General features: G+C 47.2%; 2 protein-coding genes across 5 annotated transcripts; one reads left to right on the forward strand and one right to left on the reverse strand.

Annotated features, from left to right (window-relative positions):
* The first annotated feature begins 13,649 nt into the window (after positions 1–13,649).
* Positions 13,650–16,474, forward strand: LOC130116146 (cilia- and flagella-associated protein 251). Of its 2 annotated transcripts, none has more exons than XM_056284097.1 (2): positions 13,650–14,113; positions 14,898–16,474. In XM_056284097.1, the coding sequence occupies exons 1-2, from the start codon at positions 13,683–13,685 to the stop codon at positions 15,940–15,942; spliced, it is 1,476 nt and encodes a 491-aa protein (XP_056140072.1). In that variant the 5' UTR covers positions 13,650–13,682; the 3' UTR covers positions 15,943–16,474. The 2 variants fall into 2 exon arrangements, with proteins under 2 accessions (XP_056140072.1, XP_056140073.1); XM_056284098.1 differs by having other exon boundaries at positions 14,052–14,113; positions 14,906–16,474.
* Positions 16,475–19,000: 2,526 nt separating this feature from the next.
* Positions 19,001–44,707, reverse strand: dcun1d5 (DCN1, defective in cullin neddylation 1, domain containing 5 (S. cerevisiae)). 3 transcript variants are annotated; one of them, XM_056283520.1, is made up of 11 exons: positions 44,594–44,707; positions 40,049–40,193; positions 35,668–35,730; positions 35,458–35,491; positions 35,253–35,361; positions 29,478–29,643; positions 29,085–29,176; positions 24,707–24,815; positions 24,120–24,224; positions 23,530–23,632; positions 19,001–19,560 (listed from the first exon to the last, which is right to left on the reverse strand). In XM_056283520.1, exons 5-11 carry the CDS (start codon positions 35,321–35,323, stop codon positions 19,469–19,471), a joined length of 738 nt encoding a protein of 245 aa, XP_056139495.1. In that variant the 5' UTR covers positions 35,324–35,361; positions 35,458–35,491; positions 35,668–35,730; positions 40,049–40,193; positions 44,594–44,707; the 3' UTR covers positions 19,001–19,468. The 3 variants fall into 3 exon arrangements, with proteins under 3 accessions (XP_056139495.1, XP_056139497.1, XP_056139494.1); XM_056283522.1 differs by lacking the exon at positions 44,594–44,707 and adding an exon at positions 39,770–39,926 and having other exon boundaries at positions 40,049–40,187; XM_056283519.1 differs by lacking the exon at positions 40,049–40,193 and having other exon boundaries at positions 44,594–44,704.
* Positions 44,708–55,644: the final 10,937 nt, after the last annotated feature.

The raw sequence follows: 55,644 nt of genomic DNA on the forward strand, positions 1-55,644 counted from the left end.
CTGTCCTAGGGATAACAACACAAACACACTGTCCCCGGGATAACAACACAAACGCACTGTCCTAGGGATAACAACACAAACGCACTGTCCTAGGGATAACAACACAAACACACTGTCCCAGGGATAACAACACAAACACACTGTCCTAGGGATAACAACACAAACACACTGTCCCTGGGATAACAACACAAACGCACTGTCCAAGGAATAACAACACAAACACACTGTCCTAGGGATAACAACACAAACACACTGTCCCTGGGATAACAACACAAACGCACTGTCCTAGGGATAACAACACAAACACACTGTCCTAGGGATAACAACACAAACACACTGTCCCTGGGATAACAACACAAATACACTGTCCTAGAGATAACAACACAGATACACTGTCCTAGGGATAACAACACAAACACACTGTCCTAGGGATAACAACACAAACACACTGTCCTAGGGATAACAACACAGATACACTGTCCTAGGGATAACAACACAAACACACTGTCCCAGGGATAACAACACAAACACACTGTCCTAGGGATAACAACACAAACACACTGTCCCTGGGATAACAAAACAAACACACTGTCCCAGGCATAACACACTGTCCTAGGGATAACAACACAAACACGCTGTCCCAGGGATAACAACACAAACACACTGTCCTAGGGATAACAACACAAATACACTGTCCTAGGGATAACAACACAGATACACTGTCCTAGGGATAACAACACAAACACACTGTCCCAGGGATAACAACACAAACACACTGTCCTAGGGATAACAACACAAATACACTGTCCTAGGGATAACAACACAGATACACTGTCCTAGGGATAACAACACAAACACACTGTCCCAGGGATAACAACACAAACACACTGTCCCAGGGATAACAACACAAACACACTGTCCTAGGGATAACAAAACAAACACACTGTCCCAGGCATAACACACTGTCCTAGGGATAACAACACAAACACGCTGTCCCAGGGATAACAACACAAACACTGTCCTAGGGATAACACGCTGTCCTAGGGATAACAACACAAACACTGTCCTAGGGATAACACACTGTCCTAGGGATAACACACTGTCCTAGGGTTAACAACACAAACACGCTGTCCCAGGGATAACAACACAAACACTGTCCTAGGGATAACACACTGTCCTAGGGATAACAACACAAACACACTGTCCTAGGGATAACAACACAAACACGCTGTCCCAGGGATAACAACACAAACACTGTCCTAGGGATAACACACTGTCCTAGGGTTAACAACACAAACACTGTCCTAGGGATAACACACTGTCCTAGGGTTAACAACACAAACACGCTGTCCTAGGGATAACAACACAAACACACTGTCCTAGGGATAACAACACAAACACATTGTCCCAGGGATAACAACACAAACACTGTCCTAGGGTTAACAACACAAACACTGTCCTAGGGATAACACACTGTCCTAGGGTTAACAACACAAACACGCTGTCCCAGGGATAACAACACTGTCCTAGGGTTAACAACACAAACACGCTGTCCCAGGGATAACAACACTGTCCTAGGGTTAACAACACAAACACGCTGTCCCAGGGATAACAACACTGTGCTATTTGATGTATTTCAGCTGTGGCCCGGACCCGTCCCACACCCGACACTTTCATCCGGCACCACATACCACGGGGAATGATGGCACTTGGGTGGTCCGCTCCTGTTTGCCAGATCTGGGCCAGAACCAAGCCATAGCAGTGCCACATGTGCCACATATTTGCCAAAGGTGGCCCATATTTGTTTTGTGATATTTGGGCCATATTCACCATTTACCACACGGGCCACTTCAGGGTCAAATCCAGATCACATGTTGCCCAGAGCACCGCGTCTTTGCCAAAAAAGGCCCGCGTGTGATTTGGCATATTTGGGCCATATTTGCTATGATACATGTGGGCCACTTCAGGCTCACATCCAGTTCGTCAGGGCCAGAAGAAGACCATCCGGATGCCATCTGGGAACCAGTATAACTTAATGAAGGAGGTGTTTGCTGGGCAGAGCTCACGTGGCCCGGCGAGGCCTAAGTGATAACCTCGCTCTCTATTTGACTTCAGAGTAAAAGCCCTCCACACCCAGTCTGCACCGCAGGCAGATGTTGTTCTCCAACTCCTCAGAGGAGTCCTCCCCAAAACCACCCACACCTCCCCGTACGTCTCCCTGTACAGTGAGCTTGACTGTGGGCCAAGGCATTATGGGAGGAGAGGATAACAGCCCAACATGGGTGTGGGTTCATGTGGGTGGTGCCCTGCCACAACCGACATGGCAGCACAGTGACCAAGTGAAACATTCACAACAAATCCACATCCGGTCTGTATAAAAACACACGTGTTGACACCACTACACGTTTTACAAGTTGGACAAGAACCGACTTGACGTTTGCGACTTGCCAGATCTGAACCACCTGCCGGTTCAGTTTTGGGAAGACAAGGTGAGGACACATCACACACTCGGAACAGAAGGCACGGTTCTGCTTCACTTCTACTCACGCGGAGATAACCCGTTAAAGGGACATGCCGCTGTTTTGCACCGTCTATTTACAACCGCCGGCGCGTTTCCAGACAATTTCCCACTGCACGCCGAAATGTTTCTGATTTTCTTTTCTTTCTTTACTTAAAGCATCTCCCCTTCCTTCCAGGCGGCCATTGGTCCTCCCCCATTTATTTCATCGCGGTTGGAAAATCAACTTGGACAAACTTGAAACTTCTCAGATCGATCCGCGCTTTCAGCTGCATTATCCCACGGCCATGACGTCACTTTGACCGCAACAAAGAAGGTTTCAAGTCTCTGCAAAGTTGAGTTTCGCAGAAAATGAGAGAAAACCGGCGGCTGTCAGGATTCAGAGGAGAAGGAAAACACCGCAGCATGCTGTGGAAACTGGTTCGGGAAGAAGTGCGGGAGAACATGCGGAAACTCCGGTAGGAGCCTCCAAATCCGCGCAAAATCCATGCAGGAATTAGTACACCATTACCTTTAATTGGACAAACCTGGAAAGCAGTTGGACTCCCTCGGTGACGTCTGCTGTGTCTCAGCTCCACCGGGGCATAAGGCGGCTGTCTCACGGGGGGGGGGCGCCTTGGTTCAACAACACACACCCCTGCACACTCACAGTGCGCACGCGCACACCACACAACGCGCACACGGGGTAAATTGGATAATAACACAACCGGGGTGGTAACGTGGAACCCAGTTCGGTCCGTCTGCAAAAGCCTTTAACAGGTCAAACTAAGACTTGCGGAAGTCAAGGGTGTTATTTAACGCACGCAGACAAAGATTAGTCTGACTTCCTCTACACTTCTTGTTCGGAAAGAATTGACTAAGTTTCGTTTCTTCAGTTTCCATGCTGCTGGCCGCTCAGCTTTTTTCTATTAAAACATCATTGACCCCTGGCGGCCATGTCTGGTAACGACAGTAGGAATTTCACCGAGCTGAGTTTCCCTGCAGGGAGGGGCAACGTGATTCAGAAAGGGCTGGTGTGATGCAGGTTTTTGTTCCAACCAAGCGGTTACACACCCAGTTCTATTAGACAACCAACAGGCTTAGCTAAGGACCTTCATTTGTTGACTCAAGTTGTGTAACTGCTTGGTTGGAACAAAGACCTGCACCCACACACCGGCCCTTTCTGGGTCATGTTGCCCATCCCTGCAAGAACCCCAGCCACTGAGGATGCACAAGCCAGTGCATTCTTAATGCCGGTCTCAAGCCCGGATACATGGGGAGGGTTGCATCGGGTCGGGCATCCGGCATAAGACCTTTGCCAAATCAAATATGCGGATCATAAATCAGATTTCCAAAAGTCCCCAAAATATTTGAGTTGGGTAAATTACACTCACAAAGGAGATCAGAGTGGCAAAAAGGCGCTACTCTGAAAAGCTGAAAAACAAGTTTTCTGCCAACGACCTATCACCAGTCTGGAGAGGTTTGACAGACATGGCCAACTACAGGACCAACCAGCTGATGACCTAAATGGGTTTTACTGCAGGTTTGATAATCTAACTTTCACAACTTTCACCCTCTCCAGCCATAATACACAATCAACTGTGCCCCCTGCCAGCCCCCACCCCCACCCCCACCCGCCCTTAGGATCCGTGTTGAGGACGTGCGCCAGCTCTTCCAGAGACAGAAAACCAGGAAGGCACCAGGCCCGCATGGCATGTCACCCTCCTGTCTGAAAGTCTGTGCAGACCAGCAGGCCCCCATTTTCACACTGATCCTCAACTGATCACTGGAGCTGTGTGAAGTACCCTCCTGCTTCAAGAGCTCCACTGTCATGCCGGTCCCCAAGAAACCCTATAATCACAGGATTAAATCACTACAGGCCAGTTGCCCTAATGTCTGTGGTGATGAAATCCCTTGAGAGACTGGTGTTGGACCACCTGAAGGAAATCACAGGCCCCAGGCCTGTGATTTCTGCAGGCAATCAGTTTGCCTGATTGCCTGATTTCTGCAGGCAAACTGCAGGCTTGACCCCCTGCAGTTCGCCTACCGAGCAAACGGGTCAGTGGAGGATGCAGTCAAAATGGGATTGCACTACATCTTCCAACACCTCGACTCCCCGGGGACACACGCAAGGGTCCTGTTTGTGGACTTCAGCTCAGCGTTCAACTCCATCGTCCCAGATATCCTGCACTCCAAACTCACCCGGCTCACTGTACCAGCCCCCATCTGCCGGTGGATTCAAAACTTCCTGACAGACAGGAGGCAGCAGGTGAGGCTGGGGAAAACCACATCCAGCACCCAGACAATCACCGCTGCCCCCCCTCCCCCAGGTATGTGTGCTCTCCCCTCTACTCTTCCACCTCTACAGAAATAACAGCACCTCAGGAGACCCGTCTGTTAAACTCTGAAGTTTGCAGATGACACAATCTTCATTGGCCTTATCTGGGATGTTGACGAGTCTGCATGTAGACGGAAGACTGAACAGCTGGCCCTTCGGTGCGGCCATAATACTTCCTTCTCGCCATCATATCAGCCAGCTCTCTCCCTTTACCAGTCACAGTGCCAACATTCAAAGTTCTGACTCTCACCTCCACACTCCTACCCTTCCTCCTCTCCCGCTGCCTCTGCACATGCCTTCCCCCTCTCCTTCTCCTTCACCCAACAGTAGCATAGTTTCTATCAGCAGTCTGCTGGCCAACAGTACTGGTGGCGGTCATTGGTAACCCGGGCCTCGACTGATCCCGTATGGAAATCTGATTTATGATCCGCATATTTGATTTGAACTCGCTGGAGGGACTACATGTCCAGTCTGGCCTGGGAACACCTTGGGATCCCCCTAGAAGAGCTGAGGGCGTTGCTGGGGAGAGGGACATCTGGAGTGCCCTACTTAGCTTGCTGCCACCACAACCCCACCCTGGAGAAGCGGCTGATGATGAGATGAGATATTCGATTTGGCAAAGATTTTACTCCGGATGCTCTTCCCGGCGCAACCCTCCCCATTTATCCGGGCTTGGGACCGGCACTGAGAAGGCACTGACTTGTGCATCCTCAGTGACCTCGCAATACTTATAACCAGTACACAGTAGTCGAATGTGTATTTACAATTGTACATATGTATTGCACAAACATTTGTGTTGCACATCTGGTTCAAAAAGATAGTGCACATTGTCGGTAGGCGAGACATCTTGAGCGGAGGGGGCTATTTACAAAGTGTCATATTTACATAATAAATGTTTATTCTTGCACCATGTTGTTAAGTGTTCATGGGAGAGATGGCCTGTGGGGGGAAAATGTTCCTATGTCTGATGGGTTTGATGCCCATCACTCTGTAGTGCTTGCCGGAGGGTATCAAACAGACTGTGTCCTGGGTGTGGGGGGGTGGGGGGTCTGTCCTGATTCTGCCCACCCGTTTCCGGGCTCTGGAGATGTACAAGTCCTGCAGGGTGGACAGGGGAGTGCCCGTGATTTTTCTCTGCTGACCTTACTGTTCACTGCAGTCTGTTCCTGTCCTGTTTCGTTGCTGCTCCGTTTGTTTCAGTGTTTGTCCTGCAAAGAAAGTACAAGTAGTACATATATTTGTTGATCATGTTTATAGCATGTGTTGATAGACTGGAGCAGAATAACACCAAGGGATAACTGTTCATGTTTTCTGGCTGGACAGGGGTTTTCTGTTACTCTGGTAGTTGTGGCAATAGTATGGCTAAAACCTCCCCTTACTGTAAACTACTTTAGGCTTTTTGTTTTCCTGCAGGAGGTGGCTTGGAAATAGTAACAGTCCCAGATGTTGGCTTTTAGTCTCGTTTTCCATCTCATCTGTCCTTGTTGCGCAAACATCTCCACCTAGTGTCCAACTCCCCTTACTGCAATGAAGCCCAACCCAACGCCTTCAACCTATCTGCCCATTCATTTCACATTCCACTCTCTCGCTCTCTCTCTCTCTCTCTCTCTCTCTCTGTGTCTCTCTCTCTCTCTCTCTCTCTGTCTCTCTCTCTCTCTCTGTCTCTGTCTCTCTCTGTCTCTCTGTCTCTCTCTCTCTCTCTTCCAATCTACCTCAACCTAACCTCCATCAGAGGCAGGTTACTACCAACAAAATGGACAAAATACGATTAAGAATCTGAAGGTTTGGGATATCAGGGGGGACTGAAAGAGTGGACTGTCTGTCAAATGTTTTTTCTTAATTTCTTGTTAATTGCATCCTTCGCCGTTTTCCATCCTCAGGAATCGGAAGCAATCTATTGTATTTTCTATCATGTACTTGCGTGCACAAAAGGGACGACGTGTCATGTCACCCAGCCCACAGCAGTGTAACACAAAAGATAAAAACACACATCCAAAATTTCCGAAAAACGACACCACCAAAAACATACAAAAACAGAGAGCAAGCAAAAAGAAAAGAAAAGAAAAACAGTTAACAACACAGCCCCCCCCCTTTTTCTCCCCAATTGTACTTGGCCAATTACCCCACTCCTCCGAGCCATCCCAGTCGCTGCTCCACCCCCTCTGTTGATCCGGGGAGGGCTGCAGACTACCACATGCCTCCTCCCATACAGGTGGGGTCGCCAGCCGCTTCCCTTGAATGCCTTTATTGTCATCGTACTTTTCAATACTTCGAAACTGGGAGTGCGACTCCACTGTGGTGCAGCAATAAAATAAATAAAAAGCACACATTAAAAAGACAAGAATGGGATAAAACTGCAATGGAATAAAGTAGAAAATAGCAAGACAAGATGAATAAAGGAGCAGCAATGGGATAAAGTGCAGGCATTAGAGTGCGAGAGGTGGCTGTGAGAGGTTTAATAGTGCGATTATTGCGTTTGGGAAAAAGCTGTTGGAGAATCTGCTGGTTTTGGGTCTGATGGAACTGAAGTGCCTGCCAGAGGGTCATAGTTCAAACAGGTGGTTGCCGGGGTGTGAATTGTCCTTGATGACGCTTTTGGCTCTTGAGAGGGTCCGGCTATGGGCAATGTCTGAAAGAGGAGGGAGGGAGGGGGCAACCGAGGATTTGTTCTGCTGTCCTGGTGATTCTCTCGAGAGCCTTTTTGTCTGCGGCGGAGCAACCAGCAAACCGCGCCGGCATGCAGGATGCGAGGATGCTCTCGAGTGTGGATCTGTAGAAGGACACCAGCAGCTTCACGCTCGTGTTGTTTTTCCTGAGTAACCTCTGGAGATGTAGCCGCTGCTGAGCCTTTTGGACCACTGCCGTGGTGTTTGGTGACCATGACAGACAGTCCGTCACGTGGATTCCCAGGAGTTTGGATGAGTGGACTCTCTCCACGCACTCGCCATTTATGGAGAGAGGCTGGGGGGGGGGGGTTGTATTTTCTGAAGTCAATTATGAGTTCTTTTGTTTTTGTGGGGTTTAGGACGAGGTTATTTGCAGAGCACCACTCGGACAGATTCTGGACTTCCTGTGGGTAAGCAGACTCGACACCGCCTGTTGTGAGCCCGACCACAGTGGTGTCGTCAGCGAATTTTATGATGGAGTTTGAAGGGAAAGCTGGTAAACAGTTGAAGGTGTACAGTGAGTAGAGGAGGGGGCTCAACACGCAACCCTGCGGTGAGCCGGTGCTGAGGGAGATGGTGGAGGGGAGGTGGGGTCCAACTCTGACTGACTGTGGGCGGTTTGTTAGAAAGTCCTTGATCTAGCTGCAAGTAGCCGGGGGGGAGGCCGAGGGTCAGCAGTTTGTTTATCAGGATGTCAGGAATGATTGCGTTAAAAGCGGAGCTGTAGTCCACAAAGAGCATCCTGACGTAGCTGTTCCTCTGCTCGAGATGGCTCAAGGCAGCGTGAAGGGTGGTGGACAATGCATCTTCTGTGGATCTGTTTGGCCTGAATGCGAACTGATGGGGGGGGGGTCCAGGGAAGGAGGGAGACTGGTTTGTATAGTATGTTTGAGTACTAGTCTCTCAAAACTCTTCATAACCACAGGGGTGAGGGCTACCGGGTCTGTAGTCTGCTAGGCTGTTTGAGGATGGTTTCTTAGGGACCGGGATGATAGTTGCTGTTTTCAGAGGGGTGGGGACGGAGGCCTGCGAGAGCGATAGGTTGAAGATGTTGGTAAAAACACTAGAGAGTTCGTGGCAGCATGCTCTGAGCACCTTTCCGGGTATCCCGTCAGGGCCAGCAGCCTTCCTTTGGATTCACTGCTTTGAAGGCCTGTCTCACCAAGCAGGAGTGTCAGTGACCAAGGGGGGTGGAGAAGAGACGCTCCTGGTCTCAAAGCGGGCAAATAAGTTATTAAGCTCCTCTACCAGCAGGGCTCCATTTGTTGTAATCGCAGTTCGTTTGCTGCCTTTGTGGTTAGTGAGATGTTGTAGCCCCTGCCACGCTCGTCTTGGGTTGTTCTCCGAGACGTGGTCCTCGATTTCCCCTTTATAGGCCAGTTTTCACCTGACAGTGAGGAGTTTCACCAGGGGGACTTGGCGCGTGGGGGGATCACGTTATTCCCCCTCCAGTTCCCCCTCCCCCCCGAACAGAGGATGCGCGAGTGCAGCGATCAGGACACATACCCACATCCGGCTTCCCACCCGCAGACACGGCCAACTGTGTCTGTAGGGACGCCCGACCAAGCCGGAGGCAACACGGGGATTCGAACAGGCGATCCCCGTGTTGGTAGACCTCTACGCTACCCGGATGCCCCCTCCTCTGTGCTTTAATACACAACAATACAGATTTTTGTTGCAGGTTCTTAAAATCCTCTGTTTGTGGGCAGGAGAAGACGAGAGAGGCGACATGTGCAGGAATGGTGTTATGAAGGTGTGCTGGATGAGGAGGTCTGGGCCCGCCTGACGGCTGGATGAGGAGTGGCGAGCCATTAGAAGTTCTGGTGTTGTTGTGTTGTGTGGAAGCGCTGCTGCTTCTGCAGGATGCTATTAATCTTTAACACCATGGCAGCAGCGGAGCCACGCGGAGTCATGTGAGACGCTGCACTTTACTCTCGCACCAAGACCCGAGACGGCAGCACCCCATCACCCGCCGCGCCGTCCAGCACACACGCAACTGGATTTGGAAGGCCGGTTCAGACTAAAGCACACCGTACGGTAAGTGTTTCAAGCTCTTCACCTCCTCTTCACCAGCCTAACTGGCTGCACCTCCACCCGTCTGTCTGCCCCGCGCTCCTTTTCTCCAAAACTTGCTCCTCTACTTTTACTTCGCGTGCGTCGTGCCGCGCGTCGTTGTGCGCAGCTTTCAGGGGGGGTCTCGGCACGTCTGTCACGCGCCCCCACGGTGCTCTCTCGGGGGTGGTGTTCAGATGCGCCCCGCGGAGGGCGGAGATAATGCAGGTGAACCTAAACCAGCTGACTTCCCGGGTCACTTCCCCCCCTGTCTGCTGTCAGTCTGTCGGGTCAGGTGGTGTGCTGGAGTCCACATGACGCACCCCGAGAGTCGCGCAGTTATACAGCAGGTCTCTAACTGCTACTCACCTGGACGGTGAACACAGCGATTGATTATCTATTTATTTTATTACTTTATTGATCCCCGCGGGGAAACTCTTCCTCTGCATGTAACCATGGACCATCTCGCCATGCCTTGCTCAGGGGCATAGACAGCAGCACTAACCCTAACATGCATGTCTTTTTGATGCTGGGGGAAACCGGAGCACCCGGAGAAACCCCACCGCAGACACGGGGGAGAACATGCAAACTCCACACAGAGGACGACCTGGGATGACCCCAAGGTTGGACAGCCCCGGGGTTCGAACCCAGGACCTTCTTGCTGTGAGGCGACAGCGCTAACCGCTGCGCCACCGTGCCGCCCACTTATTGCGGACTTTACAAATTAAAAAATCAATCATCAATAAAACATTTAAATGGAAAAGGAATAACGAATAACTAGATAAAATAATTGATAAATACATCAATCAGAAATAAATACCTAAATCAATAGAATGTGTAAATCAGTTTATTAAATCAGTTTTTAAGAAGGAAATAGATTGCTGAATTCATGAACCCATTTACCAATACCTGTTTTAAAAGGGGAGATCCCTCTTTCCATTTTCCTTCTGATTTACCGGTTGTTTTTCCATTTGCAAATTCCATAATGGTTGGCCATGAATGGCAAACTGGAGACCAAGCCTTGGTGAAGGAACAGATTATTTGTTTATTTATTTGGGGGGGGGGGTTCCCCCCGTTTTTCTCCCCAATTTATTAGAAAGTTGGCTGTCTCTGGATCACCTATGTACACAGATTACACATCAGTATATTTAACTTGGTCTTATTTAATGAATAAAAACTATATATATATATATATATATATATATATATATATATATATATATAATCCAGTGATTCAAGTAAATTCTTTACGAGACAGTACAAGCCTAACGGGGAGTGCAGAAGAGAGGTGAAGAAGAGAGTGCAGGCAGGGTGGAGTGGGTGGAGAAGAGTGTCAGGAGTGATGTGTGACATAAGGGTACCAGCAAGAGATAAAGGGAAGGTTTACAAGATGGTTGTGAGACCAGTTATGTTATATGGTTTGGAGACAGTGGCACTGATGAAAAGACAGGAGGAGGAGCTGGAGGTGGCAGAGTTGAAGATGCTAAGATTTTCACTGGGAGTGATGAAGAAGGACAGGATTAGGAACGAGTATATTAGAGGGACAGCTCAGGTTGGACGGTTTGGAGACAAAGCAAGAGAGGCAAGATTGAGATGGTTTGGACATGTGTGGAGGAGAGATGCTGGGTATATTGGGAGAAGGATGCTGAATATGGAGCTGCCAGGGAAGAGGAGAAGAGGAAGGCCAAAGAGGAGGTTTATGGATGTGGTGAGGGAGGACATGCAGGTGGCTGGTGTGACAGAGGAAGATGTTGAAGACAGGAAGAGATGGAAACGGATGATCCGCTGTGGTGCCCCCTAACGGACAGAAGAAGAAGATATATAATGTTGGGAGTAGTCCTGACCTCCCAATACTACCACACCTACCTGTGGCAGACCTGGAGAGGGAGCAGCTGACGGCCATATCCAGTTCACCATCAGCTGCAGCTAGTCTGCCATCACTCCACACAAGCCAAAAAGACCAAAACTTGGGACAGAGAGGGAGAGGAGTGGAGTAGAGAAGTGTGCGTACAGCTTGTTGAAAAAGGAGAAGTGGGTTTTTGACCAGATTCTGTGACAGAGGCATTGGAGGAAGAGTGACCCCGGCAACCAGACGGCGGAAGGAGAGACGGACAAGGACAAGGGCAAGAGATGGAACGCAAACGCAGCTTGGCGCTTTGTTTCCCTCTTGTGTCTGACTCCCTGTCCTTTCTGTCTTCCAGAGCGAACCCTGTTAAGTCTCCCAGCGCACCGTGACCCCGACCAGGAGGACCCTCAGTCTGAGTCAGCCCCCACTCCCTGCCCTACCGTTTAATTAATAAAGTGTATTTGACTTCTGCAACACTAGTTGCTCCCCCCGTCTGGCAGTTTTCCCAGACCGGAAGCCTACAGTATGAACCACTATCGGTCTTCCGGTAGTGATGTCACCACGCCTCTGATCCTTGGAAGATGGCGCCCGGCGTCGCGTTGCCCTTGGAAACGGCCCAAGTGCGAAAGATCGATTATAAACACCACTATATCCGCTTGCATATGCAAAATACCATATTTAGGAATCAAGCTGAGGTTCATCACGTGGAACTGTTTGGTATATTTAAACTATATGAAACCAAAGCTAGCTTTTAAATAATACTCCCTAAAATATTTCAGATCCTCCTCTGTGAGAAACTTCAGGTCTTAGATTCTTATCATTAACTTAGATGGAAAAATTGTGACTAGATATGACAGGGTCTGAATTTCATCCTGATATGCCGTTTACAAAAATGATCAATATTGAATGACAGCCCAACCCCTTGCTAATTGTTAACCATCTGCAAAGCCACCGGTTTCCATATAGAACAGCGTCACAACCAGTCACAGGTTCGAGTTATATGTCCTGTCTGTACGTGGCACAAAACGCTATCTGACACCCAGCTTAGTGGTTTAAATTTGTATTGTAAATACATGGGAAATGACACACCCCAGTGTGTATGTGTTGTATTTATTGTGTGTACTGTGTTTTCCTACGAGACTGGCTGTACCACGAGCATGCTGATGAAACAGCGTTCACGTGAGCTTCGTGGTCATTGGCCAGTACGGCGCTTCTGACTCTCTGTTTCCCGCCAGGCGGTGAAAATGTTAACCGGATGTTCACCAGCTGCCGCGTTGCTCATCTCTGTGCTGATCGCCTCATCCGGCCAAGCGAGGGTCGCCGCAGGCCGCCGCCCTGTGACCCTGGCCCAAACCAGCACGGTCAAAGTTCATCGAGGGGCAGCGTTGACTTTGAACTGTGGAGATGGAGAGCACGCAGGTCAGTGAGGGGAGTCACAGGAAATGAAGTACGGAGGGGTGGCGGGGAACTCGACTCCACGTGGAAAGACAGAAACAACCCTGGAACCATGATCTGGGGACATTAGGATGGGGGGGGGGGTCTCTAAAGTATTGTAACGATCACGAACAGCTAGACTCGCTCCCCCGTTGGCTAATGGGTCAGGCCCTTTAGCCGACTGGTTAGCGTAGTCGCCCGTGGTGCGGGAGAGCCGGGTTCGCGTCCCGGCTGGGGCGGTTCCCGGCTGCCCCCTGAATTCTCTACAGTATTAACAATTGGACATTGGACATGGCCACTTGCTCCCACAGGGTAGAGATCAGTTCTCCCATCACCTGCTGTTAAAAAGCCAACACTCCGTCGCCTTCCGGTCTGCGGCCGCAGCGTGTAACTCAGTACAGGTGTTGTCCCTGACACAGCTTCACGTTTCTGTTGTCAGACAAGTGCACAACTATGGGGCCAACAGCCCCAAAATGAGTTAAAAGGGGGGCAGGGGATTGTTTTGTTATCATAAGCTCCATACTTAATATTCTTGTCTTCGCAGTGTGCGTATACTTTTATTTCACATTTTACATTTGGATATGCACCTCGCATATACTAGAATTTGCATACTGTTAATATGTAGTATGAAAAAGCTAGAGAAACCAGATTCATGGGGTGCTTGACATCAAAACGGTCCAGGAGCCTTTGGCATCATCACTGGTATCAAGTCCGAAACCCTCCTGCTGCTCTCCAGTAACTCACCTGTAATCTGTCCTTCCTCCATCCACAGGTGTCGTCCAGTACTGGCAAACTCCCTTTGGATGCCTCCAGAACCCCGGCACCTACAGTTCCTCGGACCCCATTACTATGCAAGATGATGGCAACTTGGTGTTAGTCAACACCAGCCATCACCACACGGGTCTGTACTACTGCCTCCTACAGGCCAGAGAAGGAACCACACTCTGGCCATACCAAATTCAAATCGGTCACAGCAAGCAAATAATCCAAGACCACAGGGGCCTTTTGGAGCGTTTCTTCAAACTGATACACAGTGAACGTGCCGAACCACAAACAGACGACTATTTAAAACTCTGTGATTCTGACCACCGCGTCATGCCTCAGGAGAGCAGACCCCGCATGTTGAGGCTCAGGAGAGATTCTGGCGGTCCAGGATCCCAAGAAGAGAGGCAGCCGTACATATCGGACGCCCAGTTTGCTGGTGCTGTAGTTGGGTCTGTGATTCTGACATTCCTGCTGGGCTTCAGCGCTGGGGCTTTGAGTAGAGCTCATGTTCTCAGGTGGGTTCAATAGGGTGGGGTGGGCCGCCCCGCCCCCCCCATCTTCCTTTGAAAATCTGAGGGGAAGAGTTCCAGAAAATATATTGGGCTAAAGGGAAAACTACCTGTTTTACATATTTTAGTGGTAGTGCCTCTCGTTAAACTTCATATAACTTGTGAAACATAAAAACGAAGTTCAAGGTACACCAAAGTCCTGAAGTTGCAAAAGTTAAAAAGCCTCAATTTGACACATAGCCGAGACCTGCACGTTTTTATTTTGGCCTCATATGTTGTAGGCATGGCGGCGCAGTGGTTAGCACAGTTGCCTCACAGCAAGAAGGGCCTGGGTTCGAGCCCCGGGGTAGTCCAGCCTTGGGAGTTGTCCTGGGTCGTCCTCTGTGTGGAGTTTGCATGTTCTCCCCGTGTCTGTGTGAGTTTCCCCTGGGGGCTCCGGTTTCCTCCCACAGTCCAAAGACATGTAGGTCAGGTGAATCGGCCGTACTACATTGTCCCTGGGTGTGAATGTGTGTGTCGGTCCTGTGATGGCCTGGCGGCCTGTCCAGGGTGTCTCCCCGTCTGCTGCCCAATGACTGCTGGGATAGGCTCCAGCATCCCCACCACCCTGAGAGCAGGACAAGCAGTTCGGATAATGGACGGATGGATGTTGTAGGCGTATTGATCATAGGTCTACTCCTTTGTTAGCTGGTTGTTTTTACCGCTTTGTTTGGATTGCTATTGCCTGAAACAGTCCACATGCTAGTCTTTCTAGAAACCCGTTCCATAAAAAAAATCTCTTTCCTGTTAGATGTTTAGGTGCAGTTACTGAGAGAGCACGATCACTACGACAATGGGTGAGCTCAACTGATTCAACAGATGACAACTGGGAGGTCACCATGACAACCACGTATGACAGCGAGGAACACGACCATGTCAATTCAGTGATGGGCAACCTGATGGAGACAACGGTGTCATCGACGGCCTCATCTCCTCCCCCCACCAAGCCTAAAAGAAGCTTCCGACACAAGCAGGAGTTGCAGCCAGAGACCGCCGAAGTCTACCTGGAGCGATGTGACCCCGCGGAGGAGGAAGAGGAGAGAGGGGCAGATAAGGAGAGAGAAACCAGCAGTGACAGTCTCTCTGGAGAGAATGGCAGCAGTGATGACCAACAGCTGTCCACAGGAACAGACAAGGAGAGAGAGGAGAACGAAGGAAGAACTGGACACAGCTGGGAGGAGAATGGAGGATTGAGAGAGGAGGAGGAGAAAGTGGAGGGGATGAAGGTGGCTGGCAAGGCCAGCCAGCAGGGGAGAGAGGAGAGAAAGGTGGAGGAGGTAGGGGAAGACAGTGTAGAGCGAGAGGTGGAGGAGGTAGGGAGGAGACGTGAGGCGGCGGAAGAGCCGGAGGGTGAAAGCAGATCTTCAGGAGAAGACAACAGAAGCAGATCGTCTGCAGATGCAGGCGATGACGACGGGAGTGACGGAGGCGGCGGCAGCGAGGACAAACACGAGAGAGAAAACAGCATTACAGGAAGTGACGAACAAGAAGAGGGGAGTTCTCCGAACTCCTCTTCAACACCGTGTCCAGCCCGGCGGAGCCGCGTGATCCGGCTTTACCAGTACGACGAGGACGGGCAGCGATACAGCCACCTGCCGAACCCGGCCCCGGACAAGTCAGCCCCCGCCCCCCGGCTAAAGCAGCGCTCCCTCTCCCTGACCCGCCTGAACGCCATCATTGCCGCCGCCTCGGCTGGGCCTCTGGACACCACCGGAAGAGAGGCGGAGGAGGAGAGAGACTCGCTGAGCTCCCCCACCTCACCATCGGGGGCAGCAGTCTTCCATTTGGAGATATAAGTCATAAATATTTGGGGGGGGGGGGGGATCCTGAAGCAGACCAATCTGGAGTGTCAATCATGCAGTTTTTTGGTCCTCGAGGAGACGGGGTCTGGCCTCCCTCCCGTTGGGCCTCATTCACCAACAGTGCAAACCCACAAATCTGGGATTCATCCGTATTTTCCTGAACACCTGAATTTAATCTTGCTCTGCAAACAGATGTAGAGCTGCCTCAGACCACGCGCACACCAAAATGTCGTAGGAAATGTAAACTCACACCTTTGAATTGCATATTAAAACTGTATTCGTTAAGAAAAGATTGTAGATTACAATATCTAAAACTGGTAATTTCGTCATAATTAAAATACTCAATTGTAAAAACTCCTTTTTCCTGTTGTCTGTAGGGGCCATGCTTCGCCCTTCTTCCAACAGCTTCACTGCTTCCTCCATGACAAACCTCGAGGCATACTTATTGGGCGGGGCAGTCATATGCAGCTTATGAGACAACGCCCCCCCAGAGCAGGTACACTGAATTGCAGCCAACAGCACAATAACTAAATTCACCTGTACCTCAACAGGATTAACAGCGCACGTACACACAATTAATGCCAACAGCGTATAACCAAGACCGGTTCACCGGGACGGCGGTCAGCGTGGTCACCCCACAGGAAGAAGGTCCTGGGTTCGAGCCCCAGGGTAGTCCAACCTTGGGGGTCGTCCTCTGTGTGGAGTTTGCATGTTCTCCCCGTGTCTGCATGGGTTTCCTCTGGGTGCTCCGGTTTCCTCCCTCAGTCCAAAAACATGTAGGTCAGGTGACTCGGCCGTACTAAAATGCCCCAAGGTATGAATGTGTATGTGTGTGTGTTGGCCTGGCGGCCTGTGCAGGGTGTCTCCCCACCTGCCGCCCAGTGGCTGCTGGGATAGGCTCCAGCATCCCTGCGACCCTGAGAGCAGGATACACGGTTCGGATAACGGATGGATGGATGTTCACCGGCAGTTTCCAGCAGTTTTTCAGTAGGACTTTTGGGGCTGTTATTGACATGAAAGTTCAACGAACTGTTCAGCTCCTTCGTGCAAATGGAAATATATTCCTGATCAAAATCCAACAAGTAGATCTTAATGACAGGGTGGTGAATTAAAAACACGGGCCGATGGTTTCCCAGAACACTCTGTGGTGCTGCAGAGTCTGCAGGAATCTTCCATCCATCCATGATCCAAACCGCTAATCCTACTCAGGGTCGCGGGGATGCTGGAGCCTATCCCAGCAGTCATTGGGCGGCACGTGGGGAGACATCCTAGACAAGCCGCCAGTCCATCACAGGACTGAGACACACACACACACACACATTCACACCTAGGGACAATTTAGTAAGGCCGATTCAGCTGACCTACATGTCTTTGGACTGTGGGAGGAAACAGGAGCCCCCGGAGGAAACCCACGCAGCCACAGGGAGAACATGCAAACGCCACACAGAGGACGACCCCCAAGGTTGGACTACCCCGGGGCTCGAACCCAGGACCTCCTTGCTGTGAGGCAACTGCGCTAACCACCGTGCCGCCTCTGCAGGAATCAACCCGACCGTTTTAGCTTGTTAGACGTGACCTTAGTTACCCGCCTACTGACCCGGCTGTGGAAGTGTCTTGTGATGGTTTGGCCACTACAGATTTCAGTAGACGATTGAAACGTCCTTTCAACACTCGGTCACATTTGAGCGAAGTCATACTGGTTTGATTTGGTTCATCACTGAGAAGTGTCTGTAATTTCAGTCAGCCAAAACAATGGTAGCAGACAAAAAGACCACTGCACTTGCTCTTCTGTTGACTGAATAAAGCAGAATTCTATTAGTGTAGACCAGAGTTGCCCAACCCAGTCCTCAAGGACCCCCTATCCTGCAGATTTTCTTTGCAAGCCTGAATAGGTACCTGTTTGTAGTGATTCAACCAATCAGCAATGAATGATGTCAGATGTTGCACACCTTGCATAATTAAGTGCTGTGCGATGATTGGTTGAGTACGTACACTATGCAGGGTTACAATGGAAATCTGCAGGCTAGGGGGTCCTTGAGGACTGGGTTGAGAAACACTGGTGTAGACTACATATGCAGCATATAGATACTTATGATCTGGGAGCCGACTGATGCGTTGCACTTCACCCCCCCCCCCACCCCCCACCACAAAGGTAACGTAATACTTACAACTGGCCCCTCCATGAAATTCAAAAGAATACACATTTTAACTCGCGGTACTGAGTTTCAGCAAAACCTGTGCAATTTAAAGCAGCTCAACCATCAGTTTTGATAAGTGTCATAATGACTAACACAGCTACTCTGTTTTTATTGCTGTTACCTTGTTAGCACATCCCCCCCCCCCCATCGAATTTTGGCCAAATACCCCACTCTTCCAAGCCGTCCCGGTCGCTGCTCCACCCCCTCTGCCGATCCGGGGAGGGCTGCAGACTACCACTTGCCTCCTCCCATACATGTGGAGTCACCAGCCGCTTCTTTTCACCTGACGGTGAGGAGTTGCACCAGGGGGGACCTAGCATGTGCCCGACCGACCAGAGGAGGCGCTAGTGCAGCGACCAGGACACATCCCCACATCCGGCTTCCCACCCACAGACACAACCAATTGTGTCTGTAGGGACGCCCGACCGAGCCGGAGGCAACACGGGGATTTGAACCGGCGATCCCCGTGTTGGTAGGCAACAGATTAGACCACCACGCTACCCGGACGCCCCTTGTTAGCACAGTTTTGTACAATGCCGGACAACGCCCTCCACTGCATGCTGATGGTCATGAAACAGAAGGCACTGGTGACTTGGTTTCCGAGACGCAGTGCTACCAGTAAGACCAGTAGGAGTAACTCTGAATAAGCCATGTCGTTCCTTGTTACTCATTTGAAAGGTAAATCTACACAGGTAGTGGGGAAGGCGGGGTTACTGCACGTTTCAAATACTGAAATGGGACGAAATGAAGGGACGACGCCCGAGCGTGACTACCGACCAACACCCCGCAGCAAGAAACGGTTATTTGTGTTTACGTCCGATAAGGAAAAGTCAGCAAAAGTGGATCGTTTTGTTTTTTTTTCACAATTCAATTTCCAGTTCTTTATTATTTTCCAAAAACTAAACTTATAAATTCAAGAGAAACAAATTAAAAACACCGTAAATTACTTTTGACAACTCTCTTCTTAAAATAAACTATGAACAAATGAAGTATGAAAAACTCCCTCCCTTCAGTTAATTTTGTTTAGTTTGGGAATTTCCTTTGCTGAAATTAACACTGTAAAAAAAAAAAAGAAAAGAAAAGAAAGAAAAGAAAGTCTCTTCGGTGAGGAAAAGGGCTCCGGCAAACCTGCTGAGGATTCACGGGGGCCGTTTCCGGAGGGTTGTGAGGGTTGTGTGTTAATGAAGTCCGTCAGGCGTGTGTATATGCACGTGTGTGTTTGTGTGTGCAGTCCGTCAAGGTGGGAACGGTAGCCCCCCCCCTTTTTAGAACAGTGGGAACAAGTCCTCATGTGGTACTTTTACTTTATTCTCCAGTCCCTCCTATTGGCTGGTTTTGCATCCTGGTTTTCCGTCCTCTGCTACGACGGAGCGAGATTTCTGCCATTCCACGAACTCGTCCAGCAGCACCGGCCCTGAGGAGACACACGCACACGTTACACAAAGCCACACCAGGACGTCCGAGCCGCATCATCAAACTTTACCGCCTTTTTTTCCTGTAAAGCAAATTAGAAGAGATTACTGGAGCAATTCAAAAAGTCAAACAGAAATATGAAAACAAGCAAAGCCCCATCAGAATAAAGCCCCATCAGAATAAAGCCCAATCAGAATACAGCCCCATCAGAATAAAGCCCCATCAGAATAAAGCCCCATCAGAATAAAGCCCCATCAGAATAAAGACCCATCAGAATAAAGACTTATCAGAATAAAGCCCTATCAAAATAAAGACCTATCAGAATAGAGCCCTATCAGAATAAAGACCTATCAGAATAACAACCTATCAGAATAAAGCCCTATCAGAATAAAGCCCCATCAGAATAGAGCCCTATCAGAATAAAGCCCCATCAGAATAACGACCTATCAGAATAAAGCCCCATCAGAATAAAGCCCTATCAGAATAAAGCCCCATCAGAATAAAGCCCCATCAGAATAAAGCCCTATCAGAATAAAGCCCTATCAGAATAACGACCTATCAGAATACAGCCCTATCAGAATAAAGCCCCATCAGAATAAAGCTCTATCAGAATAAAGCCCTATCAGAATAAAGCTCTATCAGAATAACGACCTATCAGAATAAAGTCCTATCAGAATACAGCCCTATCAGAATAAAGGTCTGCATGTAGGGACTGATTTTGCAGCTGGAGGCGCTGCACTAAAAGCCTGCACATTTGTTTTACAAGAGCTCAAACGGAGTTTTAAAGCTACAATCCTGAGGACGGTGATTCACGGTGAACTTGCTGACATCTCAGGTGGTCGCGTTGACGTGTGACCGGTCCGAATCTCAGAGACTGACGGAAAATGGACGAGAGATGTAAGTCCTACTGTGTCGGCATCTTCTCCACGAAGAGGGAAAAAACCCCCCCGACTGAACCTGAGTTTTACTGCCTGCTGCTGTACCACCTGCTGGCAAAGGTCTTCCACCAGCTTGTCTGTGGCCTCTGATGTGGGGCAACACTGATTTTACAGGTCTTCTTTCTCCTCCAAAATGGTTTTATTGAATTTTTACCAAAAACGAACAGGGCTGGGCACATATACACATCCACAACACTACACATCAACGTACAGAACACGCAAAAACTAACAAAACCCTGTGGCAGTGGTAACAGTGACGTAGTGAAACAGCCCTCACCTCCCACCCCCAATTATCTGGAATCATTCTAAGGCACAATGTCTAGGAGTAAAGAAGTAAATAACATAGCTATTAGCATGGAGTCAGGTAGTTTTTCACGTCAGGGGCCGTGTTAAAACGAGTATCGTGCTTATATTGTTTGGGTGTTATGAAGATATGTTAAAAAGGGTTCCCAGGTTTTATAAAAATTTCTCTGAGCTACTGACCGTGTTTATATCTACAGTTAAGTCGAGCTACGGTTATAGCTCCATTAGGCCATGTAACTGTACTGTTGTCGTCCCAGTATAAAAGAACCGGGGGAGAATCGATTCATTGATGGAAGTATGTCCCACCCCAGTACGGTGGGTGGTGATATGCCCCCTTTCAGCTGGTTGCTATTGGACCTTCTTCCGGCTAACCTGTTGCGTCACATACCAAACAAGCGACAAACAAGTTAGCAGGCCTGTAGTAGCAGGCCTGTTTGAGGCGCTTCCACCGAACACGGATTTGCTCGGGGGTTCTTTTAAAGCTCGCTTCGTCCAACTTTTCCGCCACTTTCTTCAACAGTTCACCAATCCACTTCCATTCCATTGCCATCCATGTACCTGAGGATATTCAATTCCTTCAGCTGACACATCATAAATTTGTCTCCTCGTCTGTCCAGAAATGCATGGTTCTCGCTCTAGCGCTCGCCTTGTTGATACTACGCTGTTCGACTTCCGGGTGAAAGATCACCGCGGGAACTACGGATCATGCGCAGAACGCCTAGGCCAGTTCGGGGCTGATTGAAGCGTATACATGCCAGAGTAAATCGATCCCCAACTGCATTATCTAGGTGTGCTAGTCCGACTTCGAGAAATTCGATTTAGTACGATTTCAATTGGACTACCACGTTTACATGTATTTCAAAAGCCCAGTTTTAGTTGAACTAACACAATAAATTCACTTTTTCTAACACCATGTAAACGAACTGACTGACTGAGAATCGCAGCATCTCTAATTTGAGACAGGACATTATGTCTCGAAGCCACTGACTAAGCGCGGGCGGGGCAGCATCCTTCTATCTGAGCAAAATTGCGGGCCTGACTAAGAGCAAAGCAAAGGCCACCATGCGGCGCTCTGCAGATGTCAGATGAGAGTCATCTCCATCAGCAATGCCAAACAGAGCAATGAGAGGGTCTGGGTCTAGGTTTTGTTTTAAAATTTTAGATAGGGTACGAAAGATATCTTTCCAGAATTTTCGTAAGTGAGGGCACAGCCAGTACATGTGGATCAAGGTAGCATCACTGTTTTTGCATTTGTCGCAAGTGGGGGAGATATCAGGGTAGACGCTAGATAATCTAACCTTGGACATGTGGGCCCTATGGACCACCTTAAATTGCACTAGGCAGTGTCTTGCACAGAATGAAGATCTGTGTATTGATGTGGGGATGGAATCCCATTGGTCATCAGATATATGTCCCACATCGTGTTCCCAAGCCGTTTTAATCCTGTCCAGAGGTGGACAGGTCAGCATGGAGATGTTTAATTCTGTCCAGAAGTGGACATGTCAGCATGGAGATGTTTCTATGTAGTGCTGACAATGCACCCCAAGATAGTGGGTTAAAGGAAGGAAATGTGTCGGCCGGGTTAGTGTCAGGTTCTGCAGGGAAGCAAGGTAAGGTGGAGCACACATAATGTCTGACCTATAAGTATCGAAAGAAATGTGTTTTGGGTTGATCCTGGAAAGTTGAGTCGTGTCGAGATGGAATGAAAAGATGATTAGAAGCAATAGGGCTCAGGAGAGAAACGTCTCTGTAGCCAAAGGACTTCCTGAACTGGGCCCACACTTCCAAGGGTATGACACACAACTGGGTTGTCTATTGATTTCGTTAGGGAGTAGTTGAATGGCGAGCCAAGGAGTGCTGGAAGCGAAATATCCGGGCACGATCCCAACTCCAGAAATGTCCAATCTCGGATACCACGCGCTTTTCTTTCCCGTGGTTTACACTTTGAGCAATTCAATCCTATCTGTGTCAGATATGTGGAGAAAAAAAGCTGGAATCAGGTCAAATGACTGCGGTTGTGTAAATGTAGCCTTACACACAATAACTTCCAGTTATTCCTCAAACTCATCGTTACTTGTACTATTCTGCATTTGGCTGCTTCGGTGAAGACACAAAACATCATGTGACACATATTTTGCCCTCAATATAGTCCTACCTGACAGTGATCATTTGGATTTGCTAAACATAAACAATACTACTACTACTACTACTACTACTACTACTACTGCTACTTTCGGCTGCTCCCGGTAGGGGGCGCCACAGTGGATCATCTGTTTCCATCTCTTCCTGTCCTCTACATCTTCCTGTCACACCAGCCACCTGCATGTGCTCCCTCACCACATCCATAAACCTCCTCTTTGGCCTTCCTGTTTTCCTCTCCCCTGGCAGCTCCGTAGTCAGCATCCTTCTCCCAATATACCCAGCATCTCTCCTCCACACATGTCCAAGCCATCTCAATCTTGTTTACTGCCTTGTCTGTCCAACCCGACGTGAACATAAGCACTACTACGCATCAAAAAGCACATTTGGTTGTGTGTAAACCTTTTGGATTGTAGCTTTAAGAAACACACTGCTTGTTTTAACTGTATTGAAGTCCTTTCTAGTGTCCCAAACTTCTACCAAGGTGGTGGCGCGGTGGAAGAAGCTACAGCAGGTCTATGCTAATGCTTTGTTGAGGGGCACTGTGGGTAAAATCAGCCTACAGGTTATAGAGTTGCACGTCCACTCACAAGCACCGTCCTCATCGTAGTTGCTGAGGTCTGTGTTGATGGTCCTGCTGAACTCCAGCACGTTATACCACTGGTCCTTGTTCATCCCTTTGTATTTGGATTGCTGGGGGAGGAGGGAGGACAGGAAAGGGTTAGGAACAGGGTTGGGACATGACCCTTAATAGCTGATGAGTTGATCACCCAGTCATTGTGCTCCATGGTAGTTTTTTTTTTTAAGTAAAGAAGTCAGTCACACTTTGTCTCCACCTTAAAAATGCAGCGTAAATGAAAAAAGATTTTGTGTTGCAGCTTATATGTTTTACTTTGTAAATGTTCTGTCAGCTCAAATATCCTCATAACTGCTAGCAGGGCCGGTTTGTCCATGTTAAACAAGGCAACTTATAACCTAATTCAACAGTTTTCCATAACCTCAATGATCTTCCCAGAGCACTAAAAAATATCAATTTTTATCTTTTTCCAGGCGTTTTCCATGACAAGAAAACCAGACCACAAACTTCCACATTTTCAAGGATGCACGGAAAATATATGGCTAACAGATTAAAAGACAGAGAGGGTGAGAAAGAGAGAGAGAGAGAGAGAGAGAGCGATACCTCCAGGAACTGGTGGAAGACTGGGAAAAGAGGCCATGTCCTTCCAAGCAGTAAAGCCAGCATGGATTTAGCTGTGTCCATGTCCAAACTCCTCTGGTCTTTATCCTGTTGAGGGAGGGAAATCTGTTCAACCACCACATTATCAGTGTCCCCACTCAGTCTCACCGGGTGAAAGACAAAGAACGGGGGCCCATCTGCACCCGACATTTTGTCCAACTTGTACCCCGATCAAAACCGGATTTCTTTTATCTACATTGAATTTACAATGGTCATCAAAAATGTGTCTCCGGTAGTCTGATAAAAATCCAAACGCTGTCCAACATTTTTCTTAAGGACATTCTTGCTTGGAAAGCCACCTCCCTTCAAACTCGGCATACCCGAGACCACAGTGTCTCCAACCACCTTTGGGGTTGGTTTGAGCAGTCAGGTTAATTCATCTAGGGTACCTTCACACCTGGACATGTTGTATGAATGACCCCAATGGATCGCTATCCAGGCGTGCAGGGCCCCCGTCTTCACGTCAGGTGTTAAAGTGATCTTAAGGGTCTACAGAGGAAGCGACTGATCATTAAAAATGACATACTCACCCTGGCGAAGTCGAAGGCATATCTGTAGATATTTTTAAAGAGTCCAGAGTCGTTGAGTTGAGAGCGCAGGTAATCCAGTTTACCCTGCAAACTCTCTGTGCAGTCACACCTGGAAGGACCCAGTTTCAAAAAAATGTGAGTCGCAATTCAGCTTTGGTTTCTTTTTGGATGTCTTGATGCATGTTCAATACTCCAGGTAAGAACATCACAGAAGGTTGAATCAGGTCATCTGGATATGTTTCATCACTCAACTAAGCGACATCCTCAGTCTCACCTGACTGCAGGTACCCCCACCCTTATAAACAATACAGTGGCATAACAACTCAAACCAACGACCAGTTTCATATGCAAATATGGGCGTGACCTTTAACTAGCGTTTCAATGGCCATGAGTACTGTTCACAGAGGATTTGGGAATGTTTGCAATCACACCATTGTAAGATGGTGACAGATGTACTGCTGATGAACAGTGGAGATAGTCCGTATGAAATTACAAAACGACCCCACCCTTAGACCCTTAGGAACACCCTTAACACTGACCAAGTGTGTCTGCTCCTGAAACTGTATCCACGTACTTCACATACAGGGGGCAGTACTATAGGCAGAGGCATGGGTGTGCTATGGGTTCCCCAGTCCCACCTGTAGTGGCCAACTTGTATATGGAGGAAGTGGAAAAGAGGCTCTGATGTCCTATCCAGGGACACCACCTAGTCACTGGTTCAGATTTGTGGATGACACCAGGGTTAAAATTAAATCTCAGGATGTAGCACATTTCAACCACCACATTAACTCTGTGGACAACCACACCATGTTCACCAGGGAGGAGGTGAAAAAAGACAGGTTAGCCTTCTTACACTGTGAAATTAGAATTGGTGATGGAGGACATTTGATTGTTGAGGTTTACTGTAAACCAACACATACTGATCAGTACTTAAGGTTTGACTCTCATCATCCACTGGAGCACAAACTAGGAGGCCCTGGTTAAGTGTGGTTATCCTAACTGGGGGTTTGTCAAAGCCAGGAAGACGCTCAAACAGTGCACCAGCCAATCGAAGAAAGGAGAAGGACAACAGCTGCCTACGCATAAACCAGTGGTGATTCTGTATGTGGCGGTAGTGGCAGAACAGTTGAGACGCGTATTTGCCAAACACCCCATCTCAGTTGCTTTCAAACGCCAAAACATGCTGTGCCAGAAATTGGTCCACCCCAAGGATCAGGTCCCTCAGCACAAACAGAGCAATATAGTGTACGCTGTTAATTGACAGGAGGATTGCCGAGACTTGTACATTGGGGAAACTAAACAGACACTGGCCAAGAGGATGGCAGGAGAGCTACACGTCAGGCCAGGACTCCACAGTCTACACCACCTACAGGCCAGTGGCCACTCTTTCAAGGATGAGGATGTGCACATCCTTGATAGGGAGGAACGCTGGTTTGAATGGGGAGTCAAAGAGGCCATCTATGTGAAGAGGGAATGACCATCCCTGAACCGGGGAGGGCAAGAGTACATCTGTCACCATCTTACAATGCTGTGATTGTGACTATTCCCCAGTCCTCTGTGAATAGTACACATGGTCATTCTAACTCTAGTTAATGGTCACGCCCATATTTGCATATAAAACTGGTCATTGGTTTGGGTCGTTATGCAACTGGTTTATAAGGGTGGGGATACCTGCAGTCACTGTGTTGTTTATAAGGGTGGGGACCCCTGCCGTCACTGTATTGTTTATAAGGGTGGAAATACCTGCAGTCACTGTGTTGTTTATAAGGGTGGAAATACCTACAGTCACGGTGTTGTTTATAAGGGTGGTGATACCTGCAGTCACGGTGTTGTTTATAAGGGCGGGGACACCTGCAGTCACTGTATTGTTTATAAGGGCGGGGACACCTGCAGTCACTGTATTGTTTATAAGGGCGGGGACACCTGCAGTTAGTTGAGACTGAAGAGATCGCTTAGTTGAGTGATGAAACGTTTCTGTCGATAAACGTTGTGTCCAGATGAACTGAATCAACCTTCTTTGATTTTCTTACCTGGATTATTGAGACATGTTTTACATTTCTATAATAATGTTTTACTCTTCCTGACAAACGCATTATTTTTTTTTAGTAATATCCTCCTACACTTGCAAACATACACTAACGAAAATGTCCAATGAATGAGGAGGGAGATTGTAATTAGATGACGGATCTTTTATCACCAAACTGAAACTAGCCAATAGCATATCCACTTCCATATTCCTCTAAAAATGCCTGGCAATAATTGGCTGTCAATCAAATCAATCTCCCTCCCATCACAGAACCCCACCCGACAGTTGTTTCATTTGGATATATGGCAAACTGCAGAGGTTTCCAGTGCTTTAAATATTGTTTTATGGGACCTTTATAAAATGGTGTGCTGAGAGGCATATCTACTGTCACAATATCTATATGTACTATAGCTACCGCCACTATATCTATACTATATCTATGTGTACCATATCTATGGTCACTTTATCTATACTCTCTCTCTCTATATATATATATGTGTACTAGATCTACTGTCACTTTATCTGTATATCTATGTACTACAGCTACCGCCACTATATCTATACGATATCTACACTACCGTTCAAAAGTTTGGGATCACCCAAACAATTTTGTGTTTTCCATGAAAAGTCACACTTATTCACCACCATATGTTGTGAAATGAATAGAAAATAGAGTCAAGACATTGACAAGGTTAGAAATAATGATTTGTATTTGAAATAAGATTTTTTTTACATCAAACTTTGCTTTCGTCAAAGAATCCTCCATTTGCAGCAATTACAGCATTGCAGACCTTTGGCATTCTAGCTGTTAATTTGTTGAGGTAATCTGGAGAAATTGCACCCCATGCTTCCAGAAGCAGCTCCCACAAGTTGGATTGGTTGGATGGGCACTTCTTTGAGCAGATTGAGTTTCTGGAGCATCACATTTGTGGGGTCAATTAAACGCTCAAAATGGCCAGAAAAAGAGAACTTTCATCTGAAACTCGACAGTCTATTCTTGTTCTTAGAAATGAAGGCTATTCCATGCGAGAAATTGCTAAGAAATTGAAGATTTCCTACACCGGTGTGTACTACTCCCTTCAGAGGACAGCACAAACAGGCTCTAACAGGTACTATTTAATGAAGATGCCAGTTGGGGACCTGTGAGGCGTCTGTTTCTCAAACTAGAGACTCTAATGTACTTATCTTCTTGCTCAGTTGTGCAACGCGGCCCCCCACTTCTTTTTCTACTCTGGTTAGAGCCTGTTTGTGCTGTCCTCTGAAGGGAGTAGTACACACCGGTGTAGGAAATCTTCAATTTCTTAGCAATTTCTCGCATGGAATAGCCTTCATTTCTAAGAACAAGAATAGACTGTCGAGTTTCAGATGAAAGTTCTCTTTTTCTGGCCATTTTGAGCGTTTAATTGACCCCACAAATGTGATGCTCCAGAAACTCAATCTGCTCAAAGAAGTGCCCATCCAACCAATCCAACTTGTGGGAGCTGCTTCTGGAAGCGTGGGGTGCAATTTCTCCAGATTACCTCAACAAATTAACAGCTAGAATGCCAAAGGTCTGCAATGCTGTAATTGCTGCAAATGGAGGATTCTTTGACGAAAGCAAAGTTTGATGTAAAAAAAATCTTATTTCAAATACAAACCATTATTTCTAACCTTGTCAATGTCTTGACTCTATTTTCTATTCATTTCACAACATATGGCAGTGAATAAGTGTGACTTTTCATGGAAAACACAAAATTGTTTGGGTGATCCCAAACTTTTGAACGGTAGTGTATATGTACTATATCTACTGTCACTTTATCTATACTATATCTATATGTACTATATCTACTGTCACTTTATACTATATCTATATGTACTATATCTACTGCCACTTTATACTATATCTATATGTACTATATCTACTGTCACGATATCTACACTATATCTATATGTACTATATCTACTGTCACTTTACATCAAGGCAACAGGCGCCTCATGTCAACATGACGTTCGGCATCATTTCCTGTCTTCTCAGATCCAATTTATGATAACATCCATCAACAAGATGTAGCTATCAATCGAAGCTGAGACTCGTGGTTTCTAAATTACATAACAGTATTAAAAACCGACGACCAAAAACGTACATTTCTGCTTATATAAAGCCTCGAGTCGGGGTCTTATAGCGCCCCGGCAGTATGCCAGAGGCGTTAACTCCGATGAGAACTCCGTTTTCCCCACAGGACCATCAGGCAGGATTTGTTAACACCCCCCTAACAAAAACTGGAAAAAAGTGCTGTGTGCTGCACACTGGGTCCCCGAGGATGGGAGCGTCTCAAGACCAAGGGCCACTTCAAATAATACAAGTTTACTTACTGTAATAAGGTCATTCCCCTGAGCCATTCCTCTTTTGTAAAGAAGCCCATACTTGATGCCTCGAGTTGCCAGGCCAAGACCAACATGATGATCTGAGAGAAAGCGAGAGAGGAAAAAATATCCTGGATGAAATTTATATCGATATATATTTACACTGAACAGAGTTCTCAGATTGTGAAAAAACAGTCACGTTGTTGCAACAGTGGACTATATATATATATATATATATATATATATATGTGTGTGTGTATGTATGTGTATGTGTGTGTGTGTGTAAATGGAGGCTAGTTGAGGGCAGAAACTCTCCAACGAAATTGATTACTGCTGGAGACCTTCAGTGAAATGAGTCCACCAGCAGATCGGAACAAAAAACAGTCAGCCAAAGGAACTCACATTCTCTGGTTCAACACCGATGTCCTCACAGAACTTCTCCATACCCTCTGGGCCCACCACTTCATCTGGGCCGGCATACTCGCTGAACCAGGCCAGGCACTTATTGTTGGAAAACGGCTTGTCGGCAGTGATGTGTCTGGATCCGTGGATGCGAGGCCTGGTGAAACTGGACCACATACAGAGTGTTCTGGTAAACAGTCTTGAGGTTCGCTCCACCCATTTGGAGAAACACAAACAGATACCCAAGCTTTCTTTCAAAGGGAAGAATATTTGATTATCGTTTTTCAAAACAACATCTCATGTTCTCTCTCGTTTGAGGGTTACTTCGACATGTAATCTCTATTTCTTTCTTTTTGGAATTTCCCCCTTCTTTCTCCCCAGTTGTACCCGGCCAATTAGCCCACTCTTCCGAGCCGTCCCAGTCACTGCTCCACCTCCTCTGCCGATCCAGGGAGGGCTGCAGACGACCACGTCTCCTCCCGTACATGTGGAGTCGCCAGCTGCTTCTTTTCACCTGACAGTGAGGAGTTTCACCAGGGGGACATAGCACGTGGGAGGATCACACTATTCCCCCCCCCGGAACAGGTGCCCCGACTGACCAGAGGAGGCACTAGTGCAGCGACCAGGACACATACCCACATCCGGCTTCCCACCCGCAGACATGGCCAATTGTGTCTGTAGGGACGCCCGACCAAGCCAGAGGTAACATGGGGATTCGAACCGCCCATCCCCGTGTTGGTAGGCAGAATAGACCCCTATGCTACCTGGACGCCCCGTTCGATCCTCGTCCTCACTGTGAACTGAGGCCTATTCTGAGTAAGAAGACATATATGTGCTGACAGCTGTATGAGCCCAGCAAAGTAGAGAGGGGCACAGCTAAGAACACCCCTCCCCACAAACACATATCACCTATCCCCCTCCACTATGAACCAAGCAATCCAATCACACACACACACACACACACAAGAATATGAGGGTTTAGCTCCATGTGCTGCCAGGTGTAGGATAACCCTGCTACCTTTAGTCCACAACCACACACTCATCCACGACACTGCTGAACTTGTGGACTGCTTCAGGTATCTTGGACTGACTCTGGTCAGTAGACTCAGTTTCGACCAACACACCGCTGACAACCATAAACACCGCTGAAGACTAGCATTCTTAAATTCAAGGCACTTTCTGTGGAACCGCTCCCTCTCTTACCGCTGTACGAAAGTATAATTCAACCCATACTACTTTACTGAGTACTCCCCGTTTCTTCACCATCTTAACAGTCACCGATTGGAACCGGCTCATCCGTATCATCCCACCCAAAATCAACAGCCTTCTCACCCCCAACCTATCAGACCTCAACCTACCAGACCTCAACAGTGAAGCCATGATATGCAGAGCACAGGCATGCAGATTTCGTGCCTTTTTCTGAACTGACACTTGAACACATTAACAATCCATAATCGATGAATTATACGACACGCAGGTTTTTCTCTGTTGAAGTTTTATTTAAACAATTCTAGCGGCACATTAGTGACGTGAAACTTTAATTCATGAAGCACAAACAGTTTAAACGGACAGAATAATAAACAATAAGGCTCTCGCTCAAAACGGCCGCTCCTTATTCAACAAACGGCACTGCCAAACAAAACGTTATCTTATGGGGCACATCTCTAGACTAACAAAGCAGACGGAACCAAACCCACTTTTTAAATGAACACTACGTGCTGCGTATAAGGAAACTAAGAAATACTCTGAGGTTCTCCACAATTAACTTTAATCTTATTGGTTTGTATTTAAGAAAATGAACACATCTACACTGTCAGGATGGCTTCTTCCCTTGTTACACCAGTAGTTTTCCTGACCCGCCTAGGTGAAGGACGCCCTCTTGTGGTATAAATGTTAATATATGTGAGCTCCAGAGAAATGGTACACAAAACATACATTGTTGCTTAATACATTTTAATCGGTTAATTTCTCAATGGCAGTTAAGGATTAGTTAGAGCACTAGCCATAACTCAGGATCCCACTCACCCACATTCTCCACCTGCTGCCATCTGGTGGCAGGTGCAGGTCCCTCACCTGGAGATGGACGGCTTTACAAGTTTTGTTCCTTCTGCCGTTGAAGTTCTAAACTTGTGTTAGTGCATTGTTGTCTCCCTGTTCTCTATGTATGTCCTGTGGTATGCATAGTATGTGTACATGTATTTACTGTATGTGAAGCTCTGTACAATAGCCTGGGTGCGTAAGATGGTGTTGTTCGACTTCCGACGTACGAGTACTTGCACAAGAACTTCCGGTCTGGTTCGTTGAGAGAAGATGGCTTTGTTTGACACTCGCTGTTTGCAGGACCTTCCTAAAGTCACGGTCAACGATGTACATCGCATCATCATGAGTGCTTCCTCAGTAGCTCAGATGCGCAAAAAAGAAAAGGGGTTTAAGGTGTATATTTCGAGCTACATCGACAACTACGAGGGTGAGTAACGGCGTCATTAGACGGCTCGATCAAGCGCCAGAAGCACATGAAATGCTCATAGGTAGCAAACCTTAGGACACAAGCCACAATACATGACATGGTACTTTCACACTGTATCTTCAGTACAGTTGTTTAAGTATGGCCCAGTACTTATTGCAACCTACTACGTGTGGGTGTGTGTGAGAGAGGCATGATGGGGGGTGGAGAGACCAAACAGGTGAGTTAATTTGGCAGGGGCGATAAAATAAAATAATACAAATCAGACATACCTGGTGTAAAACCGAATGTCCTCATCGGAACCTGCGAATCGCCTCGGACTGAATTTGGGCCTGGAGCTGGACAGTCTCTAGTTGTTTCTGGGGCATTTCTATTTGTTTCCTCATTGACTCATTTTGGGCCAGGGAGTCATCCAAAGGGGCAGGATTAAGAGCCATGCAACAGTCATGCTCTTGCAGGTAGCTGCTGACATCCATCTCATTATCAGAGAAGTCCAGAGCTGGCAGAGGGGCGACAGCAGGACGCTCCCACACACCTAGCCTGGGTGCGGGTTTGGAGTACTCATTCCACGCAAAGAGTGTGGGGACAGCTCCTTTCTTGAGCCTCCTTAACACACCTGTAGCTGGCACAATGAAATCACCCGGTTCAAAATGCCGACTACACACTTTTGTACTCTTGGTACAAAAGTAATATAAAAAGTAATAAGAGGTAAATGCATCCCTCCGAAACTTCACTAGCCACTTAGCTTTCCTTCCAGTTATTAGAGAATGAATGCGTCGAATTCGCACACTGTGGCACACAACAGTGCTCAGTGGAGCCCGATTCACGGCGTTGATACTTGAACGCCCCTTTTTGCCCTGTTTGATTCATTGATTTTTTGGATGAAATTAAGATTTCGGACAACTAACTAATGATTCAGTAGGACATAAGCACCCGGTTGTACCAGAAGTTCTTATGCAAACAGACACACCCGGAAGTTCCGCAGCACGACATTAATGCACCGAGCCTATTAGTGAAAACAAATATCTTCTTGCAGGACAATAAAAGTATCTATCTACCTGAATCACAGAAAACCACTTCCAACTTATCGGCTACCCAGAGATGTGGACTTGAGTTGGCGACATTGACACTCGAGTCACGCTTACATAGACTTCAGACTCAGCTTACAACTTGTCCTAAAGTGAATTTAGACTCAACTTGGACTCGTCAGTAATGACTCGTAAACATTTAAGAGTCTTTGAATAAAAAAACAGTCAAATGCCATTGTGAAAATCTCTGCTACTACTACTTTCGGCTGCTCCTGTTAGGGGGCGCCACAGCGGCTCATATGTTTCCATCTCTTCCTGTCCTCTACATCTTCCTCTATCACACCAGCCACCTGCATGTCCTCCCTCACCACATCCATAAACCTCCTCTTTGGCCTTCCTCTCCTCCTCTTCCCTGGCAGCTCCATATTCAGCATCCTTCTCCCAATACACCCAGCAACTCTCCTCCACACATGTCCAAACCATCTCAATCTTGCCTCTCTTGCTTTGTCTCCAAACTGTCCGCCTGAGCTGTCCCTCTAATATACTTGTTCCTAATCCTGTCCTTCTTCGTCACTCCCAATGAAAATCTTAGCATCTTCAACTCTGCCACCTCCAGCTCCACCTCCTGTCTTTTCGTCAGTGCCACTGTCTCCAAACCATATAACATAGCTGGTCTCACAACCATCTTGTAAACCTTCCCTTTAACTCTTGCTGGTACCCTTCTATCACAAACCACTCCTGACACTCTTCTCCACCCACTCCACCCACTCCACCCTGACTGCACTCTCTTCTTCACCTCTCTTCTGCACTCCCCGTTACTTTGGACAGTTGACCCCAAGTCTTTAAACTCATATGTCTTCGTCACCTCTACTCCTTGCATCCTCACCATTCCACTGTCCTCCCTATCATTCTAGCATATGTATTCTGTCTTGCTCCTACTGACTTTCATTCCTCTTCTCTCCTGTGCATACCTCCACCTCTCCAGGCTCTCCTCAACTTGCACCCAACTCTCGCTACAGATCATAATGTTCCAAATGCCATTGTGAAAATCAGGTGAAAAATTTCTGGCCCCCATCGCTATAACCATCACACTACGATCCAAAGTAATCACAACACCAATGCACTGTTTACCTTCTGTGGCGTGGGTTCGACCACTGCTTCAAAGACTTGAAGTTCAGTGAGCCTAAGAAGAGGATTGCTACACGTAAAGAATGCAGCACTAAAATTAAAGGTGCTGGAACAACATCAAAACTTTATCCAACACCTCAAACCTCATCCAGACAAGTCAGTCACTTAACCTAGCAAGCCTAGCCATGGCTGTTAACTATTGTAATCTGTTGGCACTTTGTTCAAATTACATTAACATTTCAGAGTATGGCAATATCATGTCACTATTGGGGTGGTGGGGTGGTTATGAGCAGAAAAATAATAAAATTTTGTGAATACAATGCCCATTAGTGTAGTTCCATACAATGATGGACAACATCAATCAGTCGCCACATCCTATATCCTCAACTAACAGTCTTGTTGAAACTCTAGGAACAGCCAGGGCAGCACGGTGGCCCAGTGGTTAGTGCCGTCGCCTCACAGCAAGAAGGTCCTGGGTTCAAAACCCAGGCCGTGAGGGGTTTGTATGTTCTCTCCGTGTCTGCGTGGGTTTCCTCTCCGGGTGCTCTGGTTTCCTCCCACCATCAAACACATGCATGGTAGGGTTAATACTACTACCTAAGCCCCTGACCAAGGCAATAGGAAAAAAAGAACTGGTGTCTGTCTCCGGGTGCTACACTGTGGCTGCTCACTGCTCCTTGCAGAAAACAAATTTTGCTGTATGTATGTACAACAACAAATAAAGTGTCTTCTTCTTCTTCCTACTGTTGTTAAAGCCACAAAATGTTGAAGACTGGCAGCGTGACTCAGACTTGTAACCGAAGACTTTGAGACTCAGCTCGGACTTGAATTTTATGACTTGTGAAGATCTTTGTGGCTACTAAGGGGGTCGGGTCAGCTGTTGACTTGCCCTCACCAGCTAACTAAGCAAACAACAGGATGAACCATCATAACCGCACAATACATCTACAAACCAAACGCTCCCACAGAGATGGTAGAACAGGGGTTTGTGTAGATGTAAAGACAAACTGACATGCAAAACTGACAGCCTGACGCAATATCAATAGACATAGGACTACACCAAGAGTAGGCATTACTACTTAAACATGACAGGAATTTTGCATAAATCCCGTGGGATAAATAGCTTTTAGTCAGGGGGCACGCGTGTTTCTTTACCTGGAAATCTTACGCTTATGAAGCTCATTGTCATCTGAACCAGGGAACTTTCTCTTCTTCTTAACTGGCATCACTGACGCTTCTTTGTGCTTCACAAGCTGGGGTGCACCTGACGAGGAAGAAACAACTATCACAACCCAGATGACAATGAACCAGAGTGCTCTGGTATTCATAATTAAAATGAAAGAGGTATCGTATACTATACCTGTGTATTTCTTGCCTCCCTGTCCATTCAGATTCTATGATGTGTAAAAAAAGACACAGAGGATTGGTTCACTGCACAGAGTACTGGCTACTGAAACACTTAAAATCTATAGTGAGTGAAATTGCATAATCAATAATTTTACTGTATAAAAAATACCATAAGAACATAACTGTCTATCAGCTACTTTAAAAAAAATGGAGGGCTACTTACAACTTTATCCAGTGTTTTAGGTACTGTATTATTACCGGCCAGTCTTTCCGCTTGGGTTGGCTCCTACATCACAAACAAGCAATACAGAATGACAACACTGTGAGCTTGTCAATGTCAGCACTGGACAACAGAGAAATGGGCCAACCATGCAGCTCTGTTATCGACAAATTAATGGATTAATCAGCCGATCACATTCACTGACCAGGATCTATATATATAGCTTTCAAGGAGCGGTGCACTGGTCAAACATGCCCCAGTGGTGAACCACACTCTGGGCCCTCAGCTGCCAGCATATTAAAGTGCAACTTCTCCTCAAGGTCCGTCTAACTCTACCCACTGCATAATTTTGAAAAATGCTTAAAAGTGGGCAAGGGGCTGGGGAGGATTCAATTCAATTCAATATTCAATTTATTGTCATTAAAAACACTGTGCGGGCACATGTTAAAAATGAAATGAGGGTTGTGGCTTCACCAAACAGTGCAAGACAGACACAGACAGACACAGCAAACACAGTATAAGATATACACACATGAAGACCAAAAGCCAAAAATAAGTTAAAAAAGAGCAAGAGTACAAAATATTTAAAAATATCAACAGACATTCAGTGGGGGGCCAGGTTCAGGTGGGCAACAGCTTGTGGAAAGAAGCTGTTTTTGAGCCTGGTAGTGTGGGCTCTGAGGCTCCTGTAGCGCCTCCCAGAGTGCAGGGGGGAGAACAGTCTATGGCTGGGGTGGGTGGGATCTCTGCTGATGCTGAGACCCCTTCAAAGGCAGCGTTTGTGATAAATGTCTTTTATGGCTGGGAGCTGGGTACCGGTGATATGCTGGGCCGCCTTGACGACCAGATGCAGAGCTTTCTGGTCTACTGAGGGGCAGTTGCCGTACCACACTGAGATGCAGCTGGTCAGGATGCTCTCTATGGTGTAGTGGTAGAAGTTGGTGAGAATTTTGGGGGATAGACAGGCGCTCCTCAGCCTTCTCAGGAAATGCAGGCGTTGTTGGGCCTTTTTCACAAGGGCCTGTGTGTTTGATGTCCTGGAAAGTTCCTCACTGATGTGGACTCCAAGGAATTTAAGGCTGGAAACAAGCTCCACTTCCACCCCATTGATGCGTATGGGGGAGTGGCTGCAGCTTCCAGACCTCCTGAAGTCCACAAACAGCTCCTTCGTCTTCTGCAAATTGAAGACAAGATTGTTGGTAGTACACCATGATGTGAGGTGCTCAATCTCGTCCCTGTAGGCCGTCTCATCATTGTTGGTGATACGGCCAATGACTGTGGTGTCATCTGCAAACTTAACTATAATATTTGAAGGGTGAGTTGGCAGGCAGTCGTGGGTAAAGAGGGAGAAAAGGAAGGGGCTCAGAACACAGCCTTGAGGGGCACCTGTGCTGAGGGTCAGGGTGGAGGAGGTGTGGTCACCTAACCTAACAGACTGAGGTCTGTTGTTCAGGAAGTCCAGGGTCCAAGGAGGTGACGTGTGAGGAAGGAGTAGCTTGGGAGATCCACGGAAGGGCCTGACATGCATCCAATCACTGCCGCGGTCCCCTTCAACCTACCGCCCCATGTGAATTGTATGCACCACAGACAGAAGGGGGAAGTGCCACCTAGAAGGTGTTCACATCCTCTTTTTTTATGATGTAAATAAGTCCCACATGGTCAACTAAGTCAGCATTGGCTTTGCAAGTTTCAGGGCTGAACAGTAGATGGCATGTTGAGGCATTTTCAAACGATGAATTTCCAATTTTAATAAATTTGGTAAGAAACGTCAATATTAGCACCAGCATTGACGTGTTTCATCACCGTGCAGTCATATCATCTAGTTTACAGCTAAAAAAACATGTTAAAGTGTTTTAGTACCTCTTTAGATCACTTTGGATAAAGTCGACATAAATGAAGAAGTAAGAGCTATGTTCAAGACCAGAGTAATGGATGAGAAGTTGAGAGAGACAAGACTGAGATGGTTTGGACATGTACAGAGAGGAGGCATGGACTATATAGGAAAGAAGGTATTGGACCTGGAAATACCTGGCAAAGGAAAAGAGGAAGACCAAGGAAAAGATCGAGAGACCAGATAGAGGAGAACTTGAGGAGGGTTGGACTGCGGGAGAGGGATGCGTCAGACAGAAAGCTATGGAGGGCAAAAATCCGCTGTGGCAATCCCTGACAAATGGAATAAGCCGAAAGAAGAAGGATGAAGTGGACATCAGTATCCCACTAGACAAGTGGCACTGAACCATGTGCCACGGAGGGCTGTGAGTACGCAGGACTTCCGTTTAGTTCTCCTCTTTGGCTGAAGGGATGCTAATAAAGCACATTTAAGAATAATCAGTCCCATATTGACTTCAGCTCCTTATAACCTTCTGCAACTCCAGTCACACAAGCTTACCATAGGCGACTACTGGGAATAAATCAAAAAGCTATTTTTTTTAAAATTGAGTTTTCATCAGAACATTTACGAATAGAGACAAATTCCGCAAAAGAGGTGAGTTTAGAGTAGATTAACAACTCTATAAGCATTTTTCCATTGAATACTACACACATTTTGTCCAACCAGCACGAAAAATCTGGATTCAGATAGTATATTACAGTTGACAAAACACGGATACTTTTAACAAAAGTATACGTTTCTGGCATGTGTTGTTAACCCGCTGGTTAAGAACATCACATTCAGAACACTACGTATTTTGTGGATAAGGTGAGGGACATCCTTATGGCGGGAGATGAAACAATGGTCTCTTATGATGTTATGTCTCTCTTCACGTGTGTTCCTGTTTGGAATGTTCATAATTAACCATTCAACCGTTAACCGATAATGAGAATTTTGACCGATTAATACTATCAGTTTAACGGTTAATATATATATATATATATATATATATATATATATATATATAGTAATTAAGAAAAGTTTGCTACATAATAAAAGAAAATAGGCTCTGCATATCAATCAACTCATGGGGGTGTGTCGACACATGCAACCAACCACACGTGCCTACAATCATATTTTGCTGTGCCCGAGCAAAATGAAGAAAACAGGAGGCGTCCGGGTAGCGTAGTGGTCTATTCGTTGTGTAATACCAACACGGGGATCGCCAGTTCGAATACCCGCGTTACCTCCGGCTTGGTCGGGCGTCCCCAGACACAATTGGCCGTGTCTGTGGATGGGAAGTCAGATGTAGGTGTGTTCTGGTTGCTGCACTAGCGCCTCCTCTGGTCGATCGGGGCGCCTGTTCGGGGGGGGGGGGACTGGAGGGCATAGCGTGATCCTCCCACGCGCTACGTCCTCCTGTCTGTGCCCCTGACCGAGGCATGGCAAGACCAACTGGAGTTGGTCCCCGGGTGCTGCACGGCAGCTGCCCACTGCTCCTAGCTACACAGCTAGGATGGGTTAAATGCAGAGGAAGAGTTTCCCTACGGGGATCAATAAGGTAGTAAAATAAAATGAAAAAATGTTGGGACCCACTCAGTGAAACAACAGGAGGATTTTCTCCATATATCACTGGTAAAGTTATGATGACAAATGTGTAAGTTTTAATAATCAGTTGTTAGTCGTGCAACTTTAAGCCTCCGTTCTTGATTAAGTGGATGTGTTTATTTCCCCCAAGTTAGCAAGGTTAACTGTTAAACCTTGAGCTCCAGCAAATAGTTAGCTTTCATCACAACTCATTTAACGTTACATTTTTTGCTCTGGTTCTAGGATTTTTGTCCATTCATCAAAATGTCCAAGAAGCAAGCTACATTAAGTTATTACTTTTGTGTTGCACCACCTCCAAAGAAATGCCAGACTGAACCTGTACATAAAAAAAAAAAAAGTGTATTCGCTGGAAAGTGGCTGCAGGAATCCGCTTCCGGTGTGGGAAGATGGCTGCGCAAATTCGTGTTTGCAGCAGTCTCACCTAGTGCCAGTGTTGCAAGATGGCGGCGTGAATTCACATTTGCGGCAGCCTCACCCAGTACCGTCCATGCAGTGTCTTTGTCCACATCTGTGTCTAAGTTTTGTCTTCGTTTGATGGCTGGGAGAGCGGGGCAGGCTAAGCTAACTGCTAGCCCATGCAGACCGGCAGTTCAGATAACCCCAAGGGCGGTCTGGCGGTGGCCTCACCTGACGTTGACTGTGGTGTTTTTGATGTCGTCGTGAGGAGTGCGGGGAGGTGTGTTGAAGGTCTCTAGATGGGGGAGCTGGCGCTGGATCAGCTGGGAGAGCTTGGACTGCTTCGTCCGGTGGGCTCGGGAACCACGGCCCCTGCCTGGAGCTGCGCCTGAGGAGGAAACGCCGAGGGCGGTCGGACAGGACGCAGAGGCGGGGCGGGCTAAGCTAACTGCTAGCCCATGCAGACTGGCAGTTCAGATAACCCCAAGGGCGGTCTGGCGGTGGCCTCACCTGACGTTGACTGTGGTGTTTTTGATGTCGTCGTGAGGAGTGCTGAAGGTGTCTGGCTGGGGGAGCTGGCGCTGGATCAGCTGGGAGAGCTTGGACTGCTTCGTCCGGTGGGCTCGGGAACCACGGCCCCTGCCTGGAGCTGCGCCTGAGGAGGAAACGCCGAGGGTGGTCGGACAGGACGCAGAAGCGGGGCGGGCTAAGCTAACTGCTAGCCCATGCAGACCGGCAGTTCTGACAGTCATCCTGGCTGGCGTTCATTTCATTGGACAGTAATTTAATTGTTCAGTTTTGATATATGTGTTAGTTTGGATATGCGTGTTCTTGTAGTTTTTGGACGTGTTTTTATCTTTGTGTTGTACTGCTGTGGGCTGGGGGAAACGGCATTTCATTTAATTTCATGTACAAGCACATGAAGTGAAATGACAAAGTGTTCCTGATTCCTGAAGAAGTAGCCTGGCTCCAAACAGATGACGACCGCACAGAGATGTGGTGCAAAATATGCCGTGAAAACCCCAACCTCATGGATAAAAGCAGCGCCTTTTATAGAGGGACAAAACATTTCAGTCCTCCAGCTTTTGCAAAGCACAAGAAGAGTAAAGAGCACATGAACATAGTGCCAACTATTGACAGCAGCTGTAGCCAGGATCAGAAACCCACTCGCCCTCTTGACACGTGGCAGGACAAACTGAATGAAGAACTGCGTCAAGCACTGTAGAATATTTTCTATTGGCCTTTCACAAAGCGAAACATGCACACCCGATGCGTTCATAAGAGGAGGATAGTGTGCTTTTCAAGAGGCTTGGAGTTAATGTCAGGAGTGGATATCATTCACGAGAAGGGGGACCCACATCATGCAGAGCATCACACAGACAATCAGTTTAGAATTGAGGGAAAAATTGAAGGCAGCTGAATTTTGGGGTGTGCTCTTTCACAGATCAGAAGACATAACACAAGTGGAGCAGGAAACTGTGTACATTGTGTGTTTGTGTTTAGATACGGAGAGTTTACCTCAGATTTCCTTGGATTAATTAATTTGGGTGTGAACCGAGCGGCACAGGACAGAGTGAACGGACTGAAGCAGCTCTTCCATACTTGTGGTTTAGGGGATCAGTGGAAGATGAAGTTGGTCTCGGTGCGTACAGATGGAGCAGCAGTCAACACTGGAGTTTACAACGGGGTCGTTCCTAAACTTCGTCAGATGGTGGCGATCGGGGATTCCCTTGCGTATATTCTGTGTACTGCACCAACTCAGCGGATCGCATGGGAGCATACTGTGAGACATTTAGTCGCTCCGTTGTCAAGTTGCTGATCTTTTATTTACAGACAGGGGGCGCAAAAAGAACAGAACAACTAAAGAAGATATGTGATGATAATGGCATTGCCTTTGTGAAACTAGGACAGTTTCACAACATCGGACGGCCTGCAAGGAGGCAAGAGACTCTGTTGAAAATATGGAGGCTATTACCTGCTATTCCAATTCAAGTAGCTACAAGTGAAGACAGTGACCTAAAACATATCCGGACAGAGCGTTTTCAGTGTTTCCTAGCAAACATGCTGGACACTGGAAACATGTTACAGTTCACCTCCCTCAGGTTCCAGCAAGATAAACTGACTACAGGTGAATGCAAAGATGAGCTCATGGTAGCTGCTGGACAACTGACACTATTGCTTGACAGTGAAGGCAAGTACAGGAAAGAGACTGTTTCAAATGCTGATGCTGACAGGGACAAGGCTGATGTATTGATTCATGAGTTTGAAAGCAGATATGATCCCTTAAGTCATGTGATCAATTTTCAATTTTTGAACCTTCAACTTCGCCTCAAGAATTGCAAAACCTCCACAGTTTTGGCAACACAACACTTACTAAGATCCTCCAGAAATATGAGGCCAGCTTGTCTGTTGACAGATACTCCACTGTAAGAGAATGGATGCGTTTAAACAAGCAGGAAAATGTTTGGCAGCCTCCTCTGTGTATGACTTGGTCAACACAGTGAAGATAAGTAATCCAGATAGTTACTCCAACATTCATAAAGTTTTTCTGTTGTCCCTTACACTGCCCTTGAACAGTGCTGCATGCGAGAGGGCATTTTCACATCTCAATATAATAAAAAGTAAGTACAGATCCTGCCTGTCAGACTCTCGCCTCTCATCCCTGATGCACATCCACTTCTCTAACATGACAACAGAGGCTTTTCACCTGAAGCCAGCTGTTGACTTATGGATGCAAACAGCTAATCACAGACTCAACCAGGGAGAAAGAAGTAGGCCTACAACTTCGTCTGCCATGTTTGAAAGAGAGGAAGATAGTGAGGAGAGCGGTCAGGCGGGTAGTGAAAACGACAGCTTGTAGGGTAACCATGCCAACGTAAAGACTGAGTACCAAGCAACATCTCCAGGTGCTCCCTTGTGAACCAGACCAAAAGTTATGTGCACCCTTGACTATAGTGTACACTGTTAAGTGCTGGGGGGGGGGATTGCCGTGACTTGTACATTGGGGAACCCAAACAGATGCTGGCCAAGAGGATGGCACAACACAGAAGAGCTAACACGTCAGGCCAGGACTCCAGTCTACACCCACCTACAGGCCAGTAGCCACTCTTTCAAGGATGAGGATGTGCACATCCTTGCTAGGGAGGAATGCTGGTTTGAACGGGGAGTCAGAGGCCATCTATGTGAAGAGGGAACGACCATCCAAGGGGGAGGCTAAGTACATCTGTCGCCATATTACAATGTTACGGGTTACAACCATTCCCAAATCCTCTGAATATCTTCATGCATGCTAAATGAATCCTCTGTGAATGACTGAATAAATCCTCTGTGAATGCTACACATTGCCATTTCGGTCGTTATGTCACTGTATTGTTCATAAGGGTGGGGGACAGCTGCAGTCAGCTGAGACTGAAGAGGTCACTTAGATGAGTGATGAAACGTTCCGCTCAATAAATGTTGTGTCCGGATGAACTGATTCAACTTTCTGTGGTTTTAAGGATTATTTTCTCACATCAAATGGCCCTTTCAAGCTTATTATCCCGCAGTGACGATGTTACTTTGACATGAAATAAGGATGACTAAACGTTCACCAAGACAGATGACCTAAACCTAAAGCAAGCTAATTTCAAGTCTCTGCGAATAAGATTTTCATAATATACCGGAATGAATAGCAACCAACGGCTGCCTGGAAAGTCGGGAAAAGGCGTCCCAGGAAGGGCCAAACTCTCGGGTATGTTTTTTGGGAAAATGGTCGGGAGTCTTGTAAAGTGTGCAGGGTTTCGTACCAACATGGGTTGAAACGTGCAAAGTTGACCCGAGTTTCTATCAAACGGGCTGAAACGTGCAAAGTTGACCCGAGTTTCTATCAAACGGGCTGAAACGTGCAACGTTGACCCGAGTTTCTATCAAACATGGGTTGAAACGTGCAGAGTTGACCCGAGTTTCTATCAAGCGGGCTGAAACGTGCAAAGTTGACCCGAGTTTCTATCAAACGGGCTGAAACGTGCAGAGTTGACCCGAGTTTCTATCAAACGGGCTGAGACGTGCAACGTTTACCGAGTTTCTATCAAACGGGCTGAAACGTGCAAAGCTGACCCGAGTTTCTATCAAACGGGCTGAAACGTGCAGAGTTGACCCGAGTTTCTATCAAACGGGCTGAAACGTGCAAAGTTGACCCGAGTTTATATCAAACGGGCTGAAACGTGCAAAGCTGACCCGAGCTTCTATCAAACGGGCTGAAACGTGCAAAGTTGACCCGAGTTTCTATCAAACGGGCTGAAACGTGCAAAGTTGACCCGAGTTTCTATCAAACGGGCTGAAACGTGCAACGTTGACCCGAGTTTCTATCAAACATGGGTTGAAACGTGCAAAGTTGACCCGAGTTTCTATCAAACGGGCTGAAACGTGCAAAGCTGACCCGAGTTTCTATCAAACGGGCTGAAACGTGCAAAGTTGACCCGAGTTTCTATCAAACGGGTTGAAACGTGCAAAGTTGACCCGAGTTTCTATCAAACGGGCTGAAACGTGCAACGTTTACCGAGTTTCTATCAAACGGGCTGAAACGTGCAAAGCTGACCCGAGTTTCTATCAAACGGGCTGAAACGTGCAAAGCTGACCCGAGTTTCTAGCAAACGGGCTGAAACGTGCAGAGTTGACCCGAGTTTCTATCAAACGGGCTGAAACGTGCAACGTTCACCGGATTCCCACCGAACGGGTCGGGACGTGTAAAGTTTACAGGGGGGGAGGTTTCCTACTAAACCCGAAACGTGTAAAGTTTACAGGGGGGGGGTTCCTACTAAACCCGAAACGTGTAAAGTTTACACGGTCGCGCCACTAGACGGGCGGAAAAGCGTACCGACACGGCTCCTTGACGTCCCAGGCGGGCTCGCGCACACAGCGAGGCTAGCCGCAGCTAGCAAGCTAACGGCTAGCTTACTCGTCAGCGCAGCCGCCGAAACCCACCCTAATTCAACAAAACAAGGCCCGGGGACAGCGCCTCTAGGCCGGGCGAGCGGTTTGAATCAAGAATCTATTTCGCGTTTGTCGACATCTTACTTTTGTCCTCCGGGTCGCCAACTCGAGGGAAAATCAGGATCACCTTCTATCGGCTTGCCACACACACATTCATACACTCTCACACACACACACACACACACATACACACACCGGGTTGTTGCTGCTTCCCGAGCAACCCGGCGCGCCGACCTGGGGGAGCCTTGTAGGGGTGCCTCGCTGATCAAATCAGCCCATCGTGATTAAAATAGAAATACGTAAGCTTCACTGGCGTATTTTAGATACTAATCCTCGTATTTGACTCGACTCAAGCCGATTCTTGCGAGGGAACGTAAGACTGGGCAGTGGAAACTATTTAAACGTTTTGACCCCCCCCCTTTCCACCGAACTATGGACCGTTCCGATATTTAAAGACACAGCTCGGTATTTTTCCGCACACACTGTGCTTTCGTCTGGAGGGGGACGCGGGGACCGCCAACTTACACCCCAATGTCCCCCGAATCAGACGCGTCACTGCTTTGCCTTTCATATAACACAACCAACCCAACAATTGTCCCTTTTTTTCCATCTCGGTTTTCGGTTCATGTGAGATCACATTGCTGCGTAGAAAACAGCACACCGCCTTTCGTATGGTCACCGTTCTCATCACGACATCATTTCAAACGAATATCCGTCCATCCATCCATCCATCCATCCATCCACTCAACCATCCATCCATTCAACCATCCAACCATCCATCCATCCATCCATCCATTCAACCATCCATCCACTCAACCATCCATCCATTCAACCACCCATCCATCCATCCATCCACTCAACCATCCATCCATTCAACCATCCAACCATCCATCCATCCATCCATCCATCCATCCACTCAACCATCCATCCATTCAACCATCCAACCATCCATTATCCTGCTCTGAGGGTCGCGGGGACGCTGGAGCCTATCCCAGCAGTCATTGCGCGGCAGGCGGGGAGACACCCTGGACAGGCCGCCAGGCCATCACACACAGGGTCAAATGAATGTGTAAAATAAAAATAAATTTACATTCCTTGCATGCATTATTTGGACATTCATTTTGCGGTCTGGCCTATCACAGGTAAGTGGAGAAAGGGAACCCTTTAGGCCCTCTAATTTCGGCAGAAATAAGCCACCAGTCTCACCACCACTACTAGAATGACAGATGGGAAGAACCGGACCAGGATGAGGAACCTTCCTCAGTTGACCATTCAAATGTTTTCAAGATGTTTTCACAGTTGGAGGGAGTTAGGTCTTGGTCCTTGGGTGACTTCTGATACAGGGTAGAGTGGCCAAGGGATTTTTATCAGAGGTCATTCATTTATTTATTTATGTATTTTAACTTTACTGTGTGTTGATCTGAAGCTTGTTGGTCCAGACGGACACGTCGCTTGGCTCTGGATGCAACCGCTGCTGTTGTCTACAAACCATAGTGGCTTGGTAGTGAGTTTCTTGCTATTCTCTCTCACTGGGACAACTGGAAAACTGTGTTTTTAGAAGAGTCCCCCTCGCTTAAAAACAGGCAGCTTATTGGGTATCGTCTGAATTTCACACCTGTGGCAATGGCATTCTAGCATTTTCTGAACACGTGACTTGGGGAAGAGTCTGAAGACTGTAGGGAAGTTTCCTGGATATGAGGCTGAATTTCCACAGTGGCACGTGTCATTAGGAGCGCTCGGGTAAAAATGCAGGATGCTGCACAACAGCATACAGGCATACCCGGATGAGACTTCTCACCTTGGCTGACTGACTAGACCTTGTGTCCTGATTACCTGTGTACTTTCACACACACACAAAAAATACAAATCTCCAAGAAATAAACGACGCGCCTTTTTGCAGTTCGTCAATTTATTTTGCCGGGAAATAAATTACTCACCTTTTAAAACAACTCAGAAACAAACAAAATGATGCAGCACGTCAAGAAGGAGTCGAACGCACATGACAGGAAGTCTTTACCGGATGTAGCGGCAAACATTCAGCAGGTTCCGGCCGTGACCGACTAGTTCTCTCATCGGCCGAGGCTGCCACGAGCTCATCTGCCCCCACGCGCTCCGCCGGAGGGCAAGCGCAACAGCGTTCTCTTGACGTTCGAGCCCCGCACGCGCACACACGCACACGCACGCACACGCACACATCCCTGAACCATCACGGCGACAGCCCCTCCAAAACACAATATAAAAAGATTTAAAAACAAAAAAAAACAAAACGAAAGATCACATTCAGCAGAGACCACCCAGCTTGGTTTCCGCCACCTCATCTTAAAACGACAGAACCGGACATCTCTTTCTTGGAAGCTACACAGAGACACCAGCTTCCCCAAATCATACTGCCGACTCAGACGGATGACATGGTGTTTAAAACACAGGAGTAGGTTATACAAAAAAAAAAAAGAAGGGGGGGGGCAGTGAAATTACAATCATGACTTGAAAGTCCAGGTTGTCTTTGGCAAAAAAAGAAATACCTTTGTAAACCTCTAGGGGGCTCCAATGAGAGACCCAACAGAAAACAGAGACAACCGGACATTTAATGTATTTTTGGTTGCCTGTAGTTGTGCTGATGAGGGAACTGAAGCCGGTTCTGCCGTTGCTCTCGTTCCCAGCCACTCTGGATCACGGTGCCAGCTGAACGCCCGTCACATGAATCAGACGGTGCTGTGGGCAGTGTGAGCGGGGCAGTTCGGAAAGTACCAAGTAAATTACCTGGAGGGGGAGGGGGGGGCCTCGCTATTCACTACAGATACCTTGGTCCTCCTCCAGTGACAATACAAAACACCTTGGAAATTTGTCGTGAAAACTTCTTAAAAACCAAATACCGGTTTGCTCCTTTGACATGAACGGGACTTCATCCGTACATCCCCGACACGAAAATCCGCTGGACTGAGACTGTGATTGGTGGAGTCTCTTTTACAAGACTCTGGTAGTGAAAGAGGGAATTTGAATTTAAATTGATTTGTCACGTCACCGGGGAATCTTGCAGTTACCTACTTAGTGATATTTCAGTACAGAACTTTTTCGCAAACATGGCAGACGTACTTCCGCTCCGTCACAGCAGGGTAAAGATCGCTTCTCCCCGTCGTCTGGAATGTTCAAAAGCCAAATATCTTTTTCAAACCCAGCCACTGAGGATGCACAAGCCAGTGCATTCTTAGTGCCGGTCCCAAGCCCGGATAAATGGGGAGGGTTGCATCAGGATGGGCATCCGGTGTAAAACCTTTGCCAAATCAAATATGCGAATCATATATCAGATTTTCATTCCGGATCGGTCGAGGCCCGGGTTACCAACGACTGCCACCAGTACTGTTGGCCAGAAGGGTGCTGGTGGGAACTATGCTACTGTTGGGTGAAGGAGAAGGAGAGGGGGAAGGCATGTCCAGAGGCAGCGGGAGAGGAGGAAGGGTAGGAGTGTGGAGGTGAGTCAGAACTTTGAATGTTGGCACTATGACTGGTAAAGGGAGAGAGCTGGCTGATATGATGGAGAGAAGGAAGGTAGGCATACTGTGTGTGCAAGAGACCAGGTGGAAGGAGAGTAAGGCCAGGAGCATCGGCGGTGGGTTCAAACTCTTCTACCATGGTGCGGATGGGAGGAGAAATGGGGTAGGGGTCATTCTGAAGGAAGAGTATGTCAAGAGTGTGTGGAAATGAAGAGTGCCGGACAGAGTAATGAGTATGAAGCTGGAAAGCGAAGGTGTGATGAATGTTATCAGCGCATATGACCTGCAAGTTGGGTGGGAGATGGAAGAGAAAGAAGAATTCTGGAGTGGGTTGGATGAAGTGGTGGAGAGTGTGCCCAAGAAGGACAGAGTGGTGACTGGAGTGGACTTCAATGGATATATTGGTGCCGAAAACAGGGGTGATGAGGAGGTGATGGGTAGGTACGGTGTGCAGCAGAGGAATGTGGAAGGACAGACGGTGGTGCATTTTGAGAAAAGGATGGAAATGGCTGTGGTGAATACATATTTCAAGAAGAGGGAGAAACACAGGGTGACGTACAAGAGTGGAAGAAGGCGCACACAGGTGGACTCTACCTTATGCAGGAGACGCGATCTGGGAGGGATTGGAGACTGCAAGGTGGTGACAGGGGAGAAGGTAGCTAGGCAGCATCGGATGGTGGTCTGTAAGATGAATTTGGAGATCGAGAAGAGGAAGAGAGTGAAGCCAGAGCCAAGAATCAAATCGAATCGGCTCTGAGCCCTTTCTTGTTTGCAGTGGTGATGGACAGGTTGACAGACGAGATCAGGCAGGAGTCTCCGTGGACTATGATGTTTGCGGATGACATTGTGGTCTGTAGCCACAGTAGGGAGTAGGTTGAGGAGAGCCTGGAGAGGTGGAGGTATGCACTGGAGAGAAGAGGAATGAAAGTCAGTAGGAGCAAGACGGAATACATATGTGTGAATGAGAGGGGGGACAGTGGAATGGTGAGGATGCAAGGAGTAGAGGTGATGAAGGTGGATGAGTTTAAATACTTGTGCTGTTCAAAATAACGGGGAGTGTGGAAGAGAGTTGAAGAAGTGATTTGTGACAGAAGGGTACCAGCAAGAGTTAAAGGGAAGGCTTACAAGATGGTTGTGAGACTGACCAGTTATGTTGTATGGTTTGGAGACGGTGGCAATGACGAAGGGACAGGAGCTGGCAGAGTTGAAGGTGATAAGATTTTCATTGGGAGTGACGAAGGAGGACAGGATTAGGAACAAGTATATTAGAGGGACAACTCAGGTTGGACGGTTTGGAGACAAAGCAAGGCAGACAAGATTGAGATGGTTTGGACACGTGTTGAGGAGAGATGCTGGGTATATTGGGAGAAGGATGCTGAATATGGAGCTGCCAGGGGAGAGGAGAAGAGGAAGGCCAAAGAGGAGGTTTATGGATGTGGTGAGGGAGGACACGCAGGTGGCTGGTGTGACAGAGGAAGATGCAGAGGACAGGAAGAGATGGAAACGGATGATCCGCTGTGGCGACCCTTTACGGGAGCAGCCAAACGTAGTAGTAGTGGTGGTAGTAGTGGTAGTAGTTTCTGTCACCTTTGATTCAGTCTGTGATTGTTTATTTTGTGTTTCAACACCACATATAACAATACAGGTGTTGTGATTGACATATCTTTTATGTTTCTTTTGTAAGACAATGGCACGGCAAGAGAAAAAGTGATTTGATCAAGGGTCACAAAATGCTAACAGCCCTGACATTATCATTAGCCGTGGCTTTCTAGTTAGCATTCGGTGTCCCTTGGTCAAATTACTTGCAGTCGCCTGACAACCGAAACATAAATATTTCAATGACAACATCTGTGTTGTGTGTTGAAACACAAAATACGTGAAGGGGACAGGAAGTTGGCTTTTTAACAACGCGGGCAACAGGAAAAACCCTGCTGTGATGGAGCAGAAGTACGGCGGCCATGTTTCTGAAAAAGGTCTTGCTGGAAGACACGTCTCTTTGCCGTCAGGACCGGTCCTTTTTAAAAGTCAAGTATGCAGCACAGGTTGAGGTACGCTTGACATTTCCTGAACTTGTTGGGCAAAAAAAAAGTTGAAAAACAACAAATTGTCAAGACCACGCTCAAACAAAACCTCAGAAAAGCCCCCCAGGAAGACCCGTCCCACTGACATTCACTAAAGCTGTGTGTTTAAGGGGGCTTTCGTCTGGCCAAAATCTTTTATACGGTGTCCATTCAACAACAGTTAAAAATGACCTAACCTTTGTTTCACCTGTCAGGAGTCACTGGCTGGGTGGAGTTTATGTGCCATGAAAACTGAAACACCGTCAGGTGACTTGACCCCTCCAAAAAAGGTACACCACATCAAGATTTTATTTCCTGTGATTGTCTGTTTCAAGTGCAGACCCCACCCATCTGGCATCTCAGAGGGTTAAAACAAACCAACCTCTGGCCTTTGTCCTGAACCACTGATAAAAGCAATATATTTAGATGGGGGAAAGACAACTGGAAAACTTGTCTCTACGCAGTTCATTATTAAAGATGAACAGGAGGAGCAAATTCAGTGCCGGGTGGAGTTTGCCGACTGGGCGAACAGAAACAGCTCAATAAGACTTGCGCATTCGGTGCGACACTCAACACCCATCAGACGGGTGGCGTTTACCTCATCAGCTAAATAAAAGATAATAGAGTTATGTATCACATTAAGTGAGCTAAACTATGTTTGAAAAAGTACAAACTTTCTGGCACCGACGTTATAGCACCAGGTGACGAGACCCACCCATCTGGCACCCAAAGTGGTGTAAAACAAACGGATGAGAGCTGTTTGAGAAAACACTATTTGACCCATATCCGTGAGGAATGTCACTAACTTATGATATCTCTACATGAGGGGTGGATGGGATTTTCCCCGTCTGTGTGACAAGGAGGCGGATATATACAAGATGAACCCAACCCATTACAGATGAGGGTAAATATAGGTGTTTTTATGCGTTTGTATGTGTGGGTACCACATGAATCCCATGGCCTAAAATGAGCAGCCATGTCAAACTGTGGTGACACGGTTTAAGCAATATGACAAACCACTTACATTGAGATATTCATTTAGAAAAGAAAACAAATAAAAACACTTTTCCGGTTTTCTTTCTATGGTAAAAAGTAAAACTGAAAGTATAGGAGGGATGGCATTGAATTTAATATACCCCTGTGCATCTCAGTACTGTGCCAACACTCCACAAATTAAATAATGACTTGTATACATATGTACATTTAGCAGTAACAGCATAAACCCCAACCCCTTCCAAGAAAGGACACACGTACACTGATGAGCCACAGCATTATGACCACCTGCCTCTTATGCCGTCGTTCCTCGGCTCAGTGTGCCGCCAAAACAGCTCTGATCCACCAAGGCGTGGACCCCTGAAGGTGTCCTGTGGTAGCTGGCACCAAAACATTAGCAGGAGATCCTTCAAGTCCTGTAAGTTGCGAGATGGAGCCGCCATGGATCGAACTTGTCAGTCCAGCACATCCCGCAGACGCTCGATCAGATTGAGATCTGGAGAATTTGGAGGCCAGGGCAACACCGTGAACACTTCGTGTTCCTCAAACTATTCCTGAACAATGTGTGCAGTGTGGCAGGGTGCATCATCCTGCTGAAAGAGGCCACTGCCATCAGGGAATACCCTGCCATGAAGGGGTGTACCTGGTCTGCAACGATATTTAGGTAGGTGGTACATGTCGAATTGACGTCCACATGAATGGCTGGACCCAGGGTTTCCCAGCAGAACATTGTCCAGAGCATCACACCTCCTCCACTGGCTTGTCGTCTTCCCACAGTGCATCCTGGAACCATCACTTCCCCAGGTAAAAGGCGCACACGTACACGGCCATCCACGTGATCTTAAAGAAACGGGACTCATCGGACCAGGAGACCTTCTTCCATTGCTCCTAGGTCCAGTTCCGATGCTCGCGTGCCCATTGTAGGCACTTGGACGGTGGACAGGGGTCATCATGGGCACTCTGACCAGTCTGTGGCTATGCAGCCCCATACACAGCAGGGTGCGAGGCACTGTGTGTTGACACATTCTTCCTGTAACCATCATTAAAATTTTCTGTGACCTGTGCCACAGTAGACCTTCTGTCAGTTCAGACCAGACGGGATAGCCTTCGTTACCCTGGCACATCAATGAGCCTTGGGCGCCCAACATCCTGTCGCCAGTTTGTGGTTTGTCCCTCCTCGGACCACTGTCACTAGGTACTCACCACTGCTACCCGGGACCACCCTACAAGCCTTGCCGTTTCAGAGATGCTCTGATCCAATTGACAATTTGGCCCTTCTCAAAGTCGCTCAGGTCTTTACTCCCGCCCATTTCTCCTGCGTCCAACGCGTTGACTACGACAACTGGTTGGTCGCTCACCATCTAATCTACCCAGACCTTGACATGTGGCCTCGTTCAGAGATGATCAGCGTTATTCGGTCCAACTGTGAGTGGTCATAATGTTTTGGCTCATCAGCGTAAGACTCATGCAACGACGGACATTTTGATGCATAAATACAAAAATAAATATAATTAATAAAATAAATGAAACACATTTGCCATGTTTCGCTCTCAACTTCCTGTTCGGTTTTTCAGGTACGCCTGCAGTGTTTTCAGATATTGGAAAAAACAAAACGAAAAACCATCAACTCTGAACCAAATACAAGACAAACAAATCAAGGTACTTTCCCGAAGGCCAGTTTGCCATTCACGCCCTCTGCTGAGAAAATAACCTTCTGAAACACCGTCATCCATATGTAGCGCTATTCAACGCTCAACTTTATGGAAAACCGACCACGCATGTGAATAGTGTTTCTCTTCTTTCTTTTAAAAACAAGTGCACAAATAGCTCGTCATGCATCTTGGGATCTCAGTGCAATCGAATCACAACAAACAAATCTCAACTCAACCGCCTCGTCTCCAAGTCATCTAACACTAGTGTCGCCTCACGCAGGCCGCACTCGCACAATGGCTGCTTTTGTGCCAAAGGCTGGCTTTACACAGTATGAACCAGTCTCAGTGACTTCATGACACAGTCCTGCCCGATTCATTTCTGACAGGAAGAAAAAAACCAAACACAACTGTGGTAAATTTGGACCTGCTGTCTTGGCTTACACTATAACGTCACTAAATAAAATAAAAAAGTTTGACATGGGTTCAGCCAAGATCAGCAAAGGTCATGATGTCCCAGCAACTGCTACATTCCAGAAACCAAACCAGGACACATTTCTGGTTAACTCTTCATACCAGGACCGGGAGGCCATCCATCCGTTGTCTCATATATCGACCTGGATGTAGCGTCGAGCGTGGCAGTGGTTTGATATTAAAGGATAATTGTTTTTGGGGTTTTTTTACACCCTGGGTCTAATTTTTGCAGTTTCTTTACATCATTCGATTCAGTTATGTCCTTTTACTCATTGGCTTAATTTTGTATATTTTGGACCACTGGACTCAGCTTTACTACAGTGTCTTATATATCCATCCATTATCCAAGCCACTTATCTCAATCAGGGATGCGGGATGCTGGACCTTATCCCAGCAGTAATTGGGCAGCAGGCGGGAAGACACCCTGGACAGGCCACCAGGCCATCACAGGGCCGACGCATTCACACCTTGGGACAATTTAGCATGGCCAATTCTGACTGTCCATTATCTATAACCTCTCTATTGTGCTGGCAAGCTAGTTTATGGATGTTACTACTACCTACGGTAAGTACAGGGTGCTACTTCCTGCAGGATAAACCAGAAAGTAGATCAGCGATGTCATCCATGGATGTTACTACTACCTACTGTAAGTATACGCTGCTTGAATGCCCATAAAATTAGAAAAAGATACATTTAATTCCCTATCCCCCCCAAAGCCAAAGAGGTTCACTTCAAGATAATTAATGATATTTACCCCTCCAGGGAATTTATAAGATTAAAATTTAACGTAGACTGTAATTTCCTCCAATTCTGCAAGACAGACATAGAAACAACAGATCATGTATTTTTCCACTGTAACATTACTTATAAGTTTTGGTATAATTTGTATGTATGGATGGAGTCGAGCATTAGTGCTTTACCGCCATTTCTACTAGTAAGTGTCAAATTTGGAATGTTTATGGAGGATAGAAATATAGAATCCTTGTTGAATAATGTGATTATTTTGGCAAAATATTTCATACACAAATGTAAATATTGCAAAACGCATCCCCCTGTTTAGCAGCCTTTAAAACCGAATTAGTAACTTTGTCCAAATCTCTAAAATGTATGAAAAGCAGAAATGCCCAAAAATTATTCTTTGCATTTCAACAATTTAATGTAATTTAACCCCTGGAAAATTGCATTGCCCTATTTTATTTTATCTCTTTTTAATTTTCCTTTTCTGTTTCCTTGTTTTGTTCTCATTGTCTTTGACATGTTTGATGTACTGTTCTTAGCCTGCTCTGTGGTTTTAGAGTATAATGGTAACATCCATGTCATCCATGGATGTTACTACTACCTGTGGTAAGTATACGCTGCCACTTCCTGCAGGCTGAACCAGGAAGTAGATCAGCCATGTCATCCACCATTGCTCATATTGGACATTTCACATCATGACTTTTAACTTTCACTTTGGTTTTCACTTCCAAATACCTGGTTTACATAATCAGGTTGAAAAACTGTTGTTGGAAAGCTGAGTCCAGCGGTGGTCCTGCGTCCAAAATCTACAAAATGAAGCCGGTGTGTAAAACGTCACCATAACCGATGACTGTACGACGGCAAAAACTACAAAAATAAGACCCAGGTTGTAAACCCGCCCCCAGAATTAATCTTTAAGACAGCCTGCTCAGACGACCTTGGTGGAGGCAGTGAATAAGGTACAGACTCCACCCAGCATCCCCAGCTGATCCAGTGGGGCTGTTCACAGACGGCCAAATGTGAACTGTTGTACATGAACATGCTTGTAACAGAAATTAGATGGACCAGCGTGCCGAAAAATGACCTTTTTTCCCAGGAGCGTGCCGTCTTGTGGGACTGGGCATGTGGCTGAAGGTTGGGGGACGTGACTAAAATGGAGGAAAGGGGTCTGTGACATCACACACACACACGCACACACATGCAAGCTGTTGGACAGCCGACCCTCTGCCCTGACCACTAGATAGTATGTAGAATATTCAAATCCACATTATCATCCGCATTATTAACTTCAGTCCTCGATGCCCAATCCACACCTGCAGCCATGTAAGGGGTGTTCTGCACCTGGTTCAGGTTCATGGCTCCCTACTGGTACCGGAAGAACAACGACTGACAGTTTCTTAGCCAACCAGTAAAGGGATTACCCACCAATAAGCTAGCGTCTTTTGTCCCTCATCCACTGTGCTGTCTTAGTATCGAACACCCGGTCCTGTATTTAATGAGCTTTAAATGTCAAACAGTTGGTTTCGGTCTGGGTCTGGTGGCTCTGGTTCAGTAACGACTCCCCACCCGTTACTTCACTGCAGGCAGTAAAGCCGCAGAAATCAGCCCATCAAGCTCCTTCTTTCACCAGCCATTCAGACTATTAGCATGGCACGAGCTGGCTGGGTGACCAGACACACTGGCTGGCAGAGAAGACAAAGTGACGAGCCGTTCACCATGAAAAAAGATAA

This window comes from Lampris incognitus, chromosome 7 (genome assembly GCF_029633865.1).
Source record: "Lampris incognitus isolate fLamInc1 chromosome 7, fLamInc1.hap2, whole genome shotgun sequence".
Taxonomy (NCBI): Eukaryota; Metazoa; Chordata; class Actinopteri; order Lampriformes; family Lampridae; genus Lampris; species Lampris incognitus.

Bases quoted from the DNA above. Each gene is read 5' to 3' on its own strand.
- LOC130116146 (XM_056284097.1), top strand. From the start codon at position 13,683: ATGCAAGATGATGGCAACTTGGTGTTAGTCAACACCAGCCATCACCAC. The intron at 14,114-14,897 runs GTGGGTTCAATA...CTTTCCTGTTAG, and splicing joins AGTAGAGCTCATGTTCTCAG to ATGTTTAGGTGCAGTTACTG.
- dcun1d5 (XM_056283520.1), bottom strand. From the start codon at position 35,323: ATGCCAGTTAAGAAGAAGAGAAAGTTCCCTGGTTCAGATGACAATGAG. The intron at 23,633-24,119 runs GTATCGCTCTCT...CTCCTCCCCCAG, and splicing joins TCTTCCACCAGTTCCTGGAG to CAATCCAAATACAAAGGGAT. The intron at 19,561-23,529 runs GTGAGTGGACGT...GTGTCTCCTCAG, and splicing joins CTACGATGAGGACGGTGCTT to GGCCGGTGCTGCTGGACGAG.